Here is a 72,089-nt window from a genome sequence, read left to right on the forward strand (position 1 = left end):
GAAAGAGGTACCCTTGGACATTCTCGAGGGTTTGATTAAAACTGGAATCAAGGCTTTCTTTGTTATGCTGATCTTCTTTGCTATGGCTGCTACTGTTGTTCTTTCAAACCCCTCTTCTTCTTGCTCACTCCAAACATTCTATACAGGAATATTATTTTTGGGTTTAACTTAAGGAGAATTGTGAGGGTAAAGAGAAAGTTTAAATAAAATAGAAAAATTTCATACTCACACGATAATCTTTGAGATTTGTTGAAAAAATCTTAGATGGGAGTTTGAAGAGGATGTGAGATGGATATAAAAGGAAAGAAAAATAATTTTGTATATTACTAGAAGATTGAATAGCCATTCATTAGAGATGGCATTAAATTGCTATTTAGTAGTTTTGGGGAATCTGTAATGGTTATTCAATGGAATATGTTTTACAATTTGTAATGGTTATTCAATGAAATAGGTTTTACAATCAACCGAGTTCCTGAATAATTTTATTGTGTTGAATAAGGGAGGAATGACTAAGCCATTCATGTGAACCAAACAAGGCCTTAAGAGAAATTTATTTCGTTCTTTCTTCTTAATGACAACTATGTATAAGCCTGTTGTCTTATCCACGCATTTATATACACTTAAGACATTGGCTTATTATCATTTAAGGGCTTGCTAAATTTTCTATTCTAACTTCTTTGGTTTAGATCACTTGCAAATTAGACATTATATTATAATTAATAACTTATCTAATCAAGTATTTAATTTTTATTTTTAAAAATCTTATTATACTTTTTATCATATTTATTTTTGTTGACAATAATGAAAATAGCTATCGACTTAAAAGATGTCTCGGCAATAATTTTATTTTCTAATTTCATATTCATTTTATAAACTCTTTGATTTAAAATTTTTGAACTACCTCGAATTTTGAAAATTTGGAAATCGAATTTTTCCAGAAATCTAATCGTCACACCTTGTATCAAGTTCCCCCTCTCCCTGTTACAAATGTCATTCCTCTTTAACATACCTTTTACAAATTGGTTCCTCAGAACTCAGAACTCTGAGTTCCCCAAATCCTTCATCTCATTGTGTGTGTGTCTTTTCCCAGTTCTTTTCCCTCTCTTTTCTTTTATTTTTCCCAATCCATACACGCCCTCATTGTTATTCAATTAAACCTGGGTTCTCATTCTCAATTCTGCCATATTAGACCCACACTTTTTTAAAAAAATTTCGTTCGATTTTGCTAGCTTTTCTCCTCTCTTTACTAGATAATTTCTATCTGGGTTCTTAATTGTCTCCCTATTTCTGATATTTTTCTTGATCCAAACAAAAAGCATAAAACCTCAAATTCTCATGCTTTAATTCTGATAGAGCATACAAGTTTCTTTTTCTTTTTTTTTTACATGGGTGTTTCGTTTAAGGTTTCAAAAACCGGTACTAGGTTCAAGCCGAAGCCTTGTCTTCAATTGGAGGCTTCGGTTGATGTTGTCCCTGACAATTCTGAAGAGAGCTCATGGCCTAGAAAGCTCCAGGTAAATTCTGTAATGAACCATTTTCACAGGTAAATTGATGATAAAAAATATTGCTGTTAAATTTAAAAAAAAAGGAGAAATTTTGGTTTTTGTTTCATTTAACATATCCTCCCAGTTTCCTTTTTTAAATATCTATAATTGTATCTTAATTCTATTTAAGTGGAATTTTAATTATTGGTTGCTGTTAGAAGTTAGGGGGGATTGAAGTGTTGGATTTTTTAATGTTTTGTTTATTTTAAAAATATACCAGTTAAGTCTTAAGCTAAAAATATAGGCTTGATTTCATAAAACATTATCTTGCCCTTGTTTTAGCCTTTATGGTTTTGGTGTAATAGATACTGTAGTTACGGGGTTTTGTTTTAGTTTTGAGTTTGCAACCTTCATAAAAACTTGTATAATTCTGTTTCTAGTACGAGTTTTCTCTCTATGATTCATAGTTCGTGGCTGAGAGAAGAAGGGATATAGAATAAAAATTAATATGTATCTATTTTCCTTTCTGTGATTTTGTCTGATTATTTGAATTGTTTGTTGATCTAGGGTAATGTCATTGAAGGCGTTGAGCATGTTCCTGAGGTGTCTCAACCATTTGTTTCTGATGAAGTGCTTTGTGTTCCTAAAGGTTAGAGTCAAGACTAGTATTGTGTTTTGTTTTTATTTTTCCCTCTCTAGATAATTGATAATGTTCGATTTGTGACTGCGTTCGTTATTTCTTGTTTTTGCAGACCATGAAATTTCATTGACCTTGAATCTTTATCCAGATGGATATTGTATTGGAAAACCACCAGAGGTTTGTTTAACACAATATTAATGTTACATTATTCATTGTAAAAGGTTCACTAAAAAGACAGATTCTTTTGCTTCAATCAACTTACTTTAAAGTTAAAAGCAATTTTTGAATTTTCAGGATGCTTTGAATCAGGCTACTCTTCAGGGTGCTCCAAAGTTGCATCCATATGATAGGTCATCTGAAACTCTCTTCTTAGTAAGGATTTGATCAAGTATTTCTCTGATTGCTTTTTCTGACTATTCCTAATTATTCTTACCTTCTTTGTTATTCCTACAATGTTGTTATATAGGGTCTCTCATAATATCAAATATATCTTGGTTTTGGGTGCACATTTGGAAGTTCATTATTGAATGATAGAAAATAAAATCTCCAAATTAAATAGTTTAATTAGCAAAGGTTTGTCTCGCTTTCATTGATCCTTGGTGAATAGTACAGTGGAGGGATAGCATGGTTTCTTGTATAGTCCATATTTTGCATCAGTTGTCAATAAGCACTAGGTTGGCAAAGTGGTATTTCCTAGGTTCATATTTAGTGATATAAGAAAGCAACGTTCATAATATTTGACCATAGTTATAGTAAAGCGCGATGTTGATATTATTATGTTATTTTATATATTAATTACTAGACACATGATAGACAATAAGACCTTGATATTATTATTATTATTATTATTATTATTAGACACATGATAAATGGCTAGGACTAAAATTATTAGTCATCTTTAAGGTTTAAATCAAGGGCTAGGATTAAAAATTTATTTGTAACCCTAGTATAAATAAGTTACTAAAATATTTATGTGAAGTAGAGAGAGAAAGAAGAGGATAAAAGAGAAGAAATAAGGCTGCTGTTTTTGTTTCTGTTATGGTTGTTCAATCGTAAGGAAAAATAGAGAAAAGAGAGGAAAAATAGAGAAGAGGGAAATATTCTGAATGCATTTCTATATCAATATACACCCTAATACATATCCTATTTACACTAGCATCCGATACGAGGTTTCCTGAGAGTCTTAGCAAAAACATTTGCTAACTAGTCTTTTGAATTAACAAAGCTAATAGCAGTGCATCTTGACTTAGTCCTTTAGTCTCACAAGATGACAAATAATCTTTATATGTTTAGTTTTCTCATGAAACACTGGATATGACGCGATATACAATGCTGCTTGATTATCCCATTAACTTTATTGTGCTGATTGTTTCTTGTTTCAGTTCTTGAAGAAATTGTTTTAATCAAATTGGCTCATAAGTAATTAGGGTTGTTACACGATATTTTGTTTCTAGACTTGATCTTTTTACAACACCTTGTTTCTTACTTTTCCATGATATTAAATTACCCTCAAAGAGAACACAATATCATGAAGTGGATCATCTATATGAAGGAGATCCAGCCCACTCGGCTTCTAAGTATCCTACAGTTTGTGTATTCCCATGATCTTCATAGACTTTGTCTAGGAGCACTTTTGATGAAGCGAAAAATACATATTACTGCATTCTATTGACTTGCATGGATTTTGAAGGAATTGACTAACCACACTCATTGTAGAGATGTCTAGTTGAGTGATGGTAAGGTAATTTAGTTTTTTGACCAACTTTCAATATTGGCTAGGACCTTATAGAAGCTCTCATTGGTCTGGAACAAGTTTGACATTAAGGTTCCGTTTGTTTGCTAGTAAAAACGTTTTTCGAAAAATAATTTCTGGAAAATGATTTACTTTTCTGAAATGATTTACATTTTTGGCGTTTGAATGAATCTGTGTAAAATATTTTTTGTTGTTTGGCAGATTTCCTGAAAATATTTCATAAAAGCTGTTTTAAATGAAACAAATATGTATTTAAAAATTTATTATCTTTTCATTGTTTAATTGAGTTTATTATATATATTAATAAATTTATATTTTAAATTGTTTTTACATATATTGCAATAATTTATTTATAAATAAATCAAATTAAATATATAATAATACTCAATTATTAAGCTAGAATATTAACCGTCATAAATTGAAAACAAGCAAAGCAAATAAATTATTTCTAACTGTGTTATAAAAAAATAAAAAACAAAGATTGAATAATTATAAAAAGGTTCTCCCCTTTTTTTGGCTAAGTATATAACAAACTTGTGCATGCCAAAAACACAACATGAGTGAAGCAAATGTATTGTTAATCCAAGAAACAGACGAGATTACAAAAGCTTGTTATGGTAAATCTCCTCTGGTGAGACAAAATTGTAGCTTTTATATCAGTCATCCAAGGTGCTCCTAAATCCACCAGTAAAGCCAGCTCCATTACAATTCCCACATAAAATCTCCCTTTTCCCCTGCAACAAAAACACATATTAATTCTATCAAATGCCAATTGCTAATACTTCTACATTTTTCATCCATGGGATTAGAATGCTACTGATTCACTGAAATAAAATCACTTCCAAGAATTTTGATGCTAATCCATGGTGCAGAAAGATTAAAGCATGAGTGCATCACCATTGCCTATATCCTTGAATGACTTTAGTACTTTCTTTGGAACCAAGAATGTGCCAGTTTCTACAACTGGATATGACAGATTCAACAACCCATAAGTCCTCATACTAGGTATCAATAATCAATTACTTTGTTTTTCCAATAAAAAAGGTAAAGTACTAAAGTCATTCTCTTAAAGATCTAAAGAATCTACCAGTGAAAGAAAAAAGACATTTCAAGAATCTGGTCTGCGCTAAACACAAATTTCAGATAAGAGTACTATGAATTGTGCTCAGTTGAATTGTTCATAGATAAAAATTCTATTTTCTTTTAGAACAGAAATTCAACATCAGTATTCTATCTTGTTCTCAATACCAATTCAAAAAAGAAATTGAATTTCAATCCTTGATGAATGCAAACAACAGAATAAACAACAAACTTTGAATGTGATCCTATCCGGAAATGACACAGATGATATTACTGCTTGTTATCATTATCAGGGTAGGTAAGGGAAAAGAAAATTGTACTTGCTAAGCCAACACAGCTCACTAGCTTTAAATTGTCCATTGAAGTGATCAACTGAATTAACCCCAGTTCCTTTGCATTGAGAACATTGTTTTGCACTTGGTAGTTGGATATAGAAACTAGTTATTATTTGTTTGTTGGTCGTTTTAGAATAATAGAACTCAAACAATGAACTCTGGAGTTGAACATTGAAAAACTTTAAGAGCCTAAATGTTGACTTGAACATTTGTTAATAAAGGAAGTTGTCTGGAATAATTATCCAAAAAGTTAAAAGAAGTTAGAGAAGACAAAGTATTCACACCTGATAAACATAGGCTCATAATGTGGAAGAATATAAGTTAATCAATAGGAAGAAATTTTTTTTTAAGTTGGGTCAAGTGGAAGAGTGAATTGAGAGAGAAACGCTTCTTCCACATTTGAGAAGAAATGAAATTATTGTTCATTCTATCCCTTCCATCAAAAGGAAACCATACAACTCTGCAGCCTCATGTAATGAATCATTATGAACCATGCAACACCTAAGTATATCTATGTTTAACCAATCTATGATCCTTCGAATGAATACAAGCACCATAGGCTACATATAAAAAGACGTGCTGGATGGTTAGATCTGCTTACTCTTCATATATATATTATATAAAGAAATTAGAATCATTACTAAACACTCTTATAATTGGGAGTTCAAACCATCCTTTTAGATTGATGTTTGAGATGCCATATTGCCATACACAATATTAACAGCACAGCCTTAAATTCTAACAATTTAGTCACAACCTTAAATTCTAACAGTTTAGTCGGTATCAGTAGATATCAAGAGAACAATGATAATCAACAAAATCTATTGTTATATGAAACAAGAGACCTAATTTCAAGGAAAAAAAAAGATCAGACAAAAAAAGTAATTACCCAAAATTTTCATTACCATTTCCTTCACAATCAGCACAAACGATGCTAGTTGGTTTAGTACTTTGATTCTTTTCAGTAGCCTGTTAAACAAAAAGCTATGTGAACTTAAAAAGCATAAAATTGCAGAAGGATAAAGAAAATTAAGAACAAAGATCCTAACTATACTGAATATCCAGCTTAATAGGTGAATCAATTCCATATTCATAATCCCATAGTTGAATAGGTGAATAATGATATGTATTCACAATACACAATCTAGACCAGGTACCATAAAGTTGAATGTTGCATTGTTTTTCCTAGTTCTCTATGTTATCATTCTTCTCTATTATACCCAAAATCCTTAGCCATTTCCAGAAATTATTCTATCTTAGATAATAAAAACCAGAAATCATAACCAACGCTGCTTCACTTTAACCCAAAAGAAGTAACAATAAGCACTGTGATCGAATTTGTAACGAAGAAAAATGGGTTCATGAAACTAGAGGATTTTTGTTTTATGGTCCTGTTTGTTTGTAAAAAAGAGTAGAACTTCAGCTTTCAAGTTTGTTTAATAGATAGATATCCTGTCAATATCCAATAGATATTATATAAACTACAGTTAACACATGTTTTTTTTTTCCCTTCCTCAAATTGGCTAACGACAAACGAAAGTTAAACATCAGAAAAGACAACACCTTTTCCTTATATCAATTTTTTTCGTTCTTACCTTCGAGAAAGGAAGATGAACGCCAGTGCAGATTTTGACAACGGAAGGCGAAGATGGGGAAAAGCTTTGATGAACGTCGGTGTCTGGTGTTGAGAATCGGTGTTGGCTAACGGCAAGCAAAAGATCAGGTGTCAAGGGAAAGGGAAGGGGAAGGGGAAGCAGAAAATCGGTGTTGGCTTCTAATTTTCCTGAAAATGTCTTACCGAATTAGAAACGGTAAGACATTTTCCAAAATTAAGGGCTTCTTTTCCCTTGTTTTGTAATTGATTTTACCTTAGGAAAATATTTTCAGCCAAACAAACATCGGAAAGACTGAAAAGCTTTTTCGGAAAATGTTTTACTTCCAAACAAACGAACCCTAAGATTTATAGGTGTTTCCACAGGTTTACAGTCTAACATCCTTGTTTCCTCCAAAATAACCAAAGCGTGTTGTTTTGGGGAGATAGTGATACCTATTTTTGATCGTGCCATTGAAGATTAGTCATTTGGAACATACTCTTATTTTGTACCTACAGGAAGATTGTTAGAAGGATTTATAAATGATTCTCACGGGGCTAGAACTTTAGTTTCACAATCCGTGCGGTTTTAAGCAATTATTTTACTTCAAATTAGTCTAAGTCAGTCTAGCTCTCGAAAATGAGAATTCTCAATGGAAAGGCACCGAAAAGAAAACGGAAAAACTAGAAGAAAAAAAAGCTCGAATCGAACAGAAAAGTCATAAGAAAGCAGTACTACACCAAGTTTGAGTAAATGCTCTCAAAAGTATTCTTTTACTTTGAATGAAATACAGTGAGATTATTATAAATGAAGAGGAAGGACATTATTTATAGTTGAGCTTTCTTAAATTCAACGGTACAGATCGAATTACATTAACGACTGAGATTATTGCTTATTTACAAAATGAAAGTCTTAAGAAATTTAAACTTTATACATCTTTATTTTTTAAGTTTTACAATAATTATCCTCATAACTCTAGTTTTATTGGAATGTTTCGTTGGACCACCAAGGCTTTAAGTAGATGGGTTTTTTATATGTTCTATGAATTGGGCTTGTTCAAGTGAGTTAAATAAGTTTCTTTTAGTTAGTTGACCTCCATGGGACGCTTTGTGTGCATTTGTTATAGGCTTTGATCCGCGACCCATGATAGGGTCATCTGGAGTAAACTTGAAGGGGTTTTGAAAGAGGTGTTATATTAGGAACGAGAAAAATATGAATTAGAAGGGTTTCTTCATCTTATTTTTTATCAAGAATTTGAGAGGATATAAGAAGAGGATCTGACGTTAGTAGAAACAAATTTTTTCTAACCTCAATGGTGAATTAGCTCAAAGTCTTCGGTTGTTTATAAAATGATAACCACAACCTTAGAACAAAGGGAGGGTCAAAGGTGAGTTAGAAATCTCTTGGATATATCAAAGGACTTAATGTTTGGTGATGATTTAGGAGTAAAAAAATTGGTCTAGTTTCTATAGTCAAATTTGATTTTGCTAAGACTAAACTCATCATTGAACTTAAGTAGGAAAACTTGAAGGTTCTAATGGTTTCAAGTGAAAGAGGTGGTTTTGGAATACTCTTTGGAAAAGGAGAGTCTTCATGAAAGAGGAACGAATGACAACTTTTTGTTAATAATTTGGCATGATTGTTTCCTTGGCATTCTTAGAACAATTACTTGTTTGAAGCTCCTGATGTGTTTGTTTATTCCTTAGGACATTTCTATGGTGAGTTTCCCACACTGTAATATTCTTTGAGAAAGAACAGGAGAGAATTGTTGTGAAAACATGCTTTAGCGTTTGGATATGGAGTTACTCAAATTGTAACATCCCTTACCTATTTCAGGCAATCACTACAAGTGGGAGGTGCCATTGAAGCATGTATAAGTAATAAATTTTAGATTTATTTAAGAATTATAAGTTTAAAACACTTCTACAAAATAATTAAAACATGCTTTAGGCAAATTGAAAATTTTAAAAACAATTTAAAATCATTTAGAATTTATTCAAAGTTTGATCGGAACATAAAACAAGCCCCGAAAGGTAAAAACAACTTGAAAAAATGCAAGGCTGTTATAGGGGTGCGACATCACCACATTACTTACGGAAATGAGGTCATGATGAGGTGAAGTGCGAAGTTATGATTTTGGCTTCTGTAGTCGTGATGTTGAAACTTCGTAGTTACGACGTCACTCACTAAGTGTTCTTGAAGCACTTCAAAAATACTTTTAAAACATTCTTAAAAACCATCAAACCATATTTAATGATTCCAAAGTATTTAAAAACAATTCTAAATCATATTTAAATATAATTTCAAGTCATAAACATGTGCAAACCAATTTATAATTCAAAAACTTGTATTAACTTTTCAAAGAGGTTACAAAAAATACTTGATTTTATAAATCCAAATGATTATAAACACTTATGATAGGTTAAGCCTTTATGTACATGCCAGTAACCCATACAAATAATCTTTAATAATTAAAGAATAACTTCAAAAACTCGATGAGTGATGCAATGCTCCCAAACAAAGCTTCAAGCTTCTTGTGTCACGGGCAGTGAATCAAAGCTCGTGATGAATGCACAAAGAATGTCCCATAGAGGTTAAGTGATTAAATAGGGCTCATTTGACCTACTTAAATTAGCCTATTTCGTGGAATATTTGAAGAAACCCATCTACTTTAAGCTTTGGTGACCTAATGAAGCACTTAAAAGAAAATTAGAATTGCCATAACAAATATGAAAATTAATCTTAAAAGATTTCATATCTTAGAAGATTTCATTTTGTAATTTCAAAAGATTGCAAATCCCCTAAGAATCTCAATTGTAAATAGATTCTAATATTGATCGTCGATATAACTTAATCTGTGCCGTTGGTTTTGGAGAAGCTCAACTATAAATAGAGGCTTCCCCTCTTATTTGTAATCACTCAATTGTAATTTTTTAAAGTAATAGAGATACTTTAAGAGCATTTATTCAAACACTTTGTGTGTTTTGCTTTCTTATATTTTCTATTCTTTTGTTGATTTTATTTTTGAGTTGTTTCTATTTTATTTTCGGGTGTCTTAGAAAACTTCTGTCGAGAATTCTTAATTTGTGAGAGTAAGGCTAATTTAGGCGGATTTGAACCCAAAAAATTGTCTAAAGTTGCACGGATTGCGAGACTAAAGTTTTAGCCTTGTAATAGTCGGTATTTGAGTTTATGAGAATGATGTCCATAAGGAATGTGAATAATTTTTTGTGGGAAATGGAGCAATACTTCTATGCCAAAAGCATTATAGATGATGCTGTTAAGGCAAATACTATTGCTATGTATTTCATTGATGTTGCTCTTTTATATTGCTGTTCTAGGTCCACAAATGAAAAATGTGGTGAAAATTTTTTTCATCAAATCTTATATCCAAAATCATTTTATCTTCATGAAAAAATTCTTTTATTTGATAAATTTTCAGAATTTCTCAACAATTCACTATATTTGCTACTGGAATAGTGTCATGTGTCAATTTGGAAGTTTGAGATGTTACACAAATGCTATGAAACTTGAAAGAGAAATATTTACTCAAATGTAGTGGGATATGGAGTTACTTTTGAAATATATTTACTCGAATGTAGTGGGATATGGAGTTACTTTTGAAATAATGTTTGTAGATGAAATTGAAATTAAAAAAAAAAAAAAAAACTAGATGAAAAGGCACATGTTGAGTTAGAAAAGTTACTAATCATGCCTGCAAAGAGCTGGTCTGAAAATATTTGCTGAAGTGGTGAAACTTTTCTTGTTGGAGTCAAATTTTCCAGGCCAAGGAGAATGATATAGAAGGTTTTTATTGTTATTATGTTATTTTATTTATTAATCATTAGACATGCGATAGATGGGTAGGGCTAGAATTATTAGTTATCTTTAAGATTTAACTCTAAGCTTATGATTAAAACTTTATTTGTAATGCTAGTATAAATAAGTTACAAAATGTTTATAGCCAAAACTTTCTTATTATTGTCTTTGAATTAATAGAGACAAACTAGAGGTTTTCTATAACCCTAACTTTTCTGGAGTACCAATTCTTTTCTACTCGTTTTTCACTCCTAATTTTGCTAATTTACAACTATTTCCCCCCTAAACCACATCGTGTATGTTACCTAGTAACATAAGTTAGAACCTTAGAGTTAAACATTGACATTTGAAAAATGATTTCTTGCTTGGTTGTTAATTTTGCTAGTTTTAGATGCTCATTTTATATATAAAAGAAAAAAACCTTTTGAGAGATAAAAAAATAAAAAAGGATTTTCGTTGATATTTAACAACTTATTTCTTTGTTTAGAAGTAGTATGGTGGAATTTGATTTAAATTTTAGCTATTTCTTCTTTGTAAAGTGTTGTTATCTTATATATTTTAAGTATTGGATATTCTATGGTCATATATTAAAGTTAGGCCCTTCCTCCTATTACTAGTTGGTACATGCCTTCAAAATCTAGGTTCTATTATTGCGTTCTTCTTGGATAGCCCTATGTGTGGTTGACAACCCTTGGTCAGGTCGTCCATGTATAGGCCCTATGAGCTATAGGTGAAGGGGAGTGTTAAATGGTGTTATTTAAGTATTAGGTTGGTCTTATATTAAAATCAGGCCCCTCCAACTATTGTTTATTGGTTTTAGGTTGGATGCTTATTATTGTATCAACCCATAGGTTTTGTTATCTTGTTCTTCTTACCTAATCCCACGTGAAGTTGCCCATGTGTAAGCCTTACAAGCTAGACATGAGAGGGAGTGTTAAATAGTGTTATTCCACATTAGTTAAGTGTTGTTTTCCTTGCTCTTATATTAAAGTTGAGCCCCTCCGCATATTACAAATTGGTTTTATGTTGGGTGCTTGAATTAAATATTTAATTGACTATGGTTTTGCGTTTTACTATTTAAATTTTAGTATTATATAAAAATTGAGAGACAAAAGAAAAGCAAGTAGCAAAAGTAAAACCAATTGAGCATTTTTTATTTTGATTGGTTTGTTGGAGTTAATCCACTTGTGTCTTGAAACTTGTTTTGAGTAAAGAAATCATTTGGGTTTCAAGAAGAATTTGTCTCAATTTAATGGTTCTATTACTTCATATTACTTTGAAACAGCAGCTTAATTACTCCCGATATAACCTTTTTGTCTTAGCATAAGCTCTACTTCTAATTTGCTCCTCAATGTTTGAATGTGCTTGAAGGCAATTGAATTTGGCCGATTGCCAGGAGATATTTTGGATGATATACCATGCAAATATGTTGATGGGACACTCATATGTGAGGTGCGTTATAAAATTATCATACTTTCTATCTTTTTATCCATTTATGTAATAATCGTGTGTAATCACAAGAACACCAAAATTCCATCCTTGCATTTTGCTACAAGTAACCTTTTGATATTTTTTTTGGTGTCTCAGAAAGAGCTTCGAAGGTAGAAATTTATACTTATTTAAGTGCTTGCTCCATAACTATTAAGATTATAAGAATGTGCTTTTAATGAACTCATATTTAGGACTTAAAATTCATGTTTTCCTTTGGAAGGTACAAGATTATCAAAATGTTGCATCTCAACAGGGATCTATCACCCCCTCTTTGGATGGATCCCCTATCATCAATAAAGTCCGTCTTAAGATGTCTTTGGAGAATGTTGTAAAAGATATTCCCATGAGCTCAGATAATTCATGGACATATGGTGATTTAATGGTACATATAGACAACTACTTATCCTTTGCCAACTATTTTTTTGCATGTTGCTTAGCTGTTAAACATTTAATCCCTTTTGACTTCAGGAAGCAGAGTCTAGAATATTAAAAGCCTTGCAACCACAACTTTGTTTAGATCCTACTCCCAAACTGGACAGGCTCTATGCAAATCCTGTTTCAACTAAGGTAATGAGTTCAGAATGTAAAAGTTTCTGCACTTCCGATTGTATTTATCTTAACCATGACCAATTTGCAGCTTGACCTTCCTTCTAGCTTGCGGAAAAAGAGGTTGAGGCAGGCTCCAGAAGTTACAGTGACCTTTACTGGTAAGATCCATGGTAAGAAGGTTTGCATAGATGGAGTGCCTGAAAGCTCTAGTGGTAGGTTGGGAGAGGCAGGAATTATGTCAGGAAGTTTGGTTCCGCAACAAGTTCAGGAAAATTTGACAACTCAAAATATTGGTCCAAGCAATGTATTAACACTAAAACCTAAAACTTTTGTGCAAGATTCCTCTGTTTCAGCACTACAGATGACATACCAGTCACCGAAGTATCAAACTAGGGCTGTAAATGCAAGAAGCATGCAGGACCAGGGGTCTAGCTCTATTGTCAATGCATCAGTTGCATCCCCTGCTGCCCAGAACATGACATTTACATATGCAGACAACATAAACTCCAGTGCTTCTCTTCTTGTGAAGCGGGAGAATCCTGGCGGTCCAGTGTCACCCTTAACTGGCCTTAATAAAAGAACTAGGCTCAATGCTACTGGATCTGACAGTATTCTTCAGCAACAAATCAGTTCACATATGGATGGCCTCCATGGACCAGATATGAGCTGGAAGAATATGTTACTACCCCAGCAAGCGACGGCAAGAGGAATTCAATATGCAAATGCCAGCATGCAGAAGTATCCTCTGCAGGCTTTTGAAGGGGTTCTGAATCAGGAGGTTGGTACAATGCCATTTGCTGCTGGACAGTCAGCAGTGAGATATGGTGCCAAAGAAGAGCCATTTGATCCAGACAAGTTGGATAGTGCTGAACTCAATAGGGAAACTGATACAAACCATTTGGATCCACAGCAGAGACGGCTTCAACCAAGATTACCCCATGGACTTGTGAGGCCTGGTTTCCTTGAAACACCTTGGAACGGTATTAACCAGCTTGTTGAGAAAGATGTGAGAAATGAGCAACAATTCCTAAAAAAGAAACTAGTGCAAAGCCCACGTGTATCTGTTGGGGCTTTGCCTCAATCTCCATTATCATCCAAATCTGGGGAATTTTCAAGTGGTTCCATAGGACAGCACTTTGGGGCCGTTGCAACAAGCACTGCACTTGGAGCATCTCTAAAGGAGAAGGCGGCCGTTAACTCAATTCCTGCTGTTGGTGGTACCCCATCTTTGGCTTCAAGTGCAAATGACTCCATGCAGAGACAACACCAGACTCAAGTTTCTGGCAAGCGAAAATCAAATTCCCTCCCCAAGAACCCAGCAACAAATGTTGTTGGATCTCCTGCAAGTGTTAGCAATATTAGTGCTCCACTAAATGCAAGCAGTCCTTCTGTTGAAACCCCACCTGTGGGTGATCAAACAATGCTCGAAAGGTTCTCAAAGATTGAAATTGTGACTATGAGGTAGGATGTATTATGTGAATTGAATTACTACTACATTGGAGTTTTGTGATTGACTTCTAGCCATTAGATAGATAATTTCATGTTTCAGTGCTGTGTATAGTGTTAGTAACATCTTGGTTGAACTTTATAGAATGTAGAGCCACTTCCTTTTATGAAGCATAGTCTAGATGCTTGTTTGTCATTGTGAGATGCCAAAACATGATGTTAGTTGTGAGGATTGTTATATCTAGACTCCTGCTTGGTTATATTAGAAAAAAAATCAGTTTCATATCAAGATGACTTTCTAGGATGCTAGTGCCACTTCTTTTTGTGAAATGTACTCTTAGATGTTTGTTTCTGTCATCATGAAATGCCAAAACATGATGTTATTTAGGAGGATTGTTATATAAAAGACACCTGCTTGGTTATATAAGAAAAAAATCATAGTGCTTAGGAAATGGCATTCATGTCCCACTTTTTCCTGTTAATAAGTTCATATAGATGGCAATATTCATGTTATAGTTTTGATCCCAGGCATAAACTCAACATCAAAAACAAGAAGGTTGATGAGTATCATGCCCGAAAACTCCGCACACATTCTCCTCAACTAGTATCAAGCTGTCTAGTCAGTCTTTCCAGTAATGAGGATTTTAAAGATGACTTGAATTCACTATCAAAGTCACTTCTTGGTGGAAGCATGAATACTTGCAAGACAAGAATCTTAAATTTTGTGCAGGGTGAACGTGTTGTTCACGGTCTGTTTTCTGTCATTTTTCAGTCTTTTCCCTTCAGATATTTAGTGTATCTCCCTTGCATTAACTTTCCTCTACTTTATCAGGGAATGTTGTTTCTCTAGTTCCTAGGGTACGAACTAGAATGGTAATGTCTGAGAAACAAACTGACGGGACTGTAGCAATCTTTTGTGGAGACATAGATGATGGTGACATTCTTGCTGCAGACGATCGCATTCATTATCTTCCTACTCTTCCAAATACTGTAAGTTTGTTTACTTGTTAGATTTCCGAGCTGTGAGAAAAATATGACAACTGCCTGGCCCGGTAAAAGCAGATAGCTGCCATTACTTCATTTTAGATTTTTATTTCTCTTTATACATTTTTCTTGGGGAGAGTCCAAGTGTCGAACACAAAATGGCTCGTCAAAGAATAAAAATAACATTGGACACAATAAAAACATGGTCAATACACTGCAGGACGCAGCAATAAAGGATATCTTTTTGTTCTTTTATTGTAAAAAAACATCCTTTTATCGTCATGTCTTGCCATAACCTTGTCCTATTTATTTCAGAAACTCTCATATCGCTGTGTGTCTGTTGTGTCGCGCCTATGTTACATGTTCACCTCTTAAATTTCATTGGTGAGCTTCCTAGGTAACTTACTAGTGTATCAGAATCATACTATATTTGGTGCTCGTTCAAATAATCTTACTTCACTTCTTTGTTTCCTTGCCATAGTCTTTCCCAAACTTTTTTTTCTTTTGGACCCTACGTTGTGCTGCCTAAGTTTCAGATCTCCGACATATAGAAGAGATTAGACAGATCGAGTCATTTGTGTTTATTAACCAAGTTTCTCTTAGGCTGGTATTTTATGCCATCCCTACCTCGGTTTACTAATTAGGTTAAAAGAATATAACGAACATCAAAATTTGTGCTTCACTGCAGTTTGAAGTTTCAATGATTGAACCTTGTATTTTCCACTTTTCTTATCCATGCATGAATTACTCTGTTCTGACATCTTCACCTGATTAAATCCTATGACAGCACTTGGTGGATTTGCTTGCTGCACAGTTCTGTTCACAGGTAAGTCTGCTAAAAGTCTGGATATTCAGTATTAAAGACGTTAGATTAAAATTATTATTTCACATCAATTTTATTTTAACTTACTTTATACAGATGCTGCATGAAGGGCATCATCTTGTTGAAGATAATGTCCAGCCAAAACCTATTCGAATGCTTATGGCCTCAAGCAGTCTACCAAGTTCTTCTGGAATCTTTCACAACAATCCTGCAGTCGAGATGCAGCAATGTGCTGAAGCTGTACCTGTTCAGGCGACCAATGCAGTGGCGAAGCCGAATTGCAGTAATAATATTTCTGTAAATCCGTCCCAGAATGTGCTAGGGAACACTAGGATGCTGCCTCCAGGAAACCCTCAGGCCTTACAGATGTCTCAAGGACTCATATCTGGGGTATCAATGCCTGCAAGACCACCACAGCTAGATCCACAACAAGCACAGCAGCAGCAAAGTCAGCATCATGTCTTGCTTCAACAACAGCATCAGCAGTTCCAGAGATCAACGATGATGCTTGCATCAAATCCTCTCTCACACTTGAATGCAACGGGGCAGAATTCAAACATGCAGTTGGGTAATCAAATGGTCAATAAACCTTCTCTCCAACTTCAGATGATACAGCAGCAGCAACAACAACAGCATCCGCAGCAGCAGCAACGGCAACAACAACAGCAGCAGGTACAAATGCAGAGGAAAATTATGATGGGACTAGGAACAGCTGTAGGTGTGGGAAACATGGGCAATAACATGGCCAGGCTTGGGGCTCTTGGCAATGCCTTGGGAATTAGAGGTGCAAGGAGAATTGCTGGAACAGGAATCTCAGCTCCAATGGCCCCTATTTCAGGCACGGGTAATATGAGCCAGAACCCAATTAATATTAACCCAGCTTCAAATATTACCAATGCAATAAGCCAGCAGCTTCAATCTGGACCACTAACATCCGCTCAGCAGGCCGCTTTCATTTCAAAATTAAGGCTGGGCCGAGCTAGCATGATAGGTGGTCCTCAATCAAGCATAGCTGGGATATCTGGAGCCAGGCAGATGCATCCAGGTTCTTCTAATCTTTCTATGCTAGGCCAAAGTATGAACCAGGCAAACATGAACCTGAAGCAGCCCGGTGCCGTGGGGCCAATGGGTCCTCCAAAGATGATGTCTGGAATGACCCAGCAACAGCAACAGTTGCAACTGCAGCAGCAATTGCAATTGCAGCCGCAGCAGTTGCAGAATCAGCAGCAGTTACAGCAGCTGCAGCTGCAGCAATTACAGGAACAGCAAGAAACTACCTTGCCACTACAGGCTGTTGTTTCACCGTCACAAGCAGTCTCTCCATCAACAGTCGGAATTTCACAATTGAACCAGCAACAGCAGCTGGTCCAGCAGCAGACTGCCATGACTCCTCAAGAAATGAATCAAAGGACTCCTATGAGTCCACGACTGAGCTCAGGTGCTATCCATGCGCTGAGTGCTGCTAATCCGGAGGCTTGTCCAGCTAGCCCTCAGTTGAGCTTCCAGACCCTTGGCTCAGTTAACAGCATCACAAATTCTCCTACGGAGCTAGGCGTGAACAAAAGCAACTCTGTTGGCAATACGTAGCATGTTTGGACCACTCTTTTCTTAAACCATAGTCGCGCAATATGTATATGGTGTAGAGTGTCTTTGAAGAATTAACTGTTCAATCAAAAATATAGTATCTAGTAACAGTTCAGTAATGTAAATGATTGCCCGTTATATAACAATTTGTTTAATATCACTGTAAGCAATGGAAATGGTTTTCATAGATGAAACAATAAATTTCATGGGTAATTTAAATTTACTAATATTCTTCAGAATGCTTGAATAATACAGGGTCGCAGTTTCCTCTATTGCCTCAAATGAAAAGTAGTACAACCATTAATAGGAGCTGATTTATGAGTTTGTTCAATTAAATGATGACAGATTCAGGAATGATCTGAATACATTTATGAATGCGATTCAACAATATTGTAGTATTTTAAAGCATGGAGCGGGGTCTCTCATGCTTAGTTCTGACATGTTTTCTGGTAATATGGTTGAGAGTAGGGCATCCAGAGAGGGCCATGGTGAGCTCAAGTTCATCCCTAAGCATTTCAATAACCCTTTTCACCCCGTATTCTCCCTTGGCTGCAAGTCCGTAAACTGCTGGCCTTCCAATCTGCAACTCTTACATATCACTCTCCACATAAGTGTTTATTCAAGTTCCACATTTGCCAAGAACACAAACTCATTTTAATCATGTATGTGTGTGTGTATGCATATATATGAACTTTAAAGCGGTAAAGCTCATGAGATCTAGAAAGAACTTACAAGGACAGCTTGCGCACCAAGGGCTAACGCCTTGAAAACATCTGTTCCTCGTCTTATTCCTCCATCAAATAAAACAGGAATCTTTCCTTTAACTGCACTAACCACCTGCACAAGCGACGCTTAAAAACAACTCACATGCCTAACGCAAATGTTCTAATAATGCATGTGCTACACAAGACATTTGTGGTTTAACACCATAACTGGTTTTCACTGTGATGCCTCTCCTCAACATTTGCATTTTAACAAGTTGCTTACTCCAACTTAGAATTAGTATCGGCTATGGGTAAAGTAGTATATTTGATATTTTTCAGTTTTTCTATATATTTAGAGGATTATACTCCTATACACATGTACAAATATGTGGTGGATAAAGTATTTCAGGGAAAATGAAGATTCCGATACCATACACCCTACTTTCCCGATCAGCTAGTCCTTGTAAAACTAATTTTATTCAAAAAATTTATTGTCTTCATTCCTACATTCCAAAGGAAGTTCATTACATATCTTTTGCACAAAGAATCAGCTAAAACACAAGCAAAGAAGTACAAGGACATCACAACTATGAAAAGCCAGAAAAACAAATTGAATAGCATAACAAAGAAGAGAAAAAGGGGAGAGAAACAAAACAATTTTTTCATGGTCAGTCTGAGGGGTCATCAAAGGTGATCCAAAACCTATATCAGGTTCAGAAGCAACTGCATTAGTTTTGGCAACATATGATCTGATTTTTGGTCACCATCAAACTACTAAATACTTTATAAAAGTTTAATTCTTTTACAATAGACTAAAAGAGTTTTAATCCTATACATTTGAGTGTTTAGTAGAAAAAACTTTATAACTAACAAAATTATGATGAGCAGAAATAAAAGAAAAAAAGATTAATTACCTAAATTAAAAGTAAGGGCTTTAATGTGTAAATATCATAGATTAAAGGTTTATTTAACGAAAGGCTTGCTTAGACATAACATGGTCGCATGAGGGGTTCTTTGATATATTAGCATGAATGTTTTAAGTAAATAACAAATATTAGGATAAAAATCAAATTAATAATTAGTATTCCATATCACTTTTTGTTGAGAATCTTTTCATTATTTGATAGCATTAATTAGTATTTTAAGAGATTCCAACTGATTTTTAGAGATTCTAATTAAGACATATTCTTTCCTTAGGTTGAATCAATCTTCATGTATATATAGTTGTACATATTTCTAAGAAATACATACTTTTGACTGAGTTTTTCCTTAATATATTAGAGTATTCATTTCTAATTTCATCATGCTATCAGCTTTTTTATTCGATTTTTGGGATTCGTTTTTTGATTTTTTTCCCAAAAAACTCTAGAAACATAAAATTGGTACTTTCCACCCTAGCCTTATTTTTTTCTCTCACTGCCCCTATCATTGGAGTCGGCATCCACTCGCCGACGAAACCCCAGGCTTCAATGACCAGAAGACCTGCACATGGGCTTCACACGTCGTTGCAATTTATTGCAGCTTTGTTTCACGCGCTGCGCGTAGGCTTCACCTCCTGCTGTTGTGTTTTTCTAACAGCCATCGCTATGCTCTTTGCTCCTTTCCGGTCATTCTCCTCTCAGTGGTGGTGTTTTTTGGCTAAGTTTTTTGTGGGATCTCTTTTGTGTTCTTTTTTTAGGTGTTTTTTTCTCTAATTTTCCAAGTAGTTTTTTTGGAGATATTAGGTGTTTTTTTTCCAACATTATGTCTAAAGACGAGAAACTCATGGTTCCAATCAATAATCTCTCGTTGCAAATTAGCCCTGTGAAGTTTGATGGACATAATTACCTTGCTTGGTCAAAGTCTTGCCTGTTGTTAATTAAGGCTCGTTGCTTGCAGGGATACATCACCGATAAAACGACGAAACCTAAACTCACTGATTCGACTTTTAGTCAGTGAGATTCAACGAACTCTCTTGTTATAGCATGACTTATCAACTATATGCAACATAATATTTCCAAAACTTATTTGTTGTTTGGTACTGTGGACAAGATCTGTTGCTCTCACCTACTCTCATGTTGGGAATGATGCACAAATTTTTGAGATTCGTAATAAGGTCCGTGGTACAAAACAGGGAGAGCTAACAATTTTTCAATATTTTGCAGAATTAAATGGGTTGTGGGAGGAACTTAATTATTATCAAGATTTTCAGGCAACTTGTACCAATGATGCCGATAAATTTTAAAAGATGGTGGAAAATGAGCACGTTTTTTATTTCTTGGCTGGGTTAAATACTGAGTATGATCAGATTTGGGTTCAAGTTCTTGGCAAGACTCCTTTCCCTTCTCTCTATGAGGCATACTCCTATGTACAACAAGAGGAGAGTCATCGTGCTGTTATGCTCTATAATCTTTCTCTTGAGAAAATTGGCTTCATTGCTAACTAGGATGGTCCATCAGGTGGTAAGCTTGATAAGGATCACTTGATGTGTGGCTACTTTGGTAAGCCTCGACACATTAAAGATTCATATTAGAAGTTGCATGGTCGCCTCACTCGAGGTCGTGGTGGAAAATGAAGGGGTAAAATTTTCGGTCTCAGACAAATTTGTCAACCTATGTGACAATAGAGGACAAGTCCACTTCTACTGAGAGTTATACCTTGGACTAGATTTAGCTTCTCCGATGCCTCTTGTCTGAAATGGACTCTACCTTGATTGCTAAGTCTAATCATGCGAAATCAAGTACTTTCTTAAATGCTCCATCTACTTCTGAATCTTAAACTATTGATTTCGGTGCGAATAGACATATGATAGGGTCAAACAAAAGCTTATTTAACTATACTGCTTGTCCATATAAAGATAGTGTGCGAATAGCTGATGGCTCCCTTACCTCCGTCTCTGGAACAAGTTTTGTTGTTTGTACTCCCAATATCACTTTATCCTCTGTCCTTCACATCCTTAAATTTTTGGTTAACCTTTTACTTATTAGTACTATCACTAAAACCTTAAATTGTAAACTTGAATTATTTCCCGATCATTGTGTCTTTTAGGACCTCCAAATAGGGAAGACGATTGGCAGTGGTAGATTGTATGATGACTTATATCTTCTGGATCAATCGTCCAGTATGTCTCAAGCCTTATTTGGAGACAATAAAGATGTCAACTGGGAGATAATTCAGTGGCATAGCCAATTAAGACATCCATCATTTACTATTTTAGCAAAGATGTTTCTTGCTTTATTTTCAAGAATGTTACTCTTTAGTTTGTGATGCCTATGAGTTTGCTAAGTATACAAGAAACAATTATTCTTTATGTAATAATAGAAACATTGTTCCTTTTGAGATTATTCATTCAAATGCCTTACTTCTTTATCTGGTAATCGTTGGTTTGTTACATTTATTAACCGTTGCACTCAGATGGCATGGATATTTTTATTAAAGTCCAAAAGTAGTGTTTTCTTGTGCATTTGTTTTTTTCATAAATTGATTACTACTCAATTTGATGCTAAGGTTAAGATTTTGCGAACTGATAATGAAATCAAGTATAACTTTAATGATTATTTAGATTCATATGGAATTTTGCATCAAACTAGTTGTCAAGGTATAAGTGCTTAAAATGGTGTTGCCGAAAGAAAAAATCGGCATCTTTTAGAGGTTCTAGATCACTTATGTTCACTATGAACCTCCCAAAGCCTTATTGGGGGGATGCGATCTTGGTTGCTGTTTTATCTCATTAATTGGATACCTCTTCGGGTCCTTGATTTTAAAAGTCCCATAAAAACCTTACAGGGCAAGACGAATTACCCAGTTTCACCGAAGGTCTTTGATTATGTTTGCTTTGTTTATTTTTGAAATGGGAGTAAACTGGATCCTCAAGCAGTCAAATGTGTTTTTATTGGATACTCCCCCACAAAGAAGGGTTACAAAGGTATCAACCGCAGTCTAGAAAGTATTATGTAAGTATGAATATAACATTTCGTGAGGATGAACCCTACTTTTTTTTCATCACAACCATCTGTTCAGGGGGAGGTTATTGAAAATGAAGAGATGACACATTGTTCTGTTACTCTTCTAATGGAGAATATAGTTCCAACAAAGACTTTGGTTCAAGAGAGGACTAGTGGACGGTTGTTGGATAGGCCTGATTTAAGGACATACACTAGAAAAGACAAGAAAAAAATGTCATCATACAATCGACTTTATGCCCTGACTTTTCACTGTCAGGTGAGTCTTCTTTACGTAAGTTTGATACTGACTTAGAATTACCAATAGCCCAAAGAAAAGATGTTAGAACTTGTACTTTACATCCTATTTCTGACTTTATCTCTTATGATTCCTTATCCCCATCCTATAGAGCTTTTGCTTTGTCTTTGTTCTATATGTCTGTTCTATAGGATTGGAGAGATGCTATCATTGATCCAAGATAGAAGAAGGCTATGATTGAAGAAATGAGGGCTTTAGCAAAAAATGAGACGTGAGAACTAGTTAATCCTCTTGAGGGGTAGAAAATTGTTGGCTACAAATGGGTGTTTACTGTCAAGTATAAGACTGATGATTCAATTGAAAGACTCAAAAGTCAAATTAATAGCGCAAGGATTCACTTAGACATATGGAATGGATTATCAAGAAACATTTTCTCCAGTTTCTAAATTGAACACGATTAGGATCCTTTTATCATGTGCAGCAAATCTCGACTAGGACTTACTACAGCTTGATGTAAAGAATTCCTTCTTACATGGAGACCTGGAAGAAGAAGTGTATATGAGAGTTCCACTAGGATTCGAGGATAAAGATACACAATGGAAGGTATGTAGACTGAAAAAGGCCCTATATGGGCTAAAGCAAACTCTCAGAGCCTGGTTTGACAGATTTAGTAAGACCACGGTGTCGTTTGACTATCGACAAAAGTAATGTTGATCATAGCCTCTTTATAAAACATCACAAGGGTAAGATTACTCTCCTTATAGTTTATGTTGATGACATAATTATGACAGAAAAAGACAAGTAAGAAATGACCCGACTAAAGAAACAATTGGCTCAGGAATTTGAAATCAAAGACTTAGGAAAGTTACATTATTTCCTCGGAATAGAAGTGGCCAGATCGAAAGAAGGAATCTTTATTTCCCAAAGAAAGTATGTCTTAGATCTTCTAACGGAGACTGGCATCTCAGGTTGCAAACCAGCAAAATCACCTATTGAGAGTAATCACAAGTTACAAGCAGGGATCGGTGAAATAGTGGATAAAAAGATATATCAAAGACTCGTCGGAGGATTGATTTATCTCTCACATACTCGACCTGATATAGCCTATGCGGTTAGTTTGGTAAGCTAGTTTATGCATGATCCTCACAAAACTTATGTGCAGGCAGTATTGCGAATTTTGTGCTATTTGAAGTTTGCACCATGCAAAGGTATTCTCTTCTCCAAAAATAGTCATCTCAAGATAGAAGTATTTACAAAAGCAGATTGGACGGGCTCTCTTGATGGCAGAAGGTCTACAACAGGTTATTGTACTCTTGTGGGAGGAAACTTATTCACTTGGAGGAGCAAGAAACAAAGTGTTGTGGCTTGATAAAGTGTAGAGGTTGAATATAGGGTCATGGCTCAAGATGTTTGTGAGTTTTTATGGCTGCAAAAGATATTGGAAGAGCTAAAGTTGTTGAACAAAAATGGATCAACCTTGTACTGTGGCAATAAAGCAGGCACCAACATAACTCAAAATCCAATGCAGCATGATAAAACCAAGCAAATCGAAATAAATCATCATTTTATCAAGGAAAAAGTAGTCAGTGATGCCTTAAGTCTATCTTATTTAGCATCCGAAGAACATGTGGCGGATGTTTTTATTAAAGGGTTCAACTGTAAGACTTATCATAATCTTCTTTGCAAGTTGGGCATGCGAGACATCTATGCACCAACTTGAGGAGGAGTGTTGAGAATCTTTTGATTATTTGATAACATTAATTAGTCTCTTTAGAGATTACAACTGATTTTCAGAGATTCTAATTAAGAGACATTCTTTCTTAAGTTGATCCAATCTTCATGTATATATAGTTGTATATGTTTCTAAGAAATACATACTGAGTAAGTTTTTCCTCAATACATTGGAGTATTCATCTCTAATTTCAACACTTTTCCTCATGCACATCACAGAAAAAAAATTATGATTTTCATGCATTAACCACTTCCCATAATATCTGAATCATGTTGAAAAATCTAAAAGTTGTGACGAGAAAGCATGACCAACAGCGAGTATGAGAGGTTTTACCTCTTCTAGAACAGAAATAGTGGGTGGAGCATAATCTAGCTGGCGAGCTCCATGATTTGAGACAACAATCCCATCAACCCCTACTTCAACAGCCTTTATTGCTGCCAATGTTGATATATCAAATTCAAGTGACTCTTTTTATATCAAGGACACAAGCTGACTTTAAATAATAAACCCCTTGCAATTGTTCTAAAAACATTTCTAATTCAGAAAGTTGAAATGTCCATTTCATCATTTACTAAATTAATATAGCAAGAAACTATAATGCAACTAATTTGATGAGCCTCTTCTTACCATCTTCATGAGTAAGTACTCCCTTGAGCAGAACTGGCAAGTTTGTAATAGATCTTAACCATCCTATATCCTGCAAATGTTGCGATTAATGGCTTCAAGTTATCAGGACTGGAAAAAAAAAAGGGAGCTTAAATGCCTAGTGACTAAATGACAGTAAAAATATACATATAGGAGCTTCCTTAAGAGCCTTCTATCAAACTTTTAAGCTGATGGTAATTAAACAATATAACTATTTAGGTTAGTCCTGTACATTCACAAGTTACTTCTAATATAAGAATGGGTAAATATGAATTCCAAAAAGCATGTGACAAGTCAATCTATCCTGTTTGTTGGTTCATACTCTATACCTTCCAAGACAAAGAGGCATCAAATGCAGTGTTGGCATCAAATGCTTCTATGTTTGAACCGTCATCCTGTAAAAGTTCAATATACTAGATGAATACGACATGCTTTAATGAATCTCAGCTTTGAATAGAACTTCCAAGGTAAGATCTATTCCCAGAAATGAACAACATAAACATGAATATCATCAGTGAACCCCAAAAGCTGAGCCTTCCAGCTTGGAGATTCCACACTGCCCTATCCAAGGGTGATTTGCCTCCATACTATAAGCAAGATAGCAGAAAGCAAAACCTGTACTTTCTTTTTTCTTCTGAACATGGACATAAGCATCAATGCATATTCCTTACAATTAATATCGCAGTGGTTGCATACTGGTATATTTAGCAATAATTGGGAAAAATAAAGTATCACTTACAGTGGAAACTCGAGTCGATATGAGACCTTCAAAGTTCTTCAATTGAGGGTTAACCATTCTACAAAAGTATTAAAAATTTTAAATGAAAGGCCTCTAGTCGAATATGTTGATATGGGGAATAAAATTTCAGCCCCATCCACAGCATATAAAGAATTTATATAAATTTGCTAGAATGAAACAAAATGAATGAATAATGAATAAGTATGTGACTTGTTCTTTATGTCTTTCTCCCTTCGACCAAGCCTAGGGCTATCAACCGTTAGGACAATGGCCTTGTATCCACATCTTTCAGCTCTCTGTAATAAATTAGCAGATATATCTCGCCTCTTGTATACCTGTTCAGTAAAGGATAAATTATCAATCTCTGATAAATTCAGTTCTATTTTGGGATTTGAAATCTGAAACAAAAAATGAAGATTCACTGGAATAGTTGGAGCAGCACTGTACATAACACTGGAAGAACCGAACAGCATTGCAGCTTGAAGCGACCTCCTCAATAGTACAGGTAGACCTGTAGGATAAAATCTGCATTCATAACACAATTCAGTACTCACATTTAGGCAAGCCAGTGAACCTAAAACTAGCTATATTATTTTTGTACCATTATTGTATCACATACAGCAGCTGCTCTGGCTGTGGCAACCTCACCTGTTGAAACACAACGAAAATAGTAAAATTGGTACTTGAAATAGTAAAAGAAGTGAAGGACAGCCTAAGAAGATTCAAACCTTCAGGGTGTGCCCACTTATGCTTAGCACTTGGAGCAATCAAAATGGGCACTGAGATTTGGTAGCCGAGAACAGTTGTTGACAAATCGATTCTGCTGACATCAACAAGTATTCTTGGCCGGATCCTGAGAATGGAAGTAAAGAAATGGGTAGAATTTTCATCTTGCTACCTACATTACTTTCATTACCACGCTTAACAGCTTACGTAATTCCTTGAAATGCTTCCACATTTTGTTTTAGTGTGTACTCATCCTCAGCTCCACCACTATAATAGTCATAGTATATTTTGGGAAGGGCCTGCCTAGCTAATTCTTGGAACTCATTAACATTAACTGGTTCACCTTCCATGTATTCTGGAACTAAAGATGCAAATACAGCAAAAAAGAAAAGGTATTATCAATGCTCCAGATCCTTTACTTTTCAATATTTGATTTTATGTCAAAATTAAATCTGTTTTGAAGAACAACCTAAAATGATATTGCTCCTATGCAGAGAATCTTAAAAGATTCACATTTTATCATGAAAGGACCTTGATTTGAGATATATATATATATATATTCTTACCAGGACATAGACTAGACTAGTTTGAGAAAAGCTAAGGTTCATAAGCAGCTAAGCAGGTTTTATTCCGAATATAGTTCATAATAGGAAAATTAGGCACAATCAAAATCTAATAAAAAAATTACAGTAACAAACAAAGTTCATGGAGAATAAAGTTGAATACTAACATTTAATTTTGCCCAGAAACCAAGTCGATAACTTATGCTAAAGGCCTATAACTCTCTCTAGGAATGTCATCATAAATGATTAAAATTAAAAGGAAACTGAAATTTGATCCAACTGAAGTTTCTTACTATATTTACAAATTGTCTGGTAAAGTTTACAACATACCTTTGAAGATTGAACTATATCAACTTGACCCTGCAAAATCACAGTGATACGAAAATTGCAATTTAAATCTATGCAACAGCACGTATATGTAGACAAATGAATATGATTAATGAGTTTCACTTTCTGCTCTCACAGTTTTGTCGTTGTTGGTGGTGGGGTTTTTCTTTTAATACATATTTAATATTGACAGGCTGTACAACCTTTTAGCAGAGGATAGAGATCTTATGGTCACGAATCCAGTTACAAGAACCAAGAAAAAGAGGGAGTGGGCAGAATTAAACTGCAAATTTTGGAGAGGGCCGAAACAAATATTTTACCATTTATTGACTAAAAATTTATCAAAAATTAAAGGCCTACAACCCCTTTGATGCTGATCTTGGACAGCTTTCATTACTTGAATCAGCTTTCCTCACCAATTAGTGATTACTGAGAGTAAAAACAATCTTGGCGCGTACTCACGACCCTCTCGATTATGTAACACTCGTATTCATTAAGGAAGTAACTGGTAGTAGGAACATCTCTCGTTTAAACAGATGCAACAAATAATCAGTTAAAACAAGTTCGTGCGAACTCGAGAAAAAATACCTAGAGATTTAGAGAGAATTCGTGTTGCATGGAACTTAAAAAATCCATGGGTGACAACTGGGCGACACCAAATCATGACCAACCCATGGAAAAGTTATTAATTACAAGGTCCTTGTTATGTATTTTTTTTTTTTTACATATCTGTTCAAAATACGAATATTCTAAGAGAAAAAGAAAAAGGAAAAAAAAATATTTGAATGGGTGCATTCGTTCTCTTTGGCGGCCCTAATTTTTTTTTTAAAAGCATTTCAGTTGGAAAATGTGATAGAAAAAAAAATTCTATATATTTTTTTGTTCTCATCGTTCTCGTTAGCAACACTTATGTCAAAAAAATTTATTTTTTTATTTTAGTGCCATCAGGCTGTGTAGCAGTTTAAAAGATTATATATGTCCATACACAATGGAAGATCAGTATATGTTGAAGTAGTTAGTTCTTTTTAAGAAAAATGAAAAGTTTTTGTGATTATTCATAAGGGAGAGAACATGAAAAAAAATTTGAGAACATGAAAAAAAAAATTAAGTGTTGAGAAAATGGGAAGAGAATAATTTTTTTGTTTGTTTTTGTTTTTGATTTTATGTTTGTGTTTTAGTTAGAAATTTTGATAGTTTGAAAGTATGTTTTATTTAATAGTGATTCAGTGGAGCTTGGACACTGTTGGATTTCATTTTTCGTTTTATGGAATGCATCATCACCTTTAGATTTTATTTCCTAATTGATAGTTAAGCGGTCACAATTTCAAGTAAAAATAGCGCTCTCAGTTGACAATGGTTATACAGTCACAGGTTCTAATTGGTTATGTTGTCAAGGAAACCCTTTAGGGGAGGAGGTGCCAATTACGGTTGGCACAAGTTGATGGTTGTCTTGGTGCGACAACGATTATAGTTATTAAGGTGGTGCATTAGATGAAGGTTGATTGAACCTTTTCTCACTAAAAGCATCCTTGGGTCAAGGAATTGTTGATGAACTCGAATAAAGCAAGGTTGAATATCATGAGATTTTCGATAGACCTAATTCAAACCGAAAAAAAAAGATAAATAAAACAAATCGGAAAAAAAATTGAAAAAAATATGAATAAAACAAATAAAAAAAGGCCTGAGTTGGTTGGTATCGACCTACCACCTATCGTCGATTTGACCTCACGGTTACACGTAAGTCAAGCTTTTTTTTCTTATTCTCCCCACTCTCCCTATATAAATCTCAATGGTCCCCCCTCCACCCCACCAGCTGAAATTTGGAAAAAAAAAGAGAGAAAAATTGAAAATTTTGTATTTTTTTTTGGAATTATTTGAAGTTTTGAGAATGTTGTGTTTGCATTTTTGGAGGGGGAATTTAATAGATTTAATGTATGTGATTTTCTAATTGTAATAATTGTTATATTATAATATAATGTTTAATTGTATTTAGTTTTTTGAAATGGTGATTAATTTTTTTATTAATTATGCAGATATCACAATGAGTTCTCTTCTCCAAGCATTTGATCACACTGCACTGATGATTAACGAGTTGATAAAATATTTTGATATTTATTATTCACAAATATATTTATAGAGTTGCGGTTTAATTTATATTTACTTAGTCAATTTAACAAATGTGATTATACGATATGGACAGGATGAGTACCGGGTGTTGAGGTCGTGAGTCCATATTCCGAGGTATTGTTCGGACGAACAAATTATACCGTAATTGGATGCTGCTAGATTTGGAATAGTGGCATTGGTTCAGATGTTTGACTTGAGGGTGGACTTAATATTTGCCTTGGTTGAATGGTGGCACCCGGAGACCCACACTTTTTATCGATTATGTGGGGAGTGGACCATTACCCTGGAATACGTCATAATGCAACTTGGGCTCCCAGTTGACGATGATGTGATCACAGGTCCAAGTAAAGTGGCTGAACCTTTAGCCCTCTGATACTAATTTCTTGGGCGATCACTTTAGTTATATGGAACCTAGATTTACTAGTTTGAAATTTTCTTGGTTGAATGAAAATTTCCAAACTTTATTGCAGCTGATAAGGGGTATTTATGCTGAATGCAAATAATAATAATGTCCACATTATGTACTTGCCTCTATTGGTCGATTTGTACTAGGCTCGTTCCTATAGTTGGGGCTCAGCGATATTGGCGACGTTATATCGTGAGCTTTGCCAGGTGACAAAGAATAAAACACAAGATATACGTTGATTTCTGATACTGTTGCAATCTTGGGCTCTGTACAGGATGCCATTTCTGGCATTAAGGAGTCACCAACCACATTTGTAGCCAATTGTAAATAGGTAAAAAAATTGTAAAATTGAATCAATATTAATTGCTTTTTTGGAATCTGTGCTAATAAGTTTGCTTCGTTTTTAGATGGTATACGTGCCCGAGTATTAGGAAGTCCAAGACACTCGTTGTCTACTACTAGATGATAGAGGCATACGTTGGGGACAAAGTAATATATATATTTTAACTAAGTTATATTAATTTTATTTAATTACTTTGATCATGTTATTTGACTCATGTAACTATCATCATGTCAAATATTGTGCAGTTCGTGTGGATGTCATATTCCGCACTAGACGTTGTGGTTGGCATTACACCATGGGTTCATTACTTGAATCAACCTAATTCTCTCGAGTGAGAAAATGAGCCGTCTTGTGTAATCCAAACTATGGCAAAGCCCAAGCCCCAACCTCCAAAATCGGAGGGTACTTCTTACCATCTGGAGTTGTAGGTTGACAGCTTTGGTATAGGGTCCCAAAGCTACGTATATCAGACAAAGATTCCCAATTGCAGTTCTAATTATCAACAGCTGCAATAATCAATTATAATTGATATGTTTTGCTTGACACCCCCGTATTTATGTAACATCCTAGTTTTGGAATATTCAAGGTTATGATGTGTAGTTTCAAAATAGTTTGTGTGGCGAAGTTATAACACCCAGTTTTGGCGGGTCTCGAGTTGGCGAGTAAACGGGAATAATCTGTGTGGCGGGATCCCATTTTCCCAATTGTTGCTTTTTGCGGATAGTTCGGGCGCATAGTTAATGATAGAGTATAAGGTAAGGATTGTTCTCGGAATGTGTGGATTTGTATAAAAGAATGGATTGGTAAGTGTATCAAGGATTCTTGGGTAATAAGGGTATCACCAAAGGTAAGGTGCGCCAAGTTGGCCTAGTTACTATGCAAGTTACATTCTAACGAGATGGTCAGGACTGAAAGAAGGGATAAGTCAAAAATAGGTAAAGATTTTTGGATCCTTGTATATATTTTCCTACAACTGTAAGTCACTAGTAAGGGCAGTTTTGAAAGTTAGTGACACATGTCAAGTTCTAATATGAGAGTATGGGTTTTATATATTATGATATGAGCTTTAGAAGAAAATGGAGTTATCTTCTTCCTTTTTTTGAAAACACCATTGTTAACTTGCTTTGAAGTTGATCGAGGATCTTTCTTGCTAAGTTGAAATTAAGGATCGGAGTTCATATAGAAGGTTTTTTCATATCCTTGATAAGTATTATAGACTTGCATGTTGACTTTTGAAAGAGTAAGTCTATTTTATGTGCGTAAATAGTAAGATAAGGAAATAAGGTGTTGCATAAAAGTTATCAAGGTTTCAGATGATGATAAAAGTTATATAAATGAGTTTTAACGGTATTCTTATGTTTTATAAGTAGTGATTGCCAGGTTTTCATGTTGGATGTTTGGGATCTGGAGATCAAACTGCTATCCTTGGGTGTCAGGTAAGTCCCTAAGTCGACTTCTGTATGTTTTATGTTGTTCATTCTAGATACTTCTGCAAAATATTGCATGATGAATATGCTGATATATGAATGTTGGATAAGATTTGTATGTATAGCTTGTATAAATCTGAGAAGTATAGAGTATATGATGAGAAATATGGAGTCGAAAGTATGACTATAAGAGAATGTTTGATATGTATGTTAAGTTTGGTGCAAATGCATGAAAGGTCTGTTAAGTGAGTTTGTGTTTGTTCACAATGGTCGAGTTTAAAATAGGCCCGTTGGAACTTTAAAAATGATCTCTAAAAGGAAAGCCTATAGCCATGACACCATATCCTGTAAGACCATAACTAGTGGGTCATGGTAAACCTCACAAAATGTGAGTTTAGGAGAATCCCTATCGTAAACACGCTAGAAAATAGAATCCTTTGTGGTAATCTATGAAATGGAAACCTTTGTGGCAACCTATGAAATAGAAGCCTTTGTAGCGATCTATAAACTGGAAGCCTTTGTGGTGATCTAAGGAAAGCAAAACCCTTGTGGTAAATGAAAACAGGAACGCATTTGTAGCTCATATAAAAGAATGGCCATTATGGCAACCATTTGAAGGAAACGCCTCTGTGGCAGACTATGAAAGAAAGAAATGGTGTTCCCGAAGCACTATAAAGGTATAGTATGTAACGACCCCGAATTTTACTGTTACCGGAAAAGTGTATTTTTGGGTCTTCATTTTTGAAAAATAGATTCGTAAATATTTATTAAAAAAATATTTACGAAGTTAATCGAGTGGTTAATTAGGCTTTAATTAAGTGAATTTAGTTTAATTAAGGATAATTGGATAAAAGGATTAAATTGAATATAGTGTGAAAGTTTAATTATAGAATAAATAAAATTAAAAGAGACTAAATAAGCAAATAACCCAAAATGAGTTCCAAGTGTGTGATAAAAATAAAATACATGTGTAATAAATATTGTACATACATTTGTAATACATGTATGTACTTACTTATTATTTAAGTAAATATTAATGTTATTATTATTATTTAATTGATATTATATTATTAAATAAATTAAATAAAAACAAGTGTATAGTAATGATTTGATACAAATGTATTAATAAAAATACATACATTTGTAATACATGTATTTAATAGTAAATAGATATTTATTATTTAGTAAAAGATATTTATTAATTAAATAATTATATTATAAGATATTTATATGATAAATAAATTAAAGAAATACAAGTGTAAGGTGATAATATAGTACATGTGTAAATATAAGTAATATTTCACTTGTAATAAAGATATTGATTATTAAATAGATATTTATTAAGTTATTATATAATATATATACATATATATATATAAAGTAAAGAAAGAAAGAAAAAGAAAGAAAACAAAGAAAAGAAACAGAATGCTCAAACGAAAATGGGGGAAAGAAAGGAGAAAGAAAGAAAAAGAGAGAAATTGAGGTTTTGAAGCTTTAAACTTTAATAGGCAAGTCAATTTAGCCCTTTTTACTTTATTTTGATGTTTGAGAAGCCTTGGAATAACATTTTGATGAAATTAAGTTGATATTTTAAAAGTTATTAGATTTCTAGATAATGTTCATGTTGAATAAATTAAAGAATTACGGGTTAAATTGATAGAATTTTAAGTTAGAAGTGAACTAAGGATTGAATTGTAAAGTAAATTATAAGTTTTGAATAATAGGGACTAAATTGAAATAATTTCAAAATTATGGTCCTATGGTGAAATTAGAGAATTGAAATTAGTTTAAAGTGAAAATTTAATAGAAATATTGAGCTAAATATAAAGAATAAAAGTTAGTCTCAGTTTAGGGACTAAATTGGAATCTAGGCAAAAGTTGAATAAAAATTGAAATATTCAATGTGAAATTAAATGGTAGTGTATTGATAATATTTAATTGATTTCCATAGCTAACATTGTGCCAGAAAACCTCGGCTAAGAAAGGACAAGGCAAAGTCGACGAGGGATAGCTCGAAAATTACGGTTTGTATTTCTATAATCCGAACTTAACATTTAATTGTTGAATTTATTATTTAATGTGTAGGGTAATGGATTGAAAGGTGAAATTTATAGTTAATTATTTTATTTTCATTGAATATTATGGTAAGTAATTAAAGTATGAATTATTGTATTTTATGATTGAAATGGATTGATTTGGAATGTGTTAAATTTATTGAATTGATGATGAATAATGTGAAAGTCATATTGAATTAAGAAAGTGAACCGAAAACCCTATTAACAGTATCGGGCTAAGTCGGATATAGTTGGCATGCCATAGGATTGGAAGTGTTCAGGGATATTCTGACTGTGTGTCGATGAGACACTATAAGTGTTGCCTTACTATTATTGTTCCGGATTCGTTCCGAAGAGGTACTCTGTACCTTATTGTTATTGTTACTATTCCGGATTTGTTCTGGTAAGGTACTTTGTGTACCATACTGCTACTGTTACTGTTACTATTACCGTTACTGACACGGTGTATTTCGGCTTCGGCTGATGAAATACTGTGTGCTATCCCGGTATGTGGGTTGGATCCGTGTATCCGTCTAGGTCCAAGTCATGTTATTAGGGGTAAATAAAAGTACTAATAATTGACTGCTACTGAATAATTAACTGTTACTGAATAAACGACTGTTACTGAATAAATGATTATTACTGTTGACTGACTGATACTGAATAATAAAGATTAACTGATTGTTACTGAATATTGGACTACTACTGAATGTCTGGATGATATTGAATATTGGTTATTACTGTATGATAATGAAAAATCGACTGATATTAAACCAACATTGAAACTGTATATATATATACATTGAAATTGAAATTGATTAACAAGATCTTAGTATTATAAAATGAAAATAAATGATTGAACTATTAAGATTATTAGATTGAAATCTCAAAGTTCATTGATATATGATTTACTATTGATTTAAGTATCGGTTTATAGAAATACCTCTGAGTTCATACTCAGTGTACGGTTTGTTTCCGTGCGCAGGTTAAATAAAGCTAGACCATTGAATCAGCATCCCAGGCCGACCTCGAATTCAATGAGGTAATGCATGTATATTACTGGTAATGGCATGTACCTAGGATGTCAAAAGTGGTCATTTTGGAATGTTATTGTAAATGTTGTTATAAATGGTAATGGTTGAGTATATAACTTAATTAAGTCTAGTATGAAATATGCAAATTTAAGTATAAATATAAATAAGCTTGGTTTAGTATTGGTATTTGTATTGGTTGTGGTTTGAAATTTACAGGGTTGGCTAGTAAAGTGTGAAGGGTTCATTATTCAGTCCACACGGCCTAACACATGGGCGTGTGACTAGATTGTGTGAGGCACACGGCTTGCATACGGACATGTTGTTAGGTCGTGTGTCCTCTGCATCTTGAATTTTAGCTTCGAATTGAGCACACGGGCAGTGACACGACCATGTGTCTTAGCCGTGTGGAGAAAACGGTATTGAACACGTGCATGCGGTACAGCCGTGTGAAAACTGCACCTAAAATGCTACAAAATAAATCCACACGGGCTGAACACATGGGCGTGTGATTTGGCTGTGTGAGCTTAATTTGTTTATGAGTTACAAGTCAGAAAGCCCCACGGATAGAGAAAACGAGCGTGTCCCATAGGCCACACAGGTGTGTGGTACTATTCATTTAAGGAAAATTTGAAATTTTACAAAAAATTTTATAAGTTTTTGATTAAATCCCGAATTGATTTAACTGTTCATATTAGACTTCGAGGTCCCATAAAGGGACAATATGACTAATTTCTGATTTGTTTAATAAAATATTTCTTCATTACTCGTAACTGAACTGTACTGACTGGTAATGTCTCGTAATCCTGATCTGGGGACGGATAAGGGTTAAGGGATATTACATAGTATGTGTGGCAAACACTGAAGGGATAGTATGTATGGTGAACTCTGAAGGAATGGTAAGTATAATGAACCTTGAAGGAAAAGCCTTTATGGCGTATCATGTTAGACTTTCGATAAGATAATCTAATGAGTTTCCTTTGTGGTGAGATTCATTGATGTGCGTGATAAGTTTTATATTTATAATTGATCGTACTTGAGAACTAACTATTAGCACGATAAAGGCAAGCGCACCTATCAAACAGTAGTATAGCTTATAGCAAGACCGGAATGTCGAACCCACAGGAACTAAAAGTACTAGTATTAACCTTCTTTTTATTATCTAGCCTAAAAATAAGGGGATTTGCTTTATCTAAACTAATTAACTAAACTAAGAATGCATAGGAGTAAATTGGGGAAATACTTTTGGGAAAACTGATTGATTTAGACAATACTCAAGGAAGAATCCACCTAGACTTCATTTGTTATTTGATCTGAATTAGATGATTTATTCACTTGACTTGATCCGTAGAAATCCTTAAGTTATATTATTATCTCTCTCGAGACTAACAACGTCTAACCCTAGGTTGATTAATTGAAATCTCTTTCTAATTAAAACCCCTAGTGTTGCATTAACTCGATCTATAGATTCCCTTATTAGGTTTGACCCTAATCCGACAGATTTATGTCGCCCTATGTTTAGGGGTGCAATCAACTCCACTTAATTATGCTAGATCTACTCTTAAACAGGGACTTTTTCTCCTTTGAATAAGCACATCAATACTTGAATGAATATCCTGGAATATTAAAGCAAGAATTAAGAACACATAATTAAGAACAAATCAAATATTTATCATATAATTCAGAAAATAATAACAAGATCCGTCTTAGGTTTCATCCCCCTCAGGTATTTAGGGTATTTAGTTCATATTTGTAAAATAAAACATCTCAAAAGAATAGTGATAACAAAACATAAAGAAAACCCAAAAACCCCTGAAGGAAATTGAAAAGAGATCTTCAGTCTTGAATGAGAATCCGGCTTCTAAGATGGATCAATTGGCTTTCTTCGAGTAATTCCTTGCCTCCTACTCCCTGTGTGTGTTCTCCTCCTCTCCTAGGGTGTTAATATATGCTTTAGAATGCTTCCCAACCCTCAAAAGTGCCATTTTCCGAATAGAACTAGTCTTGGGCTCGACAGGGACATGGTTGTGTGCCACGCCCGTGTGTAAGTGCTTCAAACTGTGTTAAAGCCTGTTATATAGGCACGGGCGTGTGGTATACCCATGTGAGGTGGTTTAGGCCGTGTTAGAATCTGCTAAATAGACACAGGAGTATGGTCTACCTATGTAAGGAAGTCCAGACCGTGTTGATTTCCCATGTTGACCCATTTTCTCCGCTTTTTGCCCGATTCTCGCTCTTTTTACTCTCCTATGCTCATCTAAGTATAAAACATGAAATTAAAGGATTAAGAGCATCAAATTCCATAAATCTAATGATAATTCATCCAAAAATGCGCTAAGCATGGGTTAAAAATATGTATAAATTATGACTTATCAAATACCCCCACACTTAAGCGTTTGCTTGTCTTTAAGCAAAATCATCAATTCACAATTAAGAATCCATTTTTCTCAACTTATAATTCCTATCAACAATATCTCAAAATAATCCATAAGTAATCATACATTGAAAATTCAACTAAAAGAACATCAAAGTTTTAAACATTCCAAGTTGAGCATCTTATCACGAAAACATAGGTATCTCCCCTCATCTAAGTAATCACCTTCGATTCAAAATATTACCGGGTTTAAAATCCTCACTAAAGATTCACTCAAATCACTCGAGGTGTTTAAGGATAACAAATTTAGCACTCAATAGTCAATATGAAAAGTTATTACCATAGGCTTGCGTGAAAATCAAATCTCCACCACTATATATTGGGATGATACATCAATTAAAAGGTCTTTAGAGGGTTGTAACGTGGATTTGGTTAGGGGCTGTGGTCACAAGCTGAAAGAGAAGGTTAGAATTGAGATTTAATTTGAAAAATTACCTAACTAGAAAAATACTAATACTGACAAATTGCATTCCTAATTAGATGATCCTAGAATTGAGCTTTTCTTCATGGATAACATCGTTTTAATTTTGTAATATGCTAGATGATAAATTTCAATTGCAGAAGTTTTTTTTTAAGAAAAAATCAAATAACTTTGCTAACTATCAGAAATAAAACATAGCTAAACAATTTATTCAAATCAAATCTCGACAAAAATTGGGATCAAATTAATTGAGTGGATTTCAACAATAATGGGTTATAGGTTAATATTGAGGGTAAATCAATGAATGGCTTGTTAGGCTCAAGGGGGTTTGCTAAGGGTTAATTATGAAGTTAGACTTTTATGGAGTGAGTGGGTTAAACCTAAGTGTCTTTATCATCTCGACATATTAAATCAATTGTGTGGTCTTGACATGCATAATCGAAGCAAGTTCTAGAATAACAAATCAATATTGACACGCTCATAGCAACAATAAAAGTGAGCATGAAAGAAATAATATATGCTCTAAAGGTTCAAGATCTCACAAAAATTATGGCCTTTTGATGTTAATCCTGTAAATTTCAACTTCAAGATAATACCTAAACTTGGGGAAATAACCTAGCAATTTTTTTAATTTTCAAAAATCAACTTATCATGCTTGATTCTCTAATTACTTAAATTTTAAATAATCAATGCATAAATGCCTATGTTTTAATTCAAGACATATCAATAAAAATCATAAATTAATCAACATCCATTCTAATAGTGATATGAGTGAGTCACGTGAGAATAAGACAAAATTCAGGGATTTTTCTGATAATTATATAAATAACCCCCCACACTTAAGATGTACATTGTTTTCAATGTAAAAAGATAGATTTACTGAACAATATAGATATAAGATCATAAGATAGGGAGAGAAGTGAAACTTTCTGAATGTTAGATGGGATCCTTGAATTGGAGTCATGGAAAGCAATCGGCTAAGGCAATGATGAGATTTGAGGAAGATACTCCGGTGGTGGTAGAGGTTGTTAGTGCACAAGTCTTGCGCCAAAAGAATATTATATCTGGTGGTAGCTATGGTCGTGGTCGAGTAGGGCATGGAAGTCGTGAAGGACCTTTTCCAGTGGAGTTGTAAATTCCTAAGTAATAGTGAGCTTTGGAGCTCTTCATAACTGCGATAGGATTAATAACTCTTTAGGAATTATAAAGTAACATGATTACTCATAAAGAAATGGTCGAAACCATAAATTGCTTAATATAAATTGTAAAACCTAAAGATGAAGTAAAAATAGTATTAAAGAGAAATAAAAAGTAAATTAAAAAGATAAATAAATATAAAAATAAAAAATCTTCAAAAATCCTCATCGCTAGATGGTTGCAAGGTGGGGGTGGCGATGAGATGTGAAGGTACTGACAAATCTGATGGAGGGTTGCATCAATGTGATCAAAGCGCTGAAAACCTTGCTGCTCGAATCGAGTAAGACGCTCAGCGATGTCAGAGAGTGAAGCAGCCGCATGAACTGGATGATGAATAGGTGGTGGCTGTAGTGGTGGGTCCTCGTGAGGTGGAGGGGCATCATCAATAATGTCCTCTAAGTTTTCTTGCTCAGCTGACTGGATGAGGCTGTACTGAGGAGGATCAAATCCACGTCGTCACTCGATCATCCTCATGTGGAGCATATTCGAGATGTCCTATGGGGACATTTGACCGATGAGGGTGAGGGAGGATGATTGCGCTACCGTGTTGAGGAGACCGAAGTACCGCGCCAAGCAAGTCACATAAGGGCCGATGGAAATGACTCCCTTCTTATACCGCTCTGTCTGATGGCGAATGGTGAAGGCGATGAAATAGGTGAGGTCGAATACGTTCCCATACGTCTTACTCCATAAAAAATAGGCGTCGTTAGTGTTGATGATGCTGATACTCTCTCGCCATCCTATCAGGGTGTGGGCTAGGATGGTGTGTAAGTATCTCAGTGATGGGGCGAAAGTCGATGCCTTAGAACGGCTAGGGTCAAAAGTGGCCGAAGTAGGGACTAAGGCTTCCAGCAATTTGAAGGAGAATAGTGGATGTGGCGATGGAGGCTGTCAAAGTCGTCGTCATCCATGAACTCCTCCGTATACAGTCTTAATGTGACACTAAACTCAGGCACGCTCAACTGGCGAACTAAACCGCCGAGACCGAACTTGACTGTTCCAGGATCATCAAATTCTATCATTAAGGTTGAACAGAGTTCTAATGTGAGCTCGAGATATGTTGGCTCGACAATCTCGAAGAAGAAACCCCATGGGTCAGTAGTCAAGAGAGCCCGGACTGCGTCAGGGAGTTGGATCTACTCTAGTGTAGCCCAATCAATGCAATGGCCCACACCTAAGGGTCGAACCCGTAGTTTCTAGAAAAGTTCCTCTTGGGGTGCCAAAGGAAACTGTAGGAATGGATGCCAAATTTCAGTGGTAGGACCTGAGGATGATGCTGTTCCTTTTCGTTTCTTGGAGGTATGGACGACGGTTTTTTTACCACGGGGATTTGACATGGTATCTAGAATGAAAAGACGAGTTATCATGTATGAACGGACAATATAACATATGCTAACAAGTCCAAAAAGGAATTAACTATGAATTAAACTAACAAATTCAACCAAGAACTAATGACATTAACAAGACTCAACCAAAAGTAATCGAACTTCATATTTTAATTGCGTAAATACAATATGAAATAGATGAAAGTAGTTAATGATGGTAGGTCAAGGATTCAAAATACATGAAATAGATTTTAAGCATGAAATGATACGATAAGCAATTAGTAAACAAAATGTAAGTAATAGGGGACAATTAATATCATCATGATAGTAAGCATCAAAAGAATTTGAAAGAGAAGAGAAAATCGATACTGGAGAACCGGTGGCTGAAGGAGCGACGGGGTGGTAGTGGGGGTTTGTAGTGGGGAGAAAGAGAGAAAAAGGGAGGAATGTGTAGGGAAGGGGGTGTGGCAAAGAATGGGGAGAAAATGGAAGAAGGAATGAGAGTTAGAAGTGACCGGTCGGTGGGGGGAAAGATTGTGGTGGCTAAGGTTAGGGTGTTGGGGAAGGGGATGATGAACAGTGGGGGTTTATATAAAAATTGAGGCACACGGCCGTGGGACACGCCCATGTGTTTCGTGGTTTTAAATTTGGGTGCGTCTGGAATTCGGCCTATGCCCGTGTTCTTTAGGCGTGTTGGTGCATATGGCCGTGTCATACGGTCGTGTCCTGCTTTGTTTGCTTCTCCCATGCCCGTGTATATAAATGCACACTCGTGTTATCGTAAAAGTTTCAACCACGGGTGGTAGGCACGGGCATGTCGTACGCCCGTGTTAATTTCTCAGTTTCTACAACGGCTTATAGGCACGGGCGTGTTGTACGCCCGTGTTGATTTGGCAGGATTGCCCACGGCCATGTCACACGGTCGTGGCAACGTATCGAATCTCGTGTTTTGGGAAAAATTTTGCCCTATTTTCACACGGCCATATCGCACGGCCGTATTGCCTCCCGTGGTATGAGCATAGCCTAAGGCACGCCCATGTGTCTGCCCGTGTGGATTTAGAAAACCTGTGTTCAAGGACTCAGTCAATGAATTAGATGTTAAAAACTAAAATTTAAAGAAATCAACACTGTTAGTGCTCGGGTTGCCTCCCGAGAAGTGCTAATTTAGATTCTAAGCTCGACTTACCTCTCTGTTGCGTGGTTACAGTGGTTCAAGGAATTTGCACTCCTCATTCCTGCTATAAATTTTATCAAACTAAGGTTTTAGACGAGTACTATTTACCTTAAAAGTGCTGAATTTGGAATAAGTTACCTCGACTGCACTGTGTGGGAAAATGTTAAGTACCATAAAATGGTTTACTCTATTAGTTTCAGAAGTGGTAATACGAGGGTCTGCTGCATCTAATAGTACTTTGTCTCCAACGTTAAGTTGATTTGGTGAAACATTGAGTCTGTTATGATGTGGTTTTCGTGTATCGTGTGTTATTGATTTCTGTATCTACCATTCATCTAGTTCATTGATCTATAGCCTTCGTTCTCCATAGATGGGTCCTTTGTTGTTACTTGAACATGTCTCTTGTATGCTCTTCGAATGTGTTTCCTGCAGAGAAGGTTGCACCAAATGATCAGTATTAGTAATATGATTCATACAACCACCCTCAATATTCGGTGTGTTACTCGAATTATGAGCTTGAATAGTGATTGTTTCATCACCCACACGAAGTGTGAGTTCACCTGTACCAACATCAATAATAGTTCTAGCAGTTGCTAAAAAGGGTCGTCCTGAAATTAAAGGCACGTCGCTATCCTCTTCTATGTTTAAAACAACAAAATCAAATGGGAATATAAATTTATCAATTTTAACAAGTATATCTTCAATAATACCCCTAGGAAATCTAATTGTTTTATTTGCCAATTGAAGGCCCATATTAGTTTGTTTGGGTTTGCCAAGACCTAATTGTTTAAACATTTTATAGGGCATGAAATTTATACTAGCCTCTAAATCAGCCAAAGTATTGTTAACGTTTAAACTGCCAATTAAACAAGGAATCGTAAAACTCCCTGGATCTTTCAACTTGTTGGGTAGCTTATTCTGTAGAATGGCTAAGCAAACTGCATTCAACTCTACATGCGACGCCTCATCCAACTTTCGCTTATTTGCTAAGAGCTCCTTTAAAAATTTAACTGCATTCGGCATCTGCAAAAGAGCTTCAATAAATAGTAAGTTAACATATAATTTCATTAATAATTTAAGGAATTTACCAAATTGTTCGTCTGTGTGATCTTTCCTTGTCGCACTGGGGTATGGCACTCGAGGTTTATATTATCTACTTACCGATTTTTTCTCGTTGTGGTCCACCTCATCCTTACCTTTATTTACCACAATTCCTTGATTCAATTCTAGTTCAGGCTCAACTAACCCTTTTTTATCTCGAACAGTAATTGCATTAAGCTTCTCTCTTGGGTTATTTTTATTATTACTCGGTAAACTACCTTGTGGTCATTCGGAAATCATCTTTTCCAACTGGCCTATTTGATTCTCGAGCCTTTGAATTGATGCTTGCTGGTTTTTAAGAGCTGTCTCAGTGTTTTAAAAACGTGTTTCAGATATCGCTATGAATTTTGTTAGCATCTCCTCAAGTTTTGGTTTCTTTTCCTGCTGGTAAGGTGGTTGTTGAAAACTCGGAGGATGTTGTGGCCTTTGATTTCCTTGGCCATCCTACGAGAAGTTGGGATAGTTCATCCAACCTGCATTATAAGTGTTACTGTATGGGATATTTTGAGGCCTAGAATTATTGTTACCCATATATTGAACTTGTTCCTCCTCAATGCTGGGGTTGAAGGATTGATATTCTGTATGTACTCCTCCTTCATTTGAATCGCACCTCATCACTGAATGTACCTAAGTAGAACCATACAATCCTACAATTTTTTTATTTAAAAGCTCTACCTGGTTAGACAGCATAGTAACCGTGTCGAGATTGAAAACACTGGCTGCTTTTGCCGGCTTTGTTCTCATGACTTGCCACTGATAGTTATTCAGTGACATCTCTTCAATAAATTCGTAAGCCTCTTCAGTCGTTTTGTTGTTCAAACTTCCATCGACAGCTGCGTCGATAAGTTGTCTTGTTGAGGGGTTCACACCGTTGTAAAATGTCTGAACTTGCAACCATTAGGGTAACCTATGGCGAGGGCACCTTCTCAAAAGATCCTTGAATCTCTCCCATGCATCATAAAGAGTTTCTAAATCCATCTGCACAAAAAAAGAGATATCATTCCTTAGTTTAGCCGTTTTAGCCGGTGGAAAATATTTAAGTAGAAATTTTTCGATCGTTTGTTCCCAAGTAGTGATTGACCCTCGTGGTAACGAGTTCAACCACTGTTTAGCCTTATTCCTTAATGAAAAGGGAATAACCGAACGTGAATGGCATCATCAGAAATGCCATTGATTTTAAATGTGTCACAGAATTTTAGAAAATTTGCCAAATGAGTATTTGGATCCTCATCCTGCAAACCATCAAACCGAACAAACTGTTGTATCATTTGAATCGTGTTAGGTTTCAGTTCAAAATTATTTGCAGCAACAACAGGTCTAACTATACTTGGTTCAGTTCCTGTTAAAGTAGGTTTAGCATAATTATACATAGTACGAGGAGCAGGATTCTGATCTACTGGATTTGCCGCAACCATATGAGGTAGCGGATTATTCTGATTTTCAGTCATCTCCTCGGTTGTAGTATGGATATCGTCCTCTTATTTTTATGCTAGATAATAAAAAGAAGGTTAATACTAGTACTTTTAGTTCCTGTGGGTTTAACATTCCGGTCTTGCAATAAGCTATACTACTGTTCGATAGGTGTGCTTGCCTTTATTGTGATAATAGTTAGCTCTCAAGTACGGTCAATCATAAATATAAAACTTATCACACACATCAAGTTTTTGGCACCGTTGCCGAGGACTAAGATATTAGGAACGCTTAATTTTTATTACTTTAGCCATTTATTTTATTGCAAGTGAATTTTTTTTTGTTTATATTACTAAAGTCTTTTTTGTTTTCTTTTGATAGGTTCTTTATAGTTTATGACTAGAAGAAACCCGTCAGGACCATTAGTTTTTGATAGTGAGATCGAAAGCACAGCTCGCAGAAACGGGAGAGAAATAAGGTGAAGCATACGATACATAGAGGAAGAGCAAGAGGACAATATCCATACTACAACCGAGAAGATGGCTGAAAATCAGAATAATCCACTACCTCCTGTGGTTACGGCAAATCCAGTAGATCAGAACCCCACTCCTCGTACTATGTATGATTATGCTAAACCTACTTTAACAGAAACTGAATCGAGTATAGTTAGACCTGCTATTGCTGTAAATAATTTTGAACTGAAACCTAACACGATTCAAATGATACAACAGTTTGTTTAGTTTGATGGTTTGTAGGATGAAGAACCAAACACTCATTTGGCTACCTTTCTGGAATTTTGTGACACATTTAAAATCAATAGCGTTTTTTATGCCATTCACCTTCGGTTATTCCCTTTTTCATTAAGGAATAAGGCTAAACAGTGGTTGAACTCGTTACCACGAGGGTCAATTACTACTTGGGAACAAATGACCAAAAAATTTCTACTTAAATATTTTCTGCCAGCTAAAACGGCTAAACTAAGGAATGATATCTCTTCTTTTATGCAGATAGATTTAGAAACTCTTTATGATGCATGGGAGAGATACAAGGATATTTTAAGAAGGTGCCCTCACCATAGGTTACCCTTATGGTTGCAGGTTCAGACATTTTACAACGGTGTGAACTCCTCAACAAGGTAACTTATCGACGCAGCCGCTGGTGGAACTTTGAACAACAAATGGTTCCACTTTAGTTTTTCCAATTTATATTAAGTAATTTATATTTTCAGCCATTTCTTTACGAGTAATCATGTTACTTTATATTTCCTAAAGAGTTATTAATTCTATTGCAGTTATGAAAAGCTCCAAAGCTCACTATTACTTAGGAATTTGTAACTCCACTGAAAAGGTCATCCACGACTGCCATGCCCTGCTCGACCATGACCATAGCTACTTCCAGATATAATATTCTTTTGGCGCAAGCTTGTGGACTAACAATCTTTACCTCCACCAGAGTATCCTCCTCCAATCTCACCCTTGCCTTAGCCGATTACTTTCCATGACTCCAATTCAAGGATTCCATCTAATATTCAGGAAGTTTCACTTCTCTCCCTATCTTATGATCTTATATCTATATTTTTCAGTAAATCTATCTTTGTACATTGAGGACAATGTACATCTTAAATGTGGGGGGTTATTTATATCATTATTAGAAAAATCCTTGAATTTTATCTTATTCTCACGTGACTCACTTATATCACTATTAGAATGAATTTTGTTTAATTTATGATTTTTATTGATATGTCTTGAATTAAAACATAGGCATTTATGCATTGATTATTTAAACTTTAAGTAATTAGAGAATCAAGCATGATAAGTTGATTTTTGAAAATTAAAAAAATTACTAGGTTATTTCCCCAAGTTTAGGTATTATCATGAAGTTGAAATTTACAGGATTAACATCAAAAAGCCATAATTTTTGTGAGATCTTGAGCCTTTAGAGCATATATTAATTCTTTCATGCTCACTTTTATTGTTGCTATGAGCGTGTCAATATTGATTTGTTATTCTAGAACTTGCTTCGATTATGCATGTCAAGACCACACCATTGATTTGATATGTCGAGATGATAAAGACACTTAGGCTTAATCCACTCACTCCATAAAAGTCTACCTTTATAATTAACCCTTAGTGTTCCCCCTTGAGCCTAACAAGCCATTCATTGATTTACCCTCAATATTAACCCATAACCCATTATTGTTGAAATCCCCTCAATTAATTTGATCCCTATTTTTGTCAAGATTTGATTTGAATAAATTGCTTAGCTATGTTTTATGTCTAATAGTTAGCAAAGTTCTATGTTACTTTGATTTGTTCTTAAAAAAAAGTTGTTGTAATTGAGATTTGTCGTCTAGCATACTACGAAATTATGTAAGGCTTGAATTAAAACAATTCTAGGATCATCTAATTAGGAATGTAATTTGTCAGTTTTAGTATTTTTCTAGTTAGGTAAATTTTCAATTCAATCTCGATTCTAACCTTCTCTTTCAGCTTGTGACCACACCCCCTAACCAAAGCTAAGTTACAACCCTCTAAAAGACCTTTTGATTGATGTATCATCTTAAGAAATAGTGGTGGAGATTTGATTTTCACGCAAGCCTATGGTAATAACTTTTCATATTGACTGTTGAGTGCTAAATTTGTTGTCCTTAAACACCTGAGTGATTTGAGTGAATCTATAGTGAGGATGTTAACTTCTGTAATATTTTGAATCAAAGACGATTACCTAGATTAAGAGAGATACCTATGTTTTCGTGATAAAATGCTAAACTTGGAATGTTTGAAACTTTAATGTTCTTCTAGTTGAATTCTCAATGTATGATTACTTGTGGATTATTTTGAGATATTATTGATAGGAATTATAAGTTGAGAAAAATGAATTCTTAATTGTGAATTGAGGATTTTGCTTGAGGACAAGCAAACGCTTAAGTGTGGGGGTATTTGATAAGTCATAATTTATACATATTTTTATCCCATGCTTAGCGTACTTTTTGGATGAATTGTCATTAGATTTGTGGAATTTGATGCTTCTAATTGTTTAAATTCAAGTTTTATACTTAGATGAGCATAGAAGAGTAAAAAGAGCGAGAAACGAGCCAAAAACGGAGAAAATAGGTCAACGTGGGAAATCAGCACGGCCTGGCCTTCCTTACACGGGTAGACCACATGACCGTGTCTATTTAGCAGATTCTAACACGGCCTAAGCCACCTCACACGGTATACCACACACCTGTGCCTATCTAACAGGCTTTAACACGGTTTGAAGTACTTGCACACCGGCGTGTCACACGGGCGTGTCCCTATCAAGTCCAAGTCTAGTTCTATTCAGAAAAGGGAACTTTTAAAGGTGTGAAAGCATTCTAAAGCCTATATTAACACCCTAGGAGAGGAGGAAAAGGATACACATATTAGGAAGCAAGGAATTACTCGAAGAAAACCGATTGATCCATCTTAGAAGTTGGATTCTCCTTCAAGACTAAAGATCTCCTTTCAATTTCCTTCAGGGGTTTTTGGGTTTTCTTTATGTTTTGTTATCATTATTCTTTTGAGATGTTTTCTTTTACACATATGAACTAAAATCCCTAAATACCTAAGGAGAATGAAACCTAAGACGGATCTTGTTACTATTTTCTGAATTGTATGATAAATACTTGATTTGTTCTTAATTATGTGTTCTTAATTCTTACTTTAATATTCCAGGATACTGATTCAAGTATTGATGTGCTTATTCTGAGGTGAAAAAGTCCCTGTCTAAGAGTAGATCTGGCATAATTAAGCGGAGTTGATTGCACCCCTAGACATAGGGCGACGAAAATCTGCCGGATTAGGGTCAAACCTAATAAAGGAATCCATAGATCGAGTTAATGCAACACTAGGGGTTTTAATTAGAAAGAGATTTCAATTAATCAACCTAGGGTTAGACGTTGTTAGTCTCAAAAGAGCTAATAATATAACTTAGGGATTTCTACGGATCGAGTCAAGTGAATAAATCGTCTGATTCAGAGTCAAATAACAAGTGAAGTCTAGGTGGATTTTTCCCTTGGGTATTGCCCAAACCAAATAGTTTTCCCAAAAGTATTTCCCCAATTTACTTTCTGTGCATTCTTAATTTAGTTAATTAGTTAGATAAAACAAATCCTATTTTTTTAGGCTAGATAATAAAAAGAAGGTTAATATTTGTACTTTTAGTTCCTGTGGGTTCGACATCCTGGTCTTGCTATAAGCTATACTACTGTTCGATAGGTGCGCTTGCCTTTATCATGATAATAGTTAGTTCTCAAGTACAATCAATCATAAATATAAAACTTATCACGCATATCAGCTTTATCTAAACTAATTAACTAAACTAAGAATGCACAGGAGTAAATTGGGGAAATACTTTTTGAGAAAACTGATTAATTTAGACAATACCCAAGGAAGAGTCCACTTAGCCTTCACTTGTTATTTGACTCTGAATTAGACGATTTATGCACTTGACTCAATCTGTAGAAATCCCTAATTTATATTATTATCTCTCTCGAGACTAAACACGTCTAACCCTAGGTTTATTAATTAAAATCTCTTTCTAATTAAAACCCCTAGTGTTGCATTAACTCGATCTATGGATTCCCTTATTAGGTTTGACCCTAATCCAGCAGATTATATTGCCCTGCGTCTAAGGGTGTAATCAACTCTGCTTAATTATGCTAGATCTACTCTTAGACAGGGACTTGTGTTCCTTTGAATAAGCACATCAATACTTGAATCAATATCCTGGAATATTAAAGCAAAAATTAAGAACACATAATTAAGAACAAATCAAATATTTATCATATAATTCAGAAAATAATGACAAGATCCGTCTTAGGTTTTATCCCCCTCTGGTATTTAGGGTATTTAGTTCATATTTGTAAAATAAAACATCTCAAAAGAATAATGATAACAAAATATAAAGAAAGCCCAAAAACCCCTGAAGGAAACTGAAGAGAGATCTTCAGTCTTGAATGAGTATCCGGCTTCTGAGATGGATCAATTAGCTTTCTTTGAGTAATTCCTTGCCTCTTACTCCTTGTGTGTGTTCTCGTCCTCTCTTAGGGTGTTAATATATGCTTTAGAATGCTTCCCAACCCTCAAAAGTTCCCTTTTTCCAAATAAAACTAGTCTTGGGCTCGACAAGGACACGGCCATGTGCCACACCCATGTGCAAGTGCTTCAAACCGTGTTAAAGCCTGTTAGATAGGCATGGGCGTGTGATATACCCGTGTGAGGTGGCTTAGGCCGTGTTAGAATCTGCTAAATAGACACGGGTGTGTGGTCTACCCGTGTAAAGAAGTTCAGGCCGTGTTGATTTCCCACGTTGACCCATTTTCTCCGTTTTTGGCCCATTTCTCACTCTTTTTACTCTCCTATGCTCATCTAAGTATAAAACATGAAATTAAAGGATTAGGAGAATCAAATTCCATAAATCTAATGATAATTCATCCAAAAATGCGCTAAGTATGGGATAAAAATATGTATAAATTACGACTTATCATTCATATAAGTTGTTAGGCGGATCCTACATGGTTTTAAGATAAGAATAGAGAAACTGGAATGTGCCAGGGCATGTGGCGAATTCGAAGTATAGGTTAAGTAGACTTGAAGAACAAATCTGGGTAAGGGTCATGTCTGGTAAATTGAATAATACTATATGTTTGTAATTATTAGAAGAAAAATAGTATTCTCTAGAAAGAATAAAATCATATAATTAAAGAATGTATCTTCTATCTATGTATGAAATCATTCATGGATTTTGAAGAAATGATGACTTAGAGTATGTATATAAAAATAACATTATTTTGTCTGTGTGGGCCTTTCGAATGGGTATGGTTAAGGAATCACAAAAGTGTGGAGTGAAGAACATGAATATTGTATTAAAGATGCGAAAAGTAAGACATGCTTTCAGAGTTAGGGGTGACATCTATGATGCGAAGAATGACATTCTAGGAAGGTATTTGCTAGAGACAAGTTGAGAAACAAAGAACAATGAGATGCTATCTGAATTGCCAGATGCGAAATACAAAAAAATGATTCAGGTAAATGGATGTTTATCTCACTAAGTTCTCATGAACTTAACTATTATGCATACAGAGTGAGTTAGTACCTAATCTCAAATACAACTCATTATTATTTAATAATATAATAAATAGTAAACTTAAATATCTCAGATTTTTTAGGATTAACCACCTCTAGAGGTGTGCATGGGCCGGGCTACCCGGCCCGACCAGAAGGCCCGCCCAAAAAATGGGAGGGTTCGAGTAAAAATATAGGCCCGAAATATAGGTTTGGGCAAAAAAAACGAGGCCCGTTTAGAAAACGGGCCGGGCTCTGGCAAAACTTTTTTGGCCCGGGCCCGACCCAGTCTGACCCGAATTATATACTAAATATATATATATTTTTTATTTTTAATCATATTTACATTTTATTTTCAATTTTAATATAATCACTTTTTATTATATTTTCAATTTGTGTATTGTTTTAAGAATTGTTTTAGTATAATTTTTTATTTGTTTCTTGTTTTAATATTTGTTTTAAATGTATTTGATTTATTATATTTTAAAACTTTTTTATTTAATGAAATAAGCTAAAAAAAATTAATATGGGCCGGGCTGGGCTAGGCTCGGGCTTAATAATTTTATTTCGGGCCGAGCTTAGACAAACTTTTAGGCCCATATTTTGGGTCGGGCTGGGCCTGGGCCTAGAAAACGGGCCTAAAATTTTGTCTGGGCTATGCCAGAACCCGGCCTGGCCCGGCCCATGCACACCTCTAACCGCCTCAACTTATGCTTTTCATTTAATTGTCCTTTTAATCCTTTTTACTTTCTTTGTATTATATTTGTTTATTAATTTGACAATAATATAATATATATTATAACAAATATCTATTACTTAAATAATAAGTAAATTAAATACATAAACATATATTACAAATGTACATATTTTAATTAACACACTTGTATTTTATCATCACCATACACTTGTTTTTATTTATTTTATTTCATAATATAATAATAATTAATAAATATCTTTAACTTATTATTTAAGAAAATATACAAATATATTACAAGTGTATTTTCATGTATTTTACACATGTTTATTATCATTACCATACATTTGTCACTATTTTAATTTATTTAATAATAATAATTTTAATATAAAGTCATAATAATATTTATATATAATATAATCTAAGAAAAATCTTAAATTTTTCTTCCCATTTGCCGCCTCACCTAATGAAATCGGCATAATTGCCTATTTAATCCCCTTTTATTTTATTTTAATCTATAGTTAAACTTTTACCCTTTATTCAATTTAGTCATTTTTTTTTCTAATTTCTCTTAATTGAGCTAAATTCACCTAATCAAAGCTTAATTAAACACATTACTAGCCTCATAAATATCTCTAATAATTATTTACGAATTCGGTTTATTAAGATGGAGGCTCGATAATGTACTTTTTTCAATGCCCCTGAATTTTGGGTCATTACAGGATGAGCGTATTCCAACGTTGTGTAAGTTAATGATAGTTCTTTGCCATATTACCATGTTAATTGGAAAATGATTACATCAAAGTAAAAATGTAGTTATGGTATGAGTTCATGCCAAAGGTATAGTGCACCTATATGTCTGAATTACTGTTCAAGTTATGATACAAGGTAATCTAGTTAGGAGTCAACTACATTGTATAATCGAGTATTTAAAATATTGGATTTTCATTTATTTCATTCGTAGATTCTGTAAGCCATTATGAAAGATGAGCTCAAAATTCAGGTGATACGTGTTGAGCTCTTGTAAGTGAAATTGGACTATCTATATATGTGTATGGGCTTAGAGATAGAGAGTTGTTTTTCTCCTTCCTTCTTTTAAAACGCTGCTATCTAATTCTTTCTGGAACCAAAAGCATTTCTCTCTCTTTTATGTTGGAAGCTGTAATTCTAGATCTCATCAGTAATTACTACAGGTCTAGGTAAGCAATATGATTTTGCATGTTCAACTTAAAAAGAGTAGTCTGTAAAGAATATTCGAGATTTAGAATGAAATTATGAAACTCTGCGTGGGGATTGTCAGTGTTTGAGATGCAAAAAATTATTTTTGAATGAGTCTTTGACGATGTTCCTATGTTTTATTAGCAGTGGTTGCTACAATTTCTTGATGGGTGTTGAGTCTATAGTTCAAGCTGTTGTATGTGGGTGTTAGGTGAGTTCAATTCTGACTCTTGCATGTATATTGTTCATATCAAGAAAATACTTGTAGGAAATTGTTATAACTATGAATCTAAAACTATGGAAAGTATAATATGTATATGGGTAGTGAATCTGACAAACTCAAGTATGCGATGATTAGTGTATAAGTACTGAAACGTAAAAGTATGGTTGTATATGTATTCTGGAATGTATGTCGTGGAATGTATGTTCTATTGGTTGTATATTAAAGAATGAAAATGTTGGGTTTAGATTTTCTCAGTGCATGAAGAGTTTGTAAAGTGGGTCTATGTCTAGTCACAGCGGTGGTGTTTAATGGAGTCTGTCAGGACAGAAAATACGAACTTTGATATGAAGCTCTAAAGGAAAAGTCCATGGCTATGGCAATATCTGAAAAAGGAATTAAGGATGGCCTACGTTGCTGGGGGTTCTCTGAGTGTCCCGAAATGATGATTGGCAAACCTCACGCGATATGAGTTTAGGAAAATCCATATCGCAAACACGACAATCTTGAAATGTCTAGGTGGCATTTTGTAAGCCTTTTTGGTGAACTTTGAAAGAATAGCCATTGTGGTGAACTTTGAAAGAATAGCCTTTGTGGCGAACTTTGAAAGAATAGCCTTCACAGCGAACTCTGAAAGAATAGCTTTTGAGGCGAACTTTGAGTGAACTACCATTGTGGCATACCCTGATTTGAACGCTCTATCGCATGTTCTATATGAATATTTAAATTACAAAGTAAACATAGTATGGTATAAGAGATCTATTAGTTACATGGTAAGTACTATATAAGGATAGGATTTGACTAAAGTTAGTGAATTGAAAAGATATAGAGAAGAAATGAGATAATATTGAAAAGATGATTTTGATTAAAGGTTTTGTATCTATATGCTTGAAGATTATATCCGCCAACTGTGTATGTGCTCCTTCATGATAGGTGATTGTGCATTGGTACTGGTTGAGTATGTATATGTAATGATATTTTGAGTTGTATGGATCTTTGAAGAGGAAATTAGTTAAGATATAAGAATTTTCAAATTGAAGGATATAAGTAAAGAATCAAAGTCATTGATAGGAAACAAATAAATTCATAGTAAGTATGGTTAGTAGTGTGTTTAAAGGATAAAAAATAGAGGAAGTATTCACCAGAAGTAAAGTTAAAAGTTGAGAACGACTTGTGCAAGTATCACTAAGGTAAATGGTGTTTTTCTCACTAGGTTCTTATGAACTTATCCCTGTATGTTATATTTCAGGTTGGATGATGTAAGCTGCGCTAGAAGGGACGATGTTGGGACTACGCTAATGGAGTGGCATATCTGGTTATTACGCATACAAAGCATGTTTATTGGCGTTTAAGACTCAATAGTACTATGTAGAAGTCAAGACTTAAGATAAATGTAATAAGTTATGATATTAGATGATAATTTTTGTAATTAAATTACTCTACTTATCTTTGTATATGTCATTGTTTATGTGATCAATAGAAATTGCAAATAATTATGGTATGTAATGATAGTCTAAATTTGTGTCTGTATTTGTGGGGTAACACCCAAGACTCGAATCTGACGAATCGAATTGAGTTGAGGGTGTTACAATTCGCAATACTCCATCCCTTGGGAAAAGCTTTGATCCGACATAAAATTTTTTAAGTGTGTTGAATACACCAAAAGGATCGTCCATGGATGATGAACATGTCAGTTTGGGTGAGGAGGATATGGACCGCAACTATCAACCCCGACACCAACGGAGGGCACCACAATGTTACACCCCCCAAACAACTCCAGGTTCCCAACATTTTTTATACTTGTAAATTTGATAATTTGTACAATATTTGTAATTATGAAATTTTATATATTCTAATAAGAAATTTATAATAAATTTATACTTCCACAATCATGCAATTTCTCTTTATTTTTCAAAACATTGAACCTCAAAATTGTATCAATACATTGGTATAAATGCAATCGATACATAGGATTATTTTCTCAACTTTTTAAAACATTGAAGCCTAAATTGGTATTGATTTTTTTTTCTCTTTATGATTTTTTTTTCTCATTTTTTCAAAATATCGAAGTCAAAATTGGTATCTCATCTGTCGCAATTCGTTGTAGCAAATTAAACTAGTTTCATACTTAGAAGAGGTGAAATATGAGAATTTTATTATATTTTATTTAGTTTTTCTATTTTAGTTTTAATTTATTAAAAAGTGTGATTTGAGCCGATTTTATGATCTTAGGGGCCGAAGTAGGCCTAAAGGAAGACTAATGTATTTGGTGAGTGTGCAAGACACCATTCGAGGGCATGAGAACTCGAGGCTGGTAGCCATGTTGGAACACAAAAGTTCAACATCACAACATAGTGAGTAGAATGCCAAAATAGGCAGTTGAGCCTGAGTCAAGCAAATTGCGTTCAATGTCACAACATAGGCAGTGGATGTTGCGACATCAGCCCTGTACATGAAGCATTAACAATCTGAGAGTGTTTGGGTCCACACAATGTATTTTAACATAAAAATGTCAGTCAAACTAGGGCTAAGGATGATGGCCAACCCTAATATTATATATAGGCTCATTAAACTCTTGAAAGATCATCTCTTCTGTAACTCAGAATTTTCCTTTCAGTTTAGTTTTAAGTTTTAGTATTCTTTTGTACTTAGGATTTATTTTCAGTTTATGTTTCATTATTGTTCTTCGAAGAATCTGACTTGTGGATACAAAGAAACTCTTTGTGGAATTATGCTCTTCATTCAAATACAATTCAGGATTCTTCTTAAACTTTTACTCTTGATTCGTTCTTTATGTTTATTTTCTTCATCAAACTTATATTGTTTATGGGATCCATGAGGAACTAATCCTATTATGGGGAATTAGCGAGCGGACTCATTAATTTTGATGTAGGGTTTCTTATTGGATCAGTTATTTGGGATAGGTAGACCTTAAACCCTTGGCCTGGCAACCCTAGAAAGTCATCTAGGTGGGAATTAACCTAAAATTGACATTGCCTATTCGTGCAGCCTTTACCCTGATACAGTCTGGATTGTGAGGTTAAGAGATAGGTAGTTCTTGTCAACTCATTAGTTTAGTAGAAGATTGAGAGATCCTGTTAGATTAACGACCAGTTGCTTGAGTAGAACCCAAAATAGGAATTAGTTATGACTACCGAAGCGAGCTAATCACTCATGTTTAGATTTGATTGAGTTAGCATATCAGTTCTTCAGTTTTATTATGTTTTGCATGTTTATTTAGTTTTTTTTATAAAACCAATTCTTTTTCCTTTATGTTTCATTGTACTATAATTTATTTAAATTACTAATTAAATCTATTTATAGTTAAGTTAATATTAATTTAGTACTCGCCTCCCTTGGGTAGGATCCTCGGAATACTTACCAACTCCATTGTAAAACTATATTACAACCTGACCCGTGTACTTGCGGACACTGCCTTGATTCCTTATATTTTGTAGCAGTATTCATACTCTTGACGTTGATACGTTAGGAGGTAGTCAAGTTATTGGCGCATTTGCCGGGGAGGCAACGCTACTAAATTAATTTTAATTTTTGTGTCTTATAGAATAATTAATAAATTTTTAAATTATAAATATGATTTTTATTTAATTTTTTCTAAGGTTTTTATTTTCTTTGTGGTTTCAGTGTATGACTCAAAGTAGGGGCATACCTATAGAGTCACCCGTTAATCCAAAAAGACTAATTCATAAGAACCGTCAACAGTAGCAGAAGTAACAACATATGCAAAATAAACCACCTGCGGCAGGCAATCTATCACAAGAAAACCTGTTGTTCATCGAACCTGATGAAGCTAACATACAAGATCTACCACCACCACCACCACCACCAAAACTACCATTAAACCCACTGATGGCTCGAGAAGATCAAACTTTGAGAGATTATGCGTTAACTAATCTGGATATGGTACAAGGTAGTATTGCTAGGCCAGTCATTATGACAAATAATTTCAAGATAAATTGGTCATGATCTAGATGATCCAAAATAATCTGCAATTTAGAGGAACCTTGATGGAGTACCCAAACCAACACTTAAAACATTTTCTCCAACTTTGTGAGACATTTCAATTCAATGGGGTCATCAATGACGCTATTCATTTTTTACTGTTCCTCTTCTCCGTAATCGATAACTCTTTTTCTTGGTTAGACTCGCAGACACTAGGATCTATCACGACATGGAATGAACTTGTGGAGAAGTTTTGACACAAGTTCTTTTCTATCATCAAAATGATCCAACTAATGAGGGAGATAGCTACATTCAAGCAATTGAAAGGAGAAAGCTTTCATGAAGCTTGAGAACATTTTAAGATGTTGATCCAAAGATTTCCACATCATGATTTACTTGAATGGTTAACGTTGCAAATGTTTTATAACGAGTTGGATGCACACTGTAACGCCCTAAACCTGACCTAGACACTATGGCTAAATCTTGAAGATAACATTGGCCATGTTAATGGCACAGAAAATCATTTAACTATTTTCTAATGGTCGTCTTTAATTTTAAAACCTCATCTTGATTTGCTTTAAAAGATGCCATATACTATCTATAATTTTTCTTTTGAAAGAGTTCGTCGAAATCGTCTATCTTTTAGAAAAATTCAAGTATTGATAGTTTTCAGAAAACATAGCTTTTCAATTTAAAACATCGTAGCGGACAATTTATATATTTAAAAACTTGTTCATCATTTAGAAAATATAGGTATAATATAACTTGTAAACCATTTGTTTCGTGAGCAAGTGGTGTTGAGTTTTGAAAACAGAATATCGAGTTTGAAAACACTATCGTTGAGTTGGATTAATCATATTGTGAAAAATTCATCATTTAATTGTTATTTGATAAAAACCTTTTAAGTACCAGTTTAAAAACATTCTTCATGCAAAACCATCCAAAAACCATAATAAATCCAAAGTCCAAAAAAAAGTCCAAGTTCACAACCAAAGTCCAAAGCAATTAAACACATTCTAAAATAAGGAATACAAAAATATAGTTTTTTGAAAAAGACCAAGAACACCTCCGTTGCCAAGCCCATCTAACCTCGACTATTATATGAAAATTCAGAATAAATAGGGTTGAGCTTTAAAAACGCCAGTGTGGGTTACAAATCATAATAATAGAATTTAACACATAACAGCAACAATGTAAGCAGATCATAAACATAAAGAACATTCAATCGCAAAATCAAATTTATCAGAATGCATAGTGACGATGTCAATGTAATACTTTTTTTCAGAAATCAATGCAAATTTGTAGAAAATAGAACATACCCATATCTGCTACACACCATAATGAGTTCCCTACAACTTGTCCATCCAAAAACACACCAATACTATGGACAATCCACTAGATAATGCAGTCGAGCTTCCAAAAACAAAATATTGTGGTTGAGCCACCAGATGATGCAGACATACTTCCAAATACAGAATATTGTAGGTATACCTCTAGTTAAATCATCCTGGGTTTCCCAGCAACGATGACTGGCCACCCTGGGTTAGCCGGCAACGATGGCTTACTCATATCAATATATAGTTAAACTGCTAGATGCTTCCTCCATACACATTATCCCAACCTAATGCATGTGATATGGCATACAAAACAAATTTTATAGTGGGCATGTTTTACATGCGAACTAGATTTATTTTCGGTTTAATACATTGGCATTCTTAACATGCGAATCAGAATCAGAAATAATGGCATTCTTAACATGCAAATGAAAATAAAAAATAATGGCATGCTTAACATACGAGTCAAAATCAATTGAATAGCAGCTTAACATGCGAATCAGAATATTAACATGTTTAGCATGTGAATTAGAACATCAATAATTCAATATCATGTTTATTGTACATACATGTTCAAATCACCATATATCAAATATCGAATATTATTAACAGAAATCACACAATCCCATATTTCATCAAAAACTTGAAGTTTTAGAACACTTACTTGAAATCCTCCTTTAATGGTTTTTTTCTATTCCGTACGAATAATTTATGTAATTGCCAAATAACACTTCTTAGATACTTAATTAAACAATAAGAAAATATTTCTCAAATACAGATATTTTATGGCGATTAAATAATATTAATTATTTTTATCAAATAAATCCCCACACCTTTGCAAATCTGATCGCAAAGATTCTGATGCAACTTCTAACAAAGGATATCACTACTTGAACCTTTATGGATTAACCATTCATATGTATTAGAACGAGTTACTGGAATAAATAATCCTTCAATATTATTTTATGAAGAAATACTTACGTAATAGATCGCCTAATCGCACTCTAATACAAGTCGTGTAGGGATTCTGGAACTTGAATAGCACTTCAATAAAATTGTTAAACCGAATTAATTCGTCTTGTCTTAATCGAATATGTATATATAATATACACAAGAGTGAATCAAGAATAGATCTGAATGGGTTACTAGAATTAATTCATGTTGTCTTAATTAAATATATATGTATAATAGACACAATGCCATATATTGTTTGTAATTTTCCTTTCGAAATAGTTCATCAAAATCATCTATCTTTTAGAAAAATTTAAGTATTGATAGTTTTTTGAAAACGCAATTTTTTCAATTTAAAACATCGTAGCGGAAAATTTATACATTTAAAAACTTGTTCATCATTTTGAAAAGGCAAGTATAATATAACTTGTAAACATTAGTTTCGTGAGCAAGTGGTGTTGAGTTTTGAAAACAAAATATTGAGTTTGAAAACACTATCGTTGAGTTGGATTAATAATATTGTGAAAAAATCATCATTTAATTATTATTTGATAAAAAAAATCTTAAGTACTAGTTTAAAAACATTCGTCATGCAAAACCATCCAAAAACCACATTAAATCCAAAGCCCAAAAAAAAGTCAAAGTTCAAAAAAAAAAATTCCAAAGCAATTAAACACATTACAAAATAATGAATAAAAAATATAGCTTTCTGAAAAATGGCTGAGAGCACCTTTGTAGCCAAGCCCATCCTAACCTCGATTATTATTTTAAAAATCAAAATAAATAGAGGTGGGCTTTAAATAGCCCAGTCTGGGTTACAAATCATAATAACAAAATTTAACACATAACATCAACAGTGTAAGCAGATCATAAACATAAAGAACATTCAATCGCAAAATTACATTATCAAAATGCATAGTGACGGTGTCAATGTAACATTTTTTTAGAAATAAACATAGATTTTCAGAAAACAGATCCTATCCATCTCCGCTACACACCGCAATGAGTTCTCCAGAACTCGTCCATCTAATAAAACACCAATATTGTGGACAATCCACCAGATAGTGTAGTCAAGTTGCCAGAAACAAAATATTGTGGTCGAGTCACCAGAGAATGTAGATATACTGCCAAATACAGAATGTTGTAGGTATACTACTAGTTAAGTCATCTCGGGTTTAACATATTAGGCATGTTTTACATGCGAATCAAATTTATTTTCGATTTAACAGAGTAACATAATTAACAAGCGAATCAAAATTAGAAATAATGGCATGTTTCACATGTGAATCAAAATAAAAAAAATGGCATGCTTAACATGCGAGTCAAAATCAGCTTAATAGCATGCTTAAGATGCGAATCAGAATATCAAAATATTAACATGTTTAACGTATAAGTTAGAAAATCAATAATTCAATATCACGTTTATCGTCCATACATATTCAAATCCGCATATATCACATATCATGAGTGAAAGGAAACCACACATCAACATTTTTAATAGAACACTTACTTGAAATCATCCTTTAACAATTTTTTTTTCTAATCCATACAAATAATTTATGTAATCACCAAATAACACTTCTCAGGTACTTAATTAAACAATAAGAAAATATTTCTCAAATATAAATATTTTATGTCGATTAAATAATATTAATTATTTTTATCAAATAAATCCCCACACATTTGCAAATCTAATTGCAAGGATTCTGATCCAACTTCTAACAAAGGAGATCGTTGCTTGAACCTTTATGGATTAACCATTCATACGTATTAGAATGAGTTACTCAAATAAATAATCCTTCAAGATTATTTTATGGAGAAGTACTTACGTAATCGATAGCCCAATCGCACTTTAACACAAGCGGTTTATGGATTCTAAGACTTGAATAACACTTCAATAAAATCATTAAACCGAATTAATCCATGTTATTTTAATTGAATATGTATGTATAAAATATACAAGAGTGAATCAAGAACAGAGGATTGACTATGCTTGCATAGTAATGGAAGAAAGAGGGCTCAACAACTTCCCACGATATGTTGATTAGAGAGGAGGATTTAACACTATTAGAAAATAATATGATGTGAAATAAAAGTTAGAAAATAGAATGGGAGGTAACCCTTTAATGAATAAAAATTAGAATTGATGGATTACAGAGATGAATTTTGAAAAGAGGAGGAGAAAAGAAGAAAATTGAGAAATTTTGGCTGCTGGTTGACGACGACAGCGACGATAGTAGCAGAGGAGAGGTTGTGGTGAGGTGAAGGTGCGGTGACCTTATGTAGTGGTGGAGTAGAGGAGAAATGAGAAGAAATGATGATTTAGGTGGTGAAATGGAAGAAAAAAAATGAAAAGGGGGAGGAGCAAGGTGGTGGACAGCAAAGAGAGGGGAAGAAAGATAAATGAAAAAAAAAAGACTCCACAAGAGGTATGGTCTGGTAATCCTACAAATTATTCTGATTTAAAGATCTTTGGGTGTCCTGCGTATGCTCATGTTGATAATGGAAAATTGGAACCGAAATCCATTAAATGTTTTTTTCTTGATTATAAAGCTGGTGTAAAAGGGTATAAGTTATGGTGTCCTGAAAATAGAAAAGTTGTGATTAGCAGAGATGTTGTTTTTGATGAAACTACTATGCTACCTAACTTATCTCTTAAAGACTTTTCCAATAAAGAAAATCAAAAGCAGGTGAGCATCAGATTAATACAGAGTCAACTCCTCAAGCCAGTACAAAAATTGAGAATAGAGTTGCTTCTTCACCGCAATACTCTATCGCCAAAAATAGAACTAGAAGAGAAATTAAACCTCCAAAGAAGGATGTCGAGGCTGGTCTAGCTGCTTATACTTTAAATGTGGCTGAAGATATAGATGCGAATCAAGAGCCATCTAATTATTCTGAGGCGGTTAGCTGTGAAGACTCAGAAAAGTGGATGTTTGCTATACAAGAGAAGATGGAATCACTCCACAAAAACAGAACATGGGATCTTGTAAATCTTCCTAAAGGTAAGAAGGTTGTTCATTGTAAATGGGTGTTTAAAAAGAAAGAAGAGACTCTAGGAGTTGAAGAACCCAGATAGAAAGCAAGGCTTGTTGCAAAGGATTACAGTCAAATTCTAGGAGTGGACTTCATAGATGTGTTCTCCCCAGATGTTAAGCATAGTTCGATTCAAGCTTTGCTTGGTTTTGTGGCCATGCATGATTTGGAGCTTGAGCAATTAGATGTAAAAACTACATTTTTGCATGGAGAACTTGAGGAGGATATTTACATGCAACAACTAGAGGGTTTTACAGTCTCAGAAAAAGAGGACTATGTTTGCTTGCTGAAAAAGTCCCTTTACGGTTTGAAACAGTCACCAAGACAGTGGTACAAGAGGTTTGATTCCTTTATGACTACTCATGATTTCAAAGGAAGTAGTTTTGACAGTTGTGTTTAGTTTAAGAAAAACAGTGATGGTTCTTTTGTGTATCTACTTCTTTATATTGATGACATGTTGATAGCATTAAAAGATAAAAGGAGATATAAGAAAGGTCAAAACCCAACTAAGTGAAGAATTTGAGATGAAAGATTTAGGACCAGCAAAGAAGATACTTGGTATGGAGATTCTCAGAGATAGAAAAGCAAGTAAATTGTACCTAAGTCAAAAGGGGTACATTGAGAAAGTTCTTTGCAGGTTCAATATGCAAAGTGTTAAGCCTGTTAGTACTCCTTTAGCAGCCCATTTCAGACTTTCATCGGCTTTGTCTCCACAATCAGATGATGAGATTGAGTACATGTCACATGTTCCATACTCTAGTGCAGTGGGATCTCTCATGTATGCTATAGTTTTTTCACGTTCAGATTTATCATATGTAGTTAGTGCAGTTAGCAAATATATGGCGAATCCCGGTAAAGAACCTTGGAAAGTAGTTTAGTGGATTTTAAGATATTTACGAGGTACTACTGATGTTTGCTTACAGTTTGGAAGAACTAGAGATGGAGTACTTGGGTATGTTGATGCTGATTTTGCTGGAGACGTTGATAGAAGAAGATCTCTCACAAGTTATGTCTTTGCAATCGGAGGTTGTGCAATTAGTTGGAAAGCCACTTTGCAAACTACTTTCGCTTTGTCTACCACTGAAGCTGAGTACATGGCGATTACTGAGGCTTGTAAAGAAGCTATTTGGTTGAAGGGACTCTTTAATGAACTCAATGAAAACCTTCAAATCAGCACAGTATTTTGTGACAGTCAGAGTGCCATCTTTCTTACAAAAGATCAAATGTTTCATGAGAGAACAAAACACATTGATGTTCGGTATCATTTTGTTCGTGATATTATTGCTCGTGGTGATATTGTTGTAAGCAAAATTAGTACTCATGAAAATCCTGCAGATATGATGACTAAGTCACTTCCTATAACCAAGTTTGAGCATTGCTTAGACTTGGTTGGTGTTCATTGTTGAAGTTAAACCATTAAGGGGTTTTATGGAAGAGGTGGAGACCTTGTTCGTTGAGAGTTCGCGATGAAGAACTTGTTCATTGAGAATTCGTGTCAAGGTAGAGATTGTTAGAATTAAGTGACCTGAATCCTTATTTAAATAAAATACAGTGGTAAAATAAAATACAAGAAGAATCCATATAGAATTACACTTCTTTTATTTTATTTTAGAATAAGGTTTTTTAAACCTTATTAAATTCCATCTATTTGATATTGATTAGAATAAGGTGTTAATGGCTTTACAAGCCTATAAATAGACATAGTCTATTTCTCTTGAAATTATTCGAATTCGACATAGTGAATTTTCTTCTCCGCTGCCCGTGATTTTTTCCCAAAAAGGTTTCCACGTAAAAATCTGTATGTTTTTTATTTTATTTTTATTTTTTACAATTCAGAATATGGTCATAATAGGAAAGTTAGGCACTATCAAAATCTAATAAAAAAATTACAGTAACAAACAAATTCATGGAGAATAAAGTTGAATACTAACATTTAATTTTGCCTAGAAACCAAGTCGATAACTTATGCTAAAGGCCTATAACTCTCTCTAGGAATGTCATCATAAATGATTAAAGATTAAAAGGAAACTGAAATTTGATCCAACTGAAGTTTCTCACTATATTTACAAATTGTTTGATAAAGTTTACAACATACCTTTGAAGATTGAACTATATCAACCTGCCCCTGCAAAATCACAGTGATAGAAAATTGCAATTGAAATTCAGGCAACAGCTCGTATATGTAGACAAATGAATATGATTAATGAGTTTCACTTTCTGCACTCACAGTTTTGTCGTTGTTGGTGGTGGGGTTTTTGTTTTAATACATATTTAATATTGACAGGCTGTACAATCTTTTAGCAGAGGATAGACAGCTTATGGTCACGAATCCAGTTACAAGAACCAAGAGAGATAGGGAGTGGGCAGAATTGAACTCAAAATTTTGGAGAGGGGCCGAAACAAATATTTTTACCATTTATTGACTAAAATTTATCAAAAATTAAATGCCTACCAACCCCTTTGATGCTGACCTTAGACAGCTTTCATGAATCAGCTTTCCTCACCAATTAGTGATTAGTGAGAGTAAAAACAATATTGTCTCGTATCACAAGTCACAACCCTCTCAATCATACAACACTTGTATCCATTAAGGAAGTACATGGTAGTAGAAACATCTCACATTTAAAATAGCAAATGCAACGAATAACTAGCCAAAACGAGCTCGTACGAACACGATAAAAAATGGCTCTTTTATAAAAATAACTTTAAAAAATTAATTAATTACTTAAATAATTTATTTTTTTATAAAATACGAAAATAACCTAAATTCAAAAAAGTATTTAGAATTTCGAATTCTAAAAATATGTCTTGATTTATTTTCTTACATTTTCTTATACAAACATAGAATTTTTTTAGATCACTTCAGATTAATACATTATTTGTATATCCACTAAATTAAAAAAAGGGTTTTCTCTATTGGGTTGAAAATAGGGAGATATAGTAATTCAGAGAAATAATGATCCATAAAGTTACAAAATTGAAACTTAATGGATTAGTTTCGACAACCCAGTTAAAACCCTTAGATATATGTGCTCCGCGATCCGCTATAGTATAAATAGAAAAAAAATATTATTCTATTATTTAATTATTTATTATTATAAATTGAACAGTAGAAGTTGGTGGAGCCAAAATGTTTGGCGTCACCAACATGCCACGTCAACAATCTACATTAAAAAATTAATCTTTTAGTAGAGCCATGTAGAATAACTCCACTTATACACTGTAATTTTTAAAAGTATAATAAGAGACTTTAGCAATTTTACCTTTTTTTATGGAGGTAAATAAATTTGTGCCACCATATTTCAAAAATTTAGCTCCTAACATCCTATTTCCTTATTCAAACAGTTTAAGACTAATTTTTTATCTTTTATTTTTCCTTTCACGTCATATCATTTTAAGGCCAATTTTCTATTCTTTTTCCCTTTCAAGTCAGATTTTTTAAATTGTCTTATTACTTTTTTTTCTTTTTTTTAAGTTTATATTTATTTAATTTTTTAAGTTGTTTATTTGTCCTTTATTAATTTTATTTATTTGATTATTATTGATTTAAAAAAACTTGAAATGTATATTTGATATGTTTTATAATATTTTTTAAAAATTTTAAATATATATATTTGAAATTATTTTTTAAAATTTTAAATATTTGTAACACCCCTTACCTACTTCAGTTGTTGGAATAGGGTACGAGGCGTTACTAGACTCAAACGTATGCATACAAACATTTCCAGGTCATAAAATTTCGTTCAAATTTAAAACTTTTCAATTTTTATCTTAAAGTCCCTCATATGGGCCTATGAAGCCCAAAACATACATTGGAGGTGGTTAGGGACTAAACCGAGAACTTTTGAAACTTTTGAAACACTAAGAAAATTTTCATATTTTGGAGAGTCACACGCCTGTGTGGGCAGGCCGTGTGGTCACACACGCTCGTGTGGCTCAGGATATGCCCGCATCTTCCACCTGTGTAACTCTCTGTTTATGACGTCATCACCCATTTAGGGTCACACGACCATGTCACACGCCCGTGTGTTAGGCCGTGTGGATGATAGTTAGGCTATTAACCAAGCCTTTTTCCATCCAAAAAACACTTGCACACCCATACTAAGTTTATCAACACACAACATGACATTTTTAGGCATTCCAATAACCACACCATGGCATTCAAACACTATTTATAAATCACATTCAACATGCACAACCACACACACACTTAACTAATTATAACATGTAACTTACTCATCCATTCACATTTAGTATTTGCCACAAATAATTATCACATATTCCCTCATCCGACCCAAACAAGCATGCACATCCATGTAATACTTCATTTTAGACTTATAACATAGCAAATATTGGCCACACTAAATGGCCTTATACAACAATAAACTTCAATTAGCATAGGCCAATATTCTAGGCCAACTCATAATATCATGTACGCAATAACCAAATCCCTATACATGCCATATACTTGAAATGCTACAAAATCATTGATACCCATCAATAGCTTGTTAGTGTGATAGGATCTCCGACGATCTCCAACTCAAGCTAGCATCTGTGACACTATAGGAAAAAGGAAAGGAAGAGAGAGTAAGCATATAGCTTAGTAAGTAGATATGTAAATAATAAACAATTAATTAACATGCTTCTAACAATCCTCATAATATGTTCTCAAGATAACGCAATCATAATTGCACAAAGTTCCACTATTCACTTATGTTCATATCAAGCTGTCTACGTGAGTTATAGTGACTAAATTATTTATATCTTGAGCTACAGAACTCCAAATTAAGTTCCGCTAATTTTCCCTAAAACTAGACTTACATATCTCCTTACTGTAAAATTTTCAGAATTTTTGGTTTAGCCAATAAATATAGTTTATTCATTAAATTTTTCCCTATTCTGCTGTCTGACAGTTTCAACTCTTCTTCACTAAAAATTAATTATCTCCTCTTACAGGACTCAGATGATGTTCGCGTTTGATTCTTTTGAAACTAGATTCATTAAGAATTTAAAAAAATAAATTATAACTCATAATTATTTTTATACTATTTTTAATGATTTTTCAAAATCAGAACAAGGGATTCCGAATTCATCCTGACCCTGTCCCACAAAATTTCAAACATCTTATAATATGAAATTCTTTTGCTTACGCTGTTTCTTCTATGTGAAATGAGACTTAATAAGATTTAATTTCATATCTATTCAATCTCTAGTTCAATTTCCAAAAATTTTGGTGATTTTTCAAAATTACACTATTGCTCCTTTCCAGAACTATTTTACTGCTAACATTACTCTTTCATGGTTCCTTTGCATTAACATCCATTTAATCATACATAACACCAAAGCATATCCTTAACTAGCCATTCCAATAGCTAGTCATTATCAAATATTTACACGCCATTCATTGGCCAATTTAACCTATACATCAACAACAAAACTTAAACTCATCACGTCTCAATTTAATTTGGCCTAAAAGCCTCACACATGATCATCAATCAAATTTACCACCTATTTATACATCATAAGTATAGATTTATAATCACAAGGTCATCACAAGATCATTTTCATAGGTAGGACTTACTCATTTACATTCTTACCAAATGTCCCATATACATCGAATTCATTACTCATGAATTTTGCATACATACTTGTACCCTTTTAACATGATCATACCTTGTCATTTCTTTGACAAAATCTTTAGATTTACCCGTTGAACCTCTTGGGATTCTGAAGATACTCGAGAAAACTCATACATGATGTATCGTACCAATGCCATGTCCTAAACATGGTATGGACTTACACAATGCCTCATGCCAATGCCATGTCCCAGACATGGTCTTACACTAGCTTACATAACGATGCCGATGCCATGTCCCAGATATGGTCTTACACTATTACACATATTGCCATGGTCCAACCATGGTCTTTACCGTCAATTCATAACATGTCATAATTCGATCATGCTCAACTTTGCATTTCTCTTAATTTGATCTTTCAATACGATCTTGTATTTTTATATTACTCGTGATCCAATAATAACATACGAATTAATACATGATATCGATTAAGCATTTAAAGGTATCAAATTTAATGCTTATTAACATACAAACTTACCTCGGTATGAAACGACGAAATAAGTCAATTACTCGATTATCTTGCTTTTCCCCCGATCAAATTCCGAATTACATCTTCGTTTATCTATAACAATACATTTAATTTACTTATTCATCATGCCACTCAAATTAGCTCACTTTCACATTTTTGCTAAAATTACATTTTTACCCTTATACTTTGTCATATTTACACTTTTGCCTCTAGGCTCGTAAAATGAAATGTGTTCAATTTCTTTACTACCCATGCATAGCCGAACCTTTTTCATGCTTAGGGCAGCCCACATTTTCTATTATTTCACACATTTACCACCAATTTTTCAACTTTTACAAAATGACCCATTTTAGGTGTTTTCATGAAAATCATTTAACAAAAGTTGTTTATTTAACAACCAATATTCATTGTCTTCCATAAAAATGCAGAAAACAACATGAATATTCTCATGGCAAAACCCTAGACTTTCAACCATTTTTTCAGCTATTTTGCAAAATAGTCCCCTCATTAGCTAGATTAAGCCACAAGGGTTCCAAAAATTCAAAAATCATCAAATATGACCATTAAAATCACTTACTTGTGAGGGTTAGGAGTTGCTGAAAATTTCAAGCTCTATAGCCATTTCCTTGGGTAAGAATCAGTGGAGAAGAAAGAGAAGTAAAAACATGATATCTTTTCTTTTTATTTTACTATTATTCTACCTATTAAGTCACATAAAGCCACCAACTTTGACCATTTTAATTTTTTTGTCTCCATGTACATCCACCACTCATTATTAGTAGTCTATTTACTCAATAAGGACCTCCACATCTAATTTCTTTTGCTACATAACACTTTTGACTAGTAGAACATAATTTTCACTCTTTTGCGATTTAATCTGTTTTTCGAAATTAAGCATGCAACTGCTAAAATTAATTCACCAAACTTTTAAAATATCTATAAAATAATGCTATAGCACATAAAATAATATCAAAAAATAATTTCTCAAACCTCGCATTTGTGGTTCCGAAACCATTGTTCCGACAAGGCCTAAAATCGGGATGTTACACTTCTCCCCCTTAGGGATTTTCGTCCTCGAAAATTTCATCGAAAAAGAGATTAGGGTATTGTTCTCATAGTTTCCCCTATCTTGGAAAAGAGTCCTCTTTGAGGGGGTACTTCCATGATCACTTTGCCATCAACCTGAATTCAAACATCTTAAATTTTCAAACCCATATACCACATGTCAGTCTAAAGTTGCTTTCAACTTTCACGAATCACTTTCACCCCCCTTTTTCCTTAGAATTGCAAATCAATCCCATCTCAAAGTATGAATAATAACAGAAATCCAAATCTAAAGTCTTCTCACATTGTACTTGTTTAGTTGCCACTCACCATCACATTCTGATAGTTCTCAATCTTGCAAAGAAGACATCACTTTAGCTTTACATTTTATCTAAATTCAGACTCCCATCAAATAGGAATGATCATGTAGCCAACACTCACAAAATGAACAAAGGCTTTCCATTCAATTTTCTATAACATTGCATCCTCCACATTCATGGAATCAAGGAGCATATGACTTTATTTGTCGAACAAACAAAGTAATCAATTTCTCAACACCGACACACTAGCAGTTGACTCTAAGTCACTCATTTAGCAACTCTTTTAATGAGATTTTAACCGTTTGAAAGCATAAACTGTCACTTTATATTCTTATTGTAGAACACATTCCAATTCGTTCGATTGTGCATTACTTACAAATCCCGAATTCTCTAATCAATTTAAACATAACTCAAAACTAGTGTTTTGATTAATAACACTTTCAATTGTTATTTTTCGATTTTACTAATATGCAACAGACCAGCTCATTCAAATGAAAACAATTGAGTCGATTTCAAACACCAAATAATAGCATATCAAAATACTCTTTCCTTTATGCTATTAACTAACTCAAACATACAATCTTTTACAACTCCTTTAGCATTCTAATCAGAACCTTCACAACTGCATTTGCTCAAGGAAAAAAAATATCCTAATTGAACTCACTGACTTTAATCAGCTTTCCTGAGAAAAAGAAAATTTTCATAGAGTTTGAGCCTGAGCTTTCACTATTTTTACCTTTGCCGAGGTCAATTCTTTTCACGAAAAATAGAGGAATTCTGATATCAGAAGCATTACATTCTCATGATCAAATTAGGATTACACCTATAACAAACATAGCTATCACAAGCCAACGACTACACATACTAGAAATCCGAGAACCTAACTCTTAAGAAAAGCAATGAGGATCTTAATGATTCCTCAGAGAAAACCGGAAGAAATCAACGCTTACATGTTCTAAAATCAATTGTAATAGGGATAATATATATATTCCAAATATACGAGTACAAAGCAAAACAACTTTCGGTAGAAATAGAAGAGTAGTCTCATATAAATTTTCATAATCCACTCGTATTCCAACATAATAGGATAGAATCCCGAAGAGATGAGGCAATGCCATTCCTAATTCAAACAGACCATACATACTTTCATCTAACATTAAAGTTAGCTAACATTCTCACTAAATAAGAATTTCATTAGAAAACGGACATTCACGTGAATCCCTGAGGATGAATGAATATATACTCAGAATACTCAGAAAAGATCATTGTAATACTAAAAAAAGATCATTAAAATCTATTCAACCACAATTGTTACACACAGACATCTTTACAATTCAAACATCATTTCTCTGACTAATCCTGTTATCATAAACCCCCATATTATTCCACTCACTAACGAAAATCAATTCTGAAGAACTTTCAGTAAACACATCTTTAGACTCCATACCTAATTGAGTTGATTAACTGAGAGTAACTTCTTCTTTAACCGCGACATTGCATAATCAGTATAATCTTCGAAACAATATGATATTTCTTTTAAAATTGAGTTCATTTATCGCACTATACTCAACTCTGTTTGTATTACTAATTATTTCACCACTGAACTCTTTAGTTCACACTTATGAACTTATTCAACATGATTCTCGTAAAATTTTTTCATAAAGCAATACTGGTAAGGGGATGACATCGTAAAGCCTCTAACTTGACTCTCATAAATACACACATATGTCTTAGAATTCATCACTAATGTAATACCATCATAATCACATAGTTCATAACAAACAAATTAACACACTTATCTATTATACAAATTTTTTCTGTCATCCACAATTTCAAACAATGAATTTACTTACTCGAGCTCAATATTAATATCTAATTAAATTCTAAAAATTAGCTTCCATTTACTTATCTACATTTGTCAAATTAGAGAACGCCTTACAGGTTTGAATACATCGTTTACTTGATGCCATAGTCCAACTATGGTCTTACACAAAATCATAATGCCATAGCCCAGCTATGGTCTTACATGTCATTACGATGCCATAGCCTAGCTATGGTCTTACATTCCATACTTTGCCATGGTCCAACCATGGTCTTATCCATCAATTCTTCATTGAACGATCGTACTCATTTTCTGCGTTCTACTCAATTTGATATTCCAATTCAATTTTCATACTATTATAGTATTCATGGTTCAGTAACAAAGACATAAAACAAAACATCATATTATCTCTAATTTAACAATTAAACATACGATTCTACCATATGAACATACTGATTACACTTATTCAAGCAAGTGTACATAAACACACATTCCGTCTATTTTAGTAAATTTGCTTACCATATTCACTTAATCAATTATGTTGAGCACATAACATCATATGTATGCCAAGCAAACATGGATAGGCTTATCACCAAATAAACTTTCATTTTATTCTACGTTTCCACATTTCTCAACTCATGGTTATCTCACTTCGTAAATTAACACATACATATCATGAACTTCTATTCCTACCATTCTAAGTTTCATCTCATCATAAACACATTTCAATCACCTCAATATCATTTTTCAGAATTATTAAAAATAGCTCGGTTGAAAGTCATCTCTGTCTTAACAAAATAATTTCGTTAGAGTCGGGAGATATCACACTATCACGAGTAGTAATATGGCATGTATAGCTAGACTCACATACGCTACTTTAGTTTGAGAACTGACTAAACTGTAGCTCTGATACCACTAAATGTTACTTACCTACATCCGTCACCGAAATAGGGTACGAGGTATTTCCAGACTCAAACGTATGTATACAAACATTTCCATGTCAGAAAATTTTGTTCAAATTTAAAACTTTTCAATTTCTATCTTAAAGTCCCTTATATGGGCCAACGAGGCCCAAAACATACATTAGAGGTGGTTAGGGACTAAACTGAGAACTTTTGAAACTTTTAAGGCACTAAAAGAATTTTCATATTTTGGAGAGTCACACGCCCATGTAGGCAAGCCGTGTGGTCACACACGCCCGTGTGGCTCAGGATATGCCTGTGTCCTCCACCCGTGTAACTCTCTGTTTATAACATCATCACCCATTTAGGGTCACACGGCCATGTCACACTCCTGTCTGCTAGGTCGTGTGGCCATCCGTGTGGAAGATAGTTAGGCTATTTACTAAGCCTTTTTCCATCCAAAAACACTTGCACACCCATACTAAGTTTATCAACACACAACATGGCATTTTTAGGCATTCCAATTACCACACCATGGCATTCACACACTATTTATAAATCACATTCAACATGCACAACCACACACACACTTAACTAATTATAACATGTAACTTACTAAACCATTCGCATTTAGTATTTGCCATACATAATTATCACACATTCACTCATCCAACCCAAACAAGCATGCTCATCCATGTAATACCTCATCATAGACTTATAACATAGCAAATATTGGCCACACTAAA

General features: G+C 34.1%; 2 protein-coding genes, 2 long non-coding RNA genes and 3 other non-coding genes across 13 annotated transcripts in view; 2 read left to right on the forward strand and 5 right to left on the reverse strand.

The window, feature by feature from the left end:
* Positions 1-857: 857 nt before the first annotated feature.
* Positions 858-17,781, forward strand: LOC107961835 (protein PHYTOCHROME-DEPENDENT LATE-FLOWERING). The gene is made up of 12 exons (XM_016897998.2): positions 858-1,514; positions 2,052-2,133; positions 2,237-2,301; positions 2,419-2,496; positions 12,075-12,155; positions 12,415-12,576; positions 12,663-12,761; positions 12,832-14,204; positions 14,718-14,938; positions 15,022-15,179; positions 15,961-15,999; positions 16,093-17,781. The coding sequence occupies exons 1-12, from the start codon at positions 1,386-1,388 to the stop codon at positions 17,581-17,583; spliced, it is 3,978 nt and encodes a 1,325-aa protein (XP_016753487.2). The 5' UTR covers positions 858-1,385; the 3' UTR covers positions 17,584-17,781.
* On the reverse strand, positions 17,782-27,700 carry LOC107961836 (peroxisomal (S)-2-hydroxy-acid oxidase GLO4). 7 transcript variants are annotated; one of them, XM_041115624.1, is made up of 12 exons: positions 27,036-27,678; positions 26,513-26,666; positions 26,308-26,432; positions 26,181-26,227; positions 26,027-26,104; positions 25,790-25,914; positions 25,580-25,637; positions 25,170-25,235; positions 24,823-24,892; positions 24,529-24,629; positions 18,313-18,417; positions 17,782-18,168 (listed from the first exon to the last, which is right to left on the reverse strand). In XM_041115624.1, the coding sequence occupies exons 2-12, from the start codon at positions 26,653-26,655 to the stop codon at positions 18,109-18,111; spliced, it is 978 nt and encodes a 325-aa protein (XP_040971558.1). In that variant the 5' UTR covers positions 26,656-26,666; positions 27,036-27,678; the 3' UTR covers positions 17,782-18,108. The 7 variants fall into 7 exon arrangements, with proteins under 7 accessions (XP_040971558.1, XP_016753490.1, XP_016753488.1 ...); XM_016898001.2 differs by having other exon boundaries at positions 27,199-27,668; XM_016897999.2 differs by having other exon boundaries at positions 17,782-18,160; positions 27,199-27,562.
* A 15,439-nt stretch (positions 27,701-43,139) lies between these two features.
* On the forward strand, positions 43,140-43,246 carry LOC121231354 (small nucleolar RNA R71). Its single transcript, XR_005929414.1, has one exon. It is a non-coding gene; the product is annotated as a small nucleolar RNA R71 (small nucleolar RNA).
* Positions 43,247-44,619: 1,373 nt separating this feature from the next.
* Positions 44,620-44,726, reverse strand: LOC121231376 (small nucleolar RNA R71). The gene has a single exon (XR_005929436.1). It is a non-coding gene; the product is annotated as a small nucleolar RNA R71 (small nucleolar RNA).
* Positions 44,727-56,116: 11,390 nt separating this feature from the next.
* On the reverse strand, positions 56,117-56,223 carry LOC121231102 (small nucleolar RNA R71). Its single transcript, XR_005929170.1, has one exon. It is a non-coding gene; the product is annotated as a small nucleolar RNA R71 (small nucleolar RNA).
* A 9,238-nt stretch (positions 56,224-65,461) lies between these two features.
* Positions 65,462-67,940, reverse strand: LOC107963402 (uncharacterized). The gene is made up of 3 exons (XR_001701901.1): positions 67,833-67,940; positions 67,265-67,348; positions 65,462-65,710 (listed from the first exon to the last, which is right to left on the reverse strand). It is a non-coding gene; the product is annotated as an uncharacterized lncRNA (long non-coding RNA).
* Positions 67,941-71,938: 3,998 nt separating this feature from the next.
* LOC121230615 (uncharacterized) overlaps positions 71,939-72,089 on the reverse strand; it is a 2,996-nt gene continuing 2,845 nt past the window's right edge. The window contains exon 3 of the long non-coding RNA XR_005928614.1: positions 71,939-72,089. This exon is cut by the window's right edge and continues 194 nt beyond it. This is a non-coding gene — a long non-coding RNA (uncharacterized lncRNA).

The sequence above is a fragment of the Gossypium hirsutum genome, chromosome A06, assembly GCF_007990345.1.
Source record: "Gossypium hirsutum isolate 1008001.06 chromosome A06, Gossypium_hirsutum_v2.1, whole genome shotgun sequence".
Classification (NCBI taxonomy): domain Eukaryota; kingdom Viridiplantae; phylum Streptophyta; class Magnoliopsida; order Malvales; family Malvaceae; genus Gossypium; species Gossypium hirsutum.

What these genes read in the sequence shown, in the direction of transcription:
- LOC107961835 (XM_016897998.2), top strand. Translation starts at nt 1,386, where the DNA reads ATGGGTGTTTCGTTTAAGGTTTCAAAAACCGGTACTAGGTTCAAGCCG. An exon ending in AGTGCTTTGTGTTCCTAAAG is followed by an intron (nt 2,134 to 2,236) that starts GTTAGAGTCAAG and finishes TTGTTTTTGCAG; the next exon opens with ACCATGAAATTTCATTGACC. An exon ending in CAAATCCTGTTTCAACTAAG is followed by an intron (nt 12,762 to 12,831) that starts GTAATGAGTTCA and finishes ACCAATTTGCAG; the next exon opens with CTTGACCTTCCTTCTAGCTT.
- LOC107961836 (XM_016897999.2), bottom strand. Translation starts at nt 26,655, where the DNA reads ATGGAAGGTGAACCAGTTAATGTTAATGAGTTCCAAGAATTAGCTAGG. An exon ending in ATGCCTCTTTGTCTTGGAAG is followed by an intron (nt 24,893 to 25,169) that starts GTATAGAGTATG and finishes CAACATTTGCAG; the next exon opens with GATATAGGATGGTTAAGATC. An exon ending in CTATTTCTGTTCTAGAAGAG is followed by an intron (nt 18,418 to 24,528) that starts GTAAAACCTCTC and finishes TCGCTTGTGCAG; the next exon opens with GTGGTTAGTGCAGTTAAAGG.